Source organism: Electrona antarctica (genome assembly GCF_951216825.1).
Source record: "Electrona antarctica genome assembly, chromosome: 20".
Lineage (NCBI taxonomy): Eukaryota > Metazoa > Chordata > Actinopteri > Myctophiformes > Myctophidae > Electrona > Electrona antarctica.
The window spans coordinates 39,098,387-39,170,475 of NC_136801.1; the positions used below are offsets into that span (position 1 = coordinate 39,098,387).

General features: G+C 42.8%; 1 protein-coding gene and 1 long non-coding RNA gene across 2 annotated transcripts; both read left to right on the plus strand.

Annotated features, from left to right (window-relative positions):
• Window positions 1-25,370: 25,370 nt before the first annotated feature.
• Window positions 25,371-41,740, plus strand: LOC306913312 (uncharacterized protein; the record flags this gene model as incomplete). The annotated part of the gene is made up of 13 exons (XM_079489901.1): window positions 25,371-25,428; window positions 26,292-26,423; window positions 27,787-27,980; window positions 28,500-28,617; window positions 30,936-31,089; window positions 32,351-32,553; window positions 33,855-34,454; window positions 35,908-35,940; window positions 36,270-36,305; window positions 37,047-37,664; window positions 37,921-37,953; window positions 40,368-41,009; window positions 41,469-41,740. The coding sequence occupies 13 exons, from the start codon at window positions 25,371-25,373 to the stop codon at window positions 41,738-41,740; spliced, it is 3,093 nt and encodes a 1,030-aa protein (XP_079346027.1).
• A 1,823-nt stretch (window positions 41,741-43,563) lies between these two features.
• Window positions 43,564-52,715, plus strand: LOC306913367. Its single transcript, XR_013788518.1, has 3 exons — window positions 43,564-43,733; window positions 46,833-46,950; window positions 50,490-52,715. It is a non-coding gene; the product is annotated as an uncharacterized lncRNA (long non-coding RNA).
• Window positions 52,716-72,089: the final 19,374 nt, after the last annotated feature.

A 72,089-nucleotide genomic window follows, 5' to 3' on the forward strand; every position in this document is an offset into this window, starting at 1 on the left:
TCAACTCAACAGAGCAAGACCTAAAAGTGAGGAAGGCACTTGCATGGTGGGCCCTGAATTGCATGGCCAGTGTATGGAACTCCAACCTCCCTCGACAAATCAAACTCAGCTTCTTCTACGCGACGGTAGAATCTATTCTCCTCTATGGCAGTGAATGCTGTCTGCTGTTTACTTAATTCTCCATATTTTTGCCTGAGTATTTAAGTCAAGTCTTTACGTCTGTTTATGAGCTCTATGGAGGAGAGGAAAAGCAGTTCTCTCTGTTTAGTTCATTTACTTCACCTATATGGCAGTGAATGCTGGACCCTGAAGCCAACTCTGCAGAAGGCTCTGGGTGCTACACCAGAATGTTACATGTAGTGCTCAACATCAGCAAGAGATACACATGTTTCCAACGAGAATCTGTATGCTGGAATATTCAGGGTGAGCGACAAAATAGCAGCCAGGAGAATGAGACTTGCAGGACACTGCCAAAGACATCACGAGGACGTCCCATACCATATACTAACATACTGTATACGTACTCAAGAAAGATGCAGCAGCGCAAAGCACTAACGATCTGGCCGGATGTATGGAGAACCAGGATGACTGGAAGCGACGATGGAGGACGACCTAGAGAGAGAGAAGAATTATGTTTTTTTTCTTTTTAAATGTTTTTTTTGTGGCTTTCGCCTTTATTTTATATTTTTTATGGAGGAACAGACAGTAGGCTGACAGGAAATGGGGAGAGAGATGGGGGGATGACATGCAGTAAAGGCCGTCGGGATCGGGAGTCGAACCCGTGGCACACTGCCAGACTGGATTACCAGCCAAGGTGCCTGGACCGCTGATCCACGGCCCAGGCCGAGAGAGAAGAATTCTACTTCAAATACATTTACAAATTGTATGGAGATTATCTCCAGAGTTTTCTTTAGATGTCAGTCAGCGTAATATTCCTAATATGCCAGACCTATAGTCTATAGCAAAATCGTCCAATTATCTAATTTGCTATTACTCTTTACTACTGTACAGTAAGGATGTGCATAATATCTCTCTTGTTGGGCAGAAACCAGTCGAAAATATTATAGGAAATTAAAAAAACTGAAAACAAACCAACACTTCCTCATCAAAGTTGGTATGGTGACTTCTTATTGTCAGATACTTGAAAAAGTTGAACAATGGAGATAGCTGGTTTCTGCGTGACACATAGGCTACAAAACGGCATGTTCTGGCGGCAGCCTGCGTGCGTGCGTGTGTGGATAGTGTCACGGCATGCTGGTCTCAAGAACATTTGGTTAACATATGGCCCAAGGGTGTATGAAGACACGCGTGCGCGCGCGCGCACACACACACACACACACACACACACACACACACACACACACACACACACACACACACAACCAGACATCCGTACAAACACAAATAACTTTATCACACACGTGTATATACGGTTTCTGCGCCCGCCCACCCGCCCGCCGCAGAATCTCTGCAATCTCAGCTCCAGATCGGGGCCACAGGTGGCTCGTGTTATTGTCCTATAGTAGCATGTAGTCAATAAAGGGCGTCGGCGTGAGCCTATAGACCCTGCAGGCCCTCCTCGTCGTAGGCTATCTGTCTCCTGTCAGAGACTAATGCCTCCCAACTAAACAAACAGCCCCAATCATTCACAAAGGAGGAATGTACCGGTCGGGACAACAAAAGCAAGCCATATGCTCCCGACCCGACATCCATTAAGGATGACACCGCGCCACACATACACATGGTCACGCGCCTGCAACACACGCACGCACGCACGCACGCACGCACGCACGCACGCACGCACGCACGCACGCACGCACGCACGCACGCACGCACACACACACACACAGCATGGGTTTTCGAAAACCAATTAGTTCAATGCAAAATGCTGCGTTCAAGTTCCGGTATAGCATGGAAAGGAGAGGAGGGGCGTTGAGGTGCATGAGGTGGTCTGGAGAGGGAACTTGTTTAAAGGGCAGGGGCTGAAGCCCCCTTTGATGCACGCACGCACGCACGCACGCATGCACGCACGCACGCACGCACGCACGTCCTGAAAGTTCATAGACGGTGCACACACACACACACACGTCTCTCTCTTTTATGAACAGAGGAAGAAAAACCCATAGTTAAATATAGTTAAAGAAGATGCGTAATATGGTTTAATGTAAAGATTCAAATTAACAGCCTGGATGCTGTCTTGTATGCGAGGCCATATCTCCCACTCTCTCTACAACATGCCACAAACATATTTCAGTCAGACAACTGTGAATTCAGAATATATATTTATTGAGCATAATTGAGCATAGATATATGAAGCATGGATTGTCGTCAGGGCTCTGTTCCTATTCATTCCCTGTAACATTATAACATTCTAGTTCGTAGAATTACAGGGAATGAATAAGACCCCCATGCAGGGGGATCTAGAAACAGCCTGTATACAGGACAGGTGGATGCTGGGGAGGCGGTGGGATTTTCAAACACTCCATGAGCAGCAGGTTATAGCAGCAAGCAGCAGCAGCGGTGCACGACCACACAGCGGGAGAGAAGCCAGGAATGAGCAGGTAGGCAGATAGGTTTAAATAGCCGCTCTGATCAGGTAGTGCAGTGGTTCCCAAAGTGGGGTCCGGGGACCCCCAGGGGTACTTGAGGGAGTTCCAGGGGGGACCCAGCTAAATGATTATTTGTAACCAAATGGACCCTTATGGGTCTATAACTCAGAGAGTGTACAAATGAAACCAAATGGACCCTAGCGGGTCCATTTGATTCCATTAGTGCATGAGACTAGTCACATGATCAGGTATAGTGCATGAGACTAGTCACATGATCAGGTATAGTGCATGAGACTAGTCACATGATCAGGTATAGTGCATGAGACTAGTCACATGATCAGGTATAGTGCATGAGACTAGTCACATGATCAGGTATAGTGCATGAGACTAGTCACATGATCAGGTTTAGGCGCGCTCACAAGTTGCCTGCCTGAACTAGCTCTGCAGGCTTCGCATCATGTGTGCGTGTCAATGTGGGAGTGGATGCAGTACAGCATGTGAATCCAACCAGGGAGCCGGTATGGACACATGAGGCTAGTATGAACTTGACAAACAACGTATGTTTTGAGAAACGTAGATTTTCCATTCACACCTGTAACTACTGTAACACAGGTGTGTGTGTGTGTGTGTGTGTGTGTGTGTGTGTGTGTGTGTGTGTGTGTGTGTGTGTGCATGCGCGCATGCTTTCTTTTGACTCGCTGACAGGTAGTGAAAGGTCCTGCATAATGCAGCCTGAGGGCACGCACGCACGCACGCACGCACGCACGCACGCACGCACGCACGCACGTACGCACGCACGCACACATGTCTCTAAAGTCAGGGGCACAAAGTCAGGGTGGAATCTTTTTATGATTCCATCGGGGCCCTTAAAGAGAACAAAACAAACAGCTAATAAACTTTAAAGATTATATGAAAAGGCTATTTTTCGAGAGCATTTAATGTATGTATCGTGACATTCACGCTTGGCAGAGAATAGGAACCTTTGAGATTGCCACCTCGGGAAAGTATGCCCGAGTTCAAAGAAGTTAACAACTCACATTAAACTACAATGCCGCCGCCATTTGCTATCGTCAAACTTATCACAGTCATATGCACCAAGTCTCTGTGTGTATGTATGTCTGTATAATCCACGTAACTCGAGAACCGTTCGCCCCGCCAACTTCAAATTTGCTGCACGTGTTCCACACCCCCACAGGGAGTGCAGTGCCCGGTGTCGAGTCGGCCGGACCCACAGTTGTCCAGAACCACCACAAAAGGCCCGGGCTATGGACAAGGGGCCCTGCCCAGGGTCCATACAGTATGGAGCTGGCCTGTTCTGACATCACCACACTCCATATTTGGGCATGCCTGAGACAGAACTCCATAGATAGGAATAAAGGAACACAGAGAGACACATCCAGAAATCTCCATATATGGGCATAAAAGGGACACAGACAGATGGGTGGAACGGGTACTCTGACACGGGTACAACGGGTATTGCATAGCCGGGTGGAGCATGGATCTCCAACTTCCATCGTTACCGACTCAGTGCTCTACAGCCGGGCACCGCTCTAGTGTTTTAAATTTGTTTTGGTAAATTAGTCTGATAACAATAATTTGATTATTGTACATTAGCTCATGATGCGATTGGTTATTTGTTGCAAAGATGTTTGCCTTTAACCCATTCAGGGGGGGAACCCCTTTTGGTGTTTTAAGCATTATGTTATACTTTAGCTGTTGAAAAATAACAGATCTACAAGCTCGTAGTGCGGCACGCTTTTAAAAATTGTGAAATATGGTGCAAATCTTTGAATATATATTATTACCCTGAGGGAGTTCCATGGGGTCCCCAGCTAAATGATAGTTTGGAACCAAATGGACCCTTATGGGTCTGTAACTCTGAGAGTGTACAAATGGAACCAAATGGACCCGTTATTTGGGTAAATTTCTACACTCAGAGTTAAATTAACATTGATTTTACAATATAAATTGGGGTCCCAGAGATAGAAATGCCGTTAAATGGGGGTCAAACTAGGGGTTGGTCCTTGAAATTAAACGGGTTGCATATCTTGTCAAATGGGGGTCCGTGGGTTAATTAGTGTCATTTTGGGGGTCCTTGACATGAAAAAGTTTGGGAACCACTGCTTTAGAAGACATTTGTAGAATCGGTCTTAATTGATGGGTTAATGACTTGCTCCCCCCAGAGTTAGTGTCAAAGTGTACTTGAGCAAGACTCTGAACCCCTAATTGCTCCTGATGTGCTGGTTGGTGCCTTGCATGGTTTCCGCCGCCATCGGTGTATGAATGTGTGTGTGAATGGGTGAATTGATGCACAATCTATGTAAAGCGCCTTGGATAAAGGCGCTATATAAATGCACCATTTACCATTTACAGGTTATGACTCGGTGTGGTGTGACCCAAATGCACAACAAGGAGAGGCAAAGCAGAGTAAAGCCCACCCGGGCGGATCTTTATTCACAAATCTTTATTCACAGAGCTCGGGTCCTGGAAACACTGGAGAGGAGAAGAGAAGGTGAGTCAATGGCAGGTCCACAGAGGAAAGAACAAGGCACAGTAACGGCGTTTAATGACGTTTAATTTGACCTGAGATCAGATTCTAAAAATGTCTTCTACATCCTGACAGTTTTCTGAAAAAGCTATGTTTCTATGTCAGTCGTTCTTCGTTTTTTCAAAAATAGCAGATCTACAAGCTCATATCGCGCCACCGAGTGGCGCGCTATGAGCTTGTAGATCTGCTATTTTTCAATAGCTAAAGCATAACATAATGCTAACACCAAAAGGGGTTCCCACCCAAAATGGGTTAACTGTCTAACTCTAAACACTGAGGGCCTATAAGTCTGGCTGTCTAACTTTACCGACTGGAGAAGAGCTGGCGCCGAGCAGCAGGCATGCAGGCATGGCTCTTGTAGCCTCTGGAGCTGATTGCTGACGCCGAACAGGAGTGGAGATTGGAGCTTCATGGGAAACACCTGTGCTGTGGAGTGCTCTGCGTCCCTCAGGTGGCGCTGACGGGCACAGAACACTCACAGCACATAGATGTGGAGTCCATGGGGAGCGAGACGTAACAGCTGCACAGGGGGATGTGATCGGTGTGTCCCTCTCTCTCTCTCTCTCTCTCTCTCTCATGCCATCTGTTTCTTGGGATGTGTTCGGTGTGTCCCTCTCTCTCTCTCTCTCTCTCTCTCTCTCTCTCTCTCTCTCTCTCTCTCTCTCTCATGCCATCTGTTTCTTGGGATGTGTTCGGTGTCCCCCTCTCTCTCTCTCTCTCTCTCTCTCTCTCTCATGCCATCTGTTTCTTGGGATGTGTTCGGTGTCCCCCTCTCTCTCTCTCTCTCTCTCTCTCTCTCTCTCTCTCATGCCATCTGTTTCTTGGGATGTGATTGGTGTGTGTGTGTCTCTCTCTCTCTCTCTCTCTCTCTCTCTCTCTCTCTCTCTCTCTCATGCCATCTGTTTCTTGGGATGTGATCGGTGTCTCTCTCTCTCTCTCTCTCTCTCTCTCTCTCTCTCTCTCTCTCTCTCTCATGCCATCTGTTTCTTGGGATGAGATCAATGTGTGTCTGTCTCTCTCTCTCTCTCTCTCTCTCTCTCTCTCTCTCTCTGCCATCGGTTTATTGTCATTCCTCAACTGCATTATTCCGTGAAGCTGAAGCAGAAAATAATTAATCTTCAAAAAGGAAAACGACATAAACGACAACAGAGCTAAAGACATCTGCTTAGTAGAGATGGGATTTATGGCTCTTTGAAGGGAGCCGGATCTCTGGGATCCGTTCCTTTCAGAGAGTCGTTCAAAAGACTGGCTCTTTTGAATGATGTTCCCGATGGGTGCGGGGGGGGGGGGGGGGGGGGGAACTCTGTCTGCCCAGTGTCCCCCCAGTACCTCCCCAGGGCCTCCCTAGTGACTCCCCAGTGCCTGCCCAGTGTCCCCCCCAGTGTATCCTGCTTAGGGCGCCAGCTTGCTCATGAACGGCCCTGGTTGAAACCTCCCTGCCCCCCTCCTCCCCTCCTCCTCTAAAAAGGAACGGCTCCCTACTGTGAACCGGATCCCATCGTTCCTTTCAAAGAGCCGTTCAAATGATCCGACTCGTTCACGAACGTCACATCTCTACTGCTTAGTGCCGATACACTATGCATCATGTGCAACTGCATGTGGTTGTCGCAAAGTGGCGACGCCGGCGGGGCCCGTAGTAGTGGACAAGAATGTGTGCCCTGGTGGTCTCACACATCTCGTCCAGTCTGACAATGGGGCCAATGTTGAGATTGGCAAGTCCGTCGGTCAGCCATACAGACTTCTGGCCTGAGGGGACATGTTGTACCCAACGTCTGGTTGAAGGCATAGGTTAATCTCTTTATTTATTAGCCATTGCTTTAGCGTGTGGTTTTGTTCTATTGGAGTGCTGGTCAAGTAACACTCTGTGTGTGCGTTACATGCGTGCGTGCGTGCGTGCGCACACGTGCTGGCACGTGACGTATAGAGCCAACAAAGGACATTTCTAACCAAACGGTCTCACAGCTTGCATATCAACATGGTGTTTATAGATAGAGATATTAGGTCAGGGTTCAATTCAAATCCAAGATGAAAACTTATTTTGGCCGTGTGTATTTTGCCATTGGATTCCTGAATTATTTTTTGCTATTCTTCATTTCTTTATTTTGAAAAGTAACATTTATATATATATATATATTGTATCAACACATCAACATCAACATCAACACTCAAGCAATTAATTCAGTCACGGAAACCTAGGCATTAATGGACAGTTCATGTTTGGTTTTGGTGCACCTGCCGTTGTGATTTTGTGTTCCCTGTTCCTCATGAAAATGCTGCATCTATATTAATTTGCTCTGGCACACTGCAGGGCTGCATGCGGCCGGCCGGCCGTGTCACAGTGCATCACATCCACCCTGCATTATGAGCTTGAAGATTGGTTACTTCTGGCACATGAAGTGACACACGGGCGAGTATAGAGCTGTCTGCTTAACATCTCGGTGTATGGGCTGCACCCAATAAACTACACTGATTGATGTGTGTGGTGGACGGGCACACACACGCACTCACTCACGCACGTATACAGTACGTACGTGGTACATAACGTACACACTAAGTACACTCAAGGGTACTTAAGGCGAGACATGGTAGGTGAATAGGGAAACAAAATTAACTAATAGCTATCACAATGAAACTTCTCCAGTTGATTACTTATATTAAAACTAAGATTTTTTGTATTACAAGTTTTCTGAAATTATATGTTTAAATATGCAAATTAGGCATGATATAATTTGCATACATTTCGGGACGATAAATCTGAAGATCGGATAAAGCCAGGTTCAAAATGATTGTTTCATTTTGTTGACATATTAGAGACAAAGAAAATTACAGAAGGGATTTTAGATATCTCTAATTATCACTCCACAAATCAGAAAATAGTGTCAACAGGCATAAAAAACCCAATTTTCTGCACGTTTTTAGGTATAAAATGTGATGTAAATCAGGCTGTGAATGATATATCAACAAACCCATCTGTAAATATCTGCAGAATATAGTTATGAATAAGACTGGAAAGTTTGGTGTACGTGAGTGCAACTGAAGTGGAGATTCTTTGTCCCAGGTATGAGGAAAACTCATTTTGAGTAAACGGCCTTTAAAGAATTGTATTGTAAAATTCCAAAACGTTTTATTTGAAGCCACTATTTTGAGACAAAATATCTCATCCAAACCTTGGCAACAACATATAATGCCATATATCATTGGAAAGGTCTGGACCTCGAGCTGACTGTGGTTTGGTCCAAATATGGCCACTTCCTTTGTACCAACAACCAATCATGAAAATTGAGAGGGTGGATTTTCACCCAGCAAAACGAGTCATAGGCTAAAATAAACTACTAAAATAAACCTCTAAATCTGTGTTTTGAATGTTTATTTTGCTTTAGTTTGAAAGAAAACATGTTTAGGAAGCAAAATAGCAAAAACAAATCATGATTTCACCTACCATGTCTCGCCTTAAGTGCAAATTTGAGGTCCTTTTTTTTACCTTCCAATTTCCAAACCTACTTCTACTCTATGAGCTAAATGTTTAGCCCACAATTTTGTAACCTATTTCTTTCACCGCAGTGTCAAATATCTGATGTAATCCTGGGCTCTACACTCAGTCCGCCAACCTGGGGAAAGCAACGGACTGACCTCATGCTTCCTTCAATGCATGAGCGTCCGTTTCTTTTCATCTGACGGGGGGGGGGGGGGGGGGGGGGGAGTTTCCCCGGTTGGACGACGTAGCGCGTGGAAGGAACACGTTATTCCAACCAGTTCCTTTCCCCTCCATCAGGCTCCCCCGCTGGCCAGGGGGAGGCAGTATAGAGATCAGGATTACTGCATGTTTTTTGTGAGGGTATACCATTTCTATAGTCTTTGGTATGATCCGGTCAGGAGAATGGAACCCGACCTCCAAAATGGCAGACCGGACGCTCTAAGGCTTCTAGCCTGGCTAATAAGCCAGACTCAAATCACACTGTCGTGTGGTATTTGAGTCTGGAGATGCTGTGTGTATGGATCTTGTTTCCCGGGGGGCGGGTTCGAACATTTTCTCTTTGACGCAATTGGTCAGAGCTACTGTCAGTCAAAGGTCTCAAGCATTGAACGTCACTGTACCAAAGCCCGCCCATATTGCATACTGTGCCCCGATTGGCCACACCGGTTCTCTGGTGTAGGAAATGGGCGTACAATTGAGCCTCTCCAGACTGTAATCCGCCGGCAGGCAATTTTTGTTTGCCAACGGCTGATTCGGTCTGGTTTATTAGCCAGGCTATAAGGCTTCTCTCACACGGTCACAACAGAATGTTGTATAGCTGATGCATGAGACTTGTTTACTGATGCAAGCTCGCAATGCATTTCCAATAGAAGTCACATGGTTTGACACAACATTGTTGTTGTATGAGGGGGAGGGGGCAGTCGAAACACAGCCGAAAGCCGTACAACAAAAATGTTGTGTCAAACCATGTGACTTCCATTGGAAATGCATTGGGGCGGCCATGACACTTACCCTTTGTTTACATCTAGCATCCAACAATGTTGTATGCTAGATGCGAAGGTGTGAGTGAGGCCTATCTGAGCTGCTACCATGAAATGTGCTGCTCGGTTTGTTTTTTGTTTTTTTGGTCTGTGAAGGTTGGCCAATGGCTCAGGCTCCAAAAAGATAAACACAGTCCAAGAATGCCCTTTTCAGACTGTTATTCACCTCCCCCGTGCAGCATGTGTACAGTGCACACTGTACAACAATAACGTATCAAAACAAAAACAATATAATGACTGTCTGAAAAGAATATTCCAAAGGCAGGAAAGATAAACACTTGACAACTAAACCACGACAAAGAACAAACCAAGAGCTCAAGAAACTGTAACAGGCAATATAACCTTCCATAGAAGAAGAGACAAACGAGCACTCACAGTCTAAATAATGCAGTTCAAGGTTCAAGGGTCAAGGTTCTTTATTATTTGTCTCCCGAGGAAGAAATTTGTCTTAGACAAAGGGACCACATGCAAGCGTAGCCCTTATGTCCATGTCGCCGCGGAGCAGCGCCAATACATCTTTCTTGCAACGACCGCCTCCGGTGACAGCAAGAGAAGAGGAGGTTCCGGGTGCACGGCTCACAGCAATTGGCTCCTATAATAGAGGGTATGCGCGTGACATCATCATCAAACCAGGAAGTTATGCAGGAACGCCTACTGAGTGGCAAAAAACTACTTTCTGGCCTTGACAACCCATACATCCACACAGAAAAGTCATATCTGATTGCATTAAACAACATTAAACGATGTTAAACTCACTTTGCCTGTTGCTTTGCCACTCGATTTACCACTCGATGTGCCATTCACTTTAAGCATGCGCATACTCTCTATAACATGGGGTTGTGGGCTTATATGATATTGTGAAGTGATTTGTAAAGATGCCTAGCAAAGCCCCTTTTCCAGACGGCCCGTTTTTAGTGTCGCACCCACCAGGTCCCCTCTATGAAACTGTTACAAGGAAGACTCGACTGCCGAAACGCGCCCGTGTTTTGTCTGTTTGTCCGTGCTGCACAATGAAATAAATGTACACCAGAAGGACTTAGGAGTGCTGGCCATTTCTCTATTACAATATAACCTTCCACTAAGGCAGTGGTTTTCAACACTTTTCAGATCAAAGCCCATTATTTATTCAGCATTTGAGCCACGGAACAGTGATGACATTTAGCCTCTCAGACCCCAAAACGTTGTTATCGTCGGATAAGATTTGGTCAACAATTCCATGCTGTATTGAAGTGGTACCATAGGAGTCTTTAACCTGACTCCGCCAGATGGGGCAGCAGAGAGTACACTGGGTTCCCCCCTCCTGCTCCCATCTGGGAACTCTCAAAACGACCTGGCCAACTCTCAAAACGGCCTGGCCAATCAGCAGCAGCTATCCCGCCTCTAGCTGCTGCTGATTGGCCAGGCCGTTTTGTGGCCGGGCATCAAGTCTGCCTGAGAGTTCCCAGATGGGAGCAGGAGGGGGGAACCCAGTGTACTCTCTGCTGCCCCATCTGGCGGAGTCAGGTTAAGGAGTCTTAGGAGACAGGCAAACATTGCTCAAAATAACTTCTACATTCTCTAATTGTGCAGACAATAAGGGTCCATTTGGTTTAATTTTACACTCTCAAGTCGAGTTAAAGATCTATACAGATCCCGTCCATTTGGTTACCAACTCTCCATCATTTAGCTGGGGACCACCTGGAACCCCCCCAAGGACCACTGGTGGTCCCCGGACCACTGGTTGAGAACCACTGTATTATAAGGCCTATGTCCATTCAGGCCTGACGTCGAAATTAAAAAAAATGTTTTCTAAATCATGACAATTTTCGGAAAGATTTGAGGCACATTTTAACGATTTTTCAAAAATAGCAGACCTCATAGCGCGCCACTCGGTGGCACGCTATGAGCTTGTAGATCTGCTATTTTTCAATAGCTAAAGTTTAACGTAACGCTTAAAACACCAAAAGGGGTTCCCGCCCAGAATTGTCCCAAGCCAAACGTTGTTTTATTGTGCCTGCAGCCTAGGGAAGACAAACCAAGCCCACAATGATTAGTACATTTGTCTCAATTAACTCAAATGAAGGTAAACGACTTGATCCACAAACAATTTTCAGTCCATATTCCAGGCGCCAAATCGCTCACAAGATTAAAAATTTGAAAAAATGCAAGATAAACAGGAACAAACACACCTCCTCATCCGAGTCTACAGCACTTGGCACCTTCCCAAATCAACATGATGATTGCCAAGCCGTGCAGACTGCACAGGAGACAGGTCGCATTTCTGAGCCGATAATCCAATATTTGACCAAATTAAGTTAATAGGAGAGGAGACCAATGTTACCAACTGCAAAAGCAAATACACAAAATAAAATAAAAGCATTCAACATTATGCTGGAACATGGCACACACACGCAAGCACGCACGCACGCACGCACGCATGCACGCACGCACACACACAAAGACACACACTTTCACAGTTATTTCTAGTTTGTTTTTACTTTAATATAATTTGATTTGAATTGATTTGATTTGATTTTGTTAATTGTTAATTATCTTCCGACAATGACCACCTATAGGCAGATAGTATCCCTTACATGTTTTGCATTGGTCTAGGGCGGGGTAGGTTGTGCCTATAGGGTTGTCTCAATGCGATCATGTGATCAGAAATTGGGGCTGATCATGTCATACAAAATTGATCGGAATCGGATCGGGAGCAAAAAAGCGTGATCGGGACATCCCTAGTAGGCCTACCAATAATATATCCATATCATGATATTTTTACTGGATATTGTCTGTGATTTTGGATATTGTACTATTGTAATATGGCATAAGACTATCCCTAGGTTGTACCCATTCTTACATTTGACTCGATTACTTTCTTTAATTGAGACAAAAATGCAAAGTTAATAACTCGGATCTGTCTGTCAACTATGGGTGGTGTTTGTTTGATCCGCTGTAAGGATCAATACGGTTTCTATAGGGAGCGCAAAGAGTGACTTTTAGACTCTTATAGCTTTACAGTCTCTAACAGCGCTATGTTACCCATTATGTATTCATGTTTGTTGTTTGTTTTTCATTGACAACATTAAAGAGAGCCTACGTACGGTACCGCTCACCACCAGGCAGAGAGCATTAAACCATTTAGGCCTGACGTCGAAATAAATAAATAAAAGTCTTCTGAAAGAATATATATTCAAAGATTTGTGCCGCATTTTCACGATTTTTCAAAAATAGCAGACCTACATGTACAAGCTCGTAAGCTTGTAGATCTGCTATTTTTCAATAGTTAAAACACCAAAAGGGGTTCCCGTACAGAATGGCTTAAGCTGCTGCGGAATAGAACAGATCACACACCAAACGTTATAAGATCTTTTGCATACTTGGTTTTATTGGTGGTCTAGCTTGTTGAGTCTTTGGTCTGACTGAGTCAGAGCTTCATCCAGTCCATGCAGCTCTGATAGAAGTCTGCATGCGCAGATCTAATTGTGCAGAAATATTTTCATCTATTTTAACCAGATTTTCTCCCCGGCTCCTCGCAATTGGGGTAAACAATTGACAAAGAAAGCTAGGACGAAGGCGAGGATTCCAGGCGGTAGCAGTCATAAGAGCATGATTTGAGCTAAATTCCCCCTAAACCCATAAGAAATTTGACAAAGGTGACTCTCCCATGACATTAATTAAAACACACGCACGCACGCACACACACACGCACGCACACGCACATAATACAACTTGTTACAATGTCTGGGCTTGTAGCCTGATGTGAGTGTTTGTCTGTTCCCTCTGACAAAGTGTTGGCAGCTAGGCACACACACGCACACACACACACGTGCACACGCACACGCAGGCACGTGCACACACACACACACACACACACACACGCACACGCACACGCACACACACGCACACGCACAGACACACAGCTGTTGCATGTCACCCACATTCTGTGGCCGGCGTGGTTCGGGACCAATCAGTGTCACACTATTCTTAAACTAAATGTCATGTTCTGTTATGAAGCAGAAAAGGTTCCATGTCTGTCCACATCTCAATATAGCACAGAGCACATTTGTTTTGGGGACTTTTGGCCTGGGTTGGAACTCTTCCATAACAGGGGCATTGTTCCTATTATAGCACTCTCTTCATTCCTCCCAAATTATTATCATTATTATTATTAGTAGTAGTAGTAGTATTATTAGAATTATTAGTAGTATTAGTATTATTATTATTATTAGTATTATTATTATTTGGGGGAGACAACACACTTTAGAAAGACATCATGATACCTGACTTTTTTTATTGTGTTTTTTTCCCATTAAAATACAAGACATACAAAGACACAAAAGGAACAGTACAAAACATAAAATAAGGACAACATCATTTTTATTCAGTTTTCGCCAGGTTTTCTTCGCTGGCCAACTGAAATTGGAATGCGACGGACAGCCTTTCTCTTTAGCGGTAATACATTTCTCCTGTGGCAGGTGTCTTAATTATGGTTCGCAGGAGGTATGTGATTTTATAGGAAATGTGGATGCTTGCAAGAGAGAGAGAGCGAGAGAGAGAGAGGGAGAGAGAGAGCATGAACATCATAGAGAATATTCCAAAACAATTTGAATGAAAGCATCTGCAGTAACAAGAGATAATTGGGTATATGTGCATGTTCATGTGCATGGTCATGTGCGTGTGTACGCGTGTGTTTGTGTGTGTTTGTGTGTGTGTGTGTGTGTTTGCGCGCGTGTGTGTGTGTGTGTGTGTGTGCGTGTGAGTTGTGTGTTGGAGAAGATTATAACCAATGAATTATTACGACAGGATTCGTCAGCAACTCCACACATGTAGCAAAACCACAGCCGTGCATAGAAACACTGTGATACACATTCTTCAGTGCACGTTATGGCTCAAGCGCAAGCACACACACACACACACACACACACACACACACACACACACACACACACACACACACACACACACACACACACACACACACACACACACACACACACACGTTTTTAACTCAAATCTTTGCTTCTGGAGGGTCCCTGGAACAACATATCTTCAGATGGGGGGTCTCGGAGGCCAATTACACACACACACACACACACACACACACACACACACACACACACACACACACACACACACACACACACACACACACACACACACACACACACACACACACACGTTTGAGAATCACTGCCAACTCGAGCCTTAACCCCGAACCACTGACCTAATCATATTCCTTTCAGTATAAAAATTCCAATCGGGGACAGCAATTTTTGTGATATATAGGCCACATGTAATGACAGTTTTGTCCCCAAATATGGCTATAGAGGTCAGGAACACACACACATGCACTCAGGCAGCATTAGATCATAATTTTCTTGGTGTGTGTGTGTGTGCGTGCGTGCACGTGTTGGATATATAGGCCAGTGGTTCCCAAACGTTTTGGTGTCAAAGACCCCCAAATCGACATTTATTAGGCCACGGACCCCCCATTTGAAAACACATGCCATGTGACCCCGATAAGGGAGGGTTTTTACGGCTCTAGCAGTGATTCCGAAACATGTTAATTTCATGGACCCCCAGTTTCACACGCATTATGCTACAGACCCCTGATTTAATGGCATTTATATCTCTGGGACCCCCAATTTATATTGTAAAACCACTGTTAATTTAACTCTGAGAGTGTACAAATGGAACCAAATGGACCCGTCAGGGTCCATTTGGTTCCATTTGTACACTCTCAGAGTTACAGACCCATAAGGGTCCATTTGGTTTGCAAATTATCATTTAGCTGGGGACCCCCTGGAACTCCCTCAAGTACCCCTGGGGGTCCCCGGACCCCACTTTTGGAACCACTGATATAGGCTACCATCTCTGACGGAAAATGCATAATTCTTATGTTCTTGCCAGTTAGATTTCCCTCAGTTCTGTGTACCCTACACAACATTTCTATTCCCTTTTGTACATACATTATCTTGTTTTGATTGCATCGTTATCCACTTTTGCTTTGGCAACGTAACAAACGCATATGTTCCCCCCATACCAATAAAGCACTTTGAATTGGATGTAATTGAATAGTGGGTGTGTGTGTGTGTGGCGCTCGCACGTGTGCATGCATGTGTGTTACATATGGTAGGCAGGGTCGGATTAACCCCCACAAGGGCCCCTGGGCCGGTACGTTTCTGGGGGCCCCTTATAGCGCGCGTGCGTGCAAACTTTTAGTTTTTTTTGTGTTTTTATCATCTTTTTGAACTAAATTTAACAAAATCAACAGCCAATGAAGGGCCTCAAACCTAGTAACGTGCGGTCCAATTTCCCCGAAGGGCCCCTGAGAGCCAAGGGCCACGGCCCAGGGGCTAATTTGTATGGTATGGTAGGGCATGATGCATCTGGAAGACATCACGGGGGGAGATCTTCGACATGAACACGGTCGACTGCGTCAGCTTGGCGGTTATACAGCCTTGCTTTAATCAGCGGGCACATCGGTGTTGCGTTTCTCCGTTTTAATTGATTGGAATCTAGAGGAGCTTTGGAGTCGGTATTATTAGCTCACTTCAATCCTCCGGGAGGAAGTGACCCCTGTAGGAGTTTAGGTAACGCTATACACCCCCTGACGTCCAAACTCTCTCTGTGCGTGTGCGCGTGCGTGCGTGCGTGGGTGCGTGCGTGCGCAGTGCTGAATCAACCCCTGCAAGGGCCCTGGAGCTACACCAAATCAAAAGGCCACATGCACGCGCAATTCACGCACATGCACAGCACATGCATGTGATTCGTGTGCACGTAACACAATCAAGAACGACACTTTTTTGCGTCCAGTGAATGAACGAGTGTGTGTTCAGTGCGCCGCCAGCACTTTCAGCGCTGCTCCCATAGAGTTATAAGGCTGCTCCCCGACACTGGATCTGAATTTGAGTCTCCTCCCACCGAGTGGTTAAACTGTTGGACGACCAAAAACACTAGATGGGGTACCTGTGTTGCATTACATTTTTTGAGTAAGCAACAGCTGCACCTATTTGAAATAATAGTCTCGCACATGGCCCTGCAAGCTGGGGGCCCTGGAGCTTAAGCTCCACTAAGGCCTGCTTTACACTGGCAGCTACATCTAGCCTGAATCAGATCTGTGTCACTTCAAGATATAAATCCGATTTGCTTAAATAAGTCTAAATGCAGACAGGTCACATGGAATCCGATTTTTTCAAATGTGACTTGAGTCACATCCAGAGGTGGTTTCAAATCCGATTTATATCCGATCTGAGTTGATCTGGCTCAGTCTGAATGCAACGACCACATGAAGTGACCTGAGCTGAGTCACATATCAAACTGTCCGACCCGAGCGCTACTGACGTGACTTCATTACAGAGCGCGAGTAGTATTTTAATTTAAGTATTAAACAAGAGACAGAGAAAAACAACCAAACGAGAGCAAAAGAAAACAAGTGACAGGACAGAAAAGAGAGGAAAACAATAGTGCAACACACGTTTGTTTTATAGGAATAATGTCTCTTCATTATGTCAGCACTAGGCTACTGCGGAGCCGTAGTGTACCAAAGTCCTGACGTCGCTTGCTCATCCCCTAGTCCAGGGTCACAGAAGTTTCATTTTTAATAGTCTCATATAAGCATTGTGGTTCAAAAATAAATAAACTGTCAAAGAATATTGTCGGGGAGGTGTCTCTGTATCGTTACAACAGTCATCTCATATTTGAAGTCTATTTCTAGCGAAAATGTTAATAATTCGGCGGCAGTAACATTTGCGTTTTCTCTCAGTCAGTTGATTCTTTATATCCATGTGAGTCAAACCGCTGTGATCATTTGTTTATTTTTGGAACACAGTTCTTATTTGAAGCGATATGAAGAAGTTATTGGAATTCCGAAGGGGGGAGGCAGTTAAATGCAAACCGGGTAGGATGTGAAATGACGCTCCTCCTGTCGTATCACTGGAGAAAAGGCGCACTGGAGGATGCCTCCGTACAATATTCTAAACTTCTCAAAATGTAGGCTACAGAAACAAGGCCGTTTATTAGGATATTTCTCGCGGAATGGTAGAGAAGTAGAGAACAGCTACACGCGGTCCTATCTGCAATGTGAGATTGTTGTTGGTTAAAATAGAAAGGAGAGCTCGTAGTCCTGATGCCAAAAAGACAAGTGACAACTTTAAATATGCTATTAAATATCTAATACTGTAAGTTTACGGTTTACATCAATCAGCCTCCAAACCCATGGCTTCTTCCAATGCGTAACGTGCGTCGGGTCGGCTACCCCGCCCGTACCCCCCAAAAAACAGACATACAAGCTGTCGACACGCCGTTTCATGGCGTGTTGATAGCTTGCAGATCTGTTCTTTTGGACAACATAATCAATGATGCACGGCGCGATGGAATATAGGCTACAAGCCTACAACTAAACATGTTTGTGACCAAATAAGCCTGTAGCCAGGTAGCCTACTGTAACATTACGTGGACATGGTGGACAACATATGGAACTTGATGTTAATGCAGTGAACATTAATTACGTAGGCCTAGTGTTTAATAACGAGGCCGCAGCAGCCGCAGCGCACATGATCCATGAAACCCGATGTTTCAAAAACCTTCCCTCTTCCCTTCCCGCTAATGTACAGCTAAACATATGTGTTTACTTCCGCCGTTTTAATATTTAAATGTTATGATGAAAGGCATCACTTTGTGTGCCTCGCCACTGTGGAATGAAATCAGCTGAGATCCACGCAGCTGAGGTTCATTTGTGCAATTGTAGGCCTACTGCGGGGGGGGGGGTGTTCTTTTTTTTATTTCATTCATTAATGTCGGTCCAAAAAAAATACAGTAGGCATAATGACTCGTGTGTGTGTGTGTGTGTGTGTGAGAGTGATATTGATCAACGGGCTGACGGCATTGCAAACCGGAAAAAAACTACTCGGTTACCACGGTAACCAAAGCAGATATGTCGATACAGGGCGGCTTTGCGTTGAGTTGTTAAAATCAGTCTGAATGCACAGATCGGATCTGGTCACTTGCAAACGGTAGTGTGAATGAAAAAATCGGATTTGAATCGGATCTGACTTTATGTGACTGCAGTCTAAAACCGGCCTAAATTCCATTGTTAATCCTGGCCTGCCCCTAAACCCAACTCTCTTCAGGCTATACATTGATCACACAAGGGCCAGGCCCTGTAGCTCTCCCTCAGGGAAGTTACAATTATGCGCTAGCCTGGCCTGCATGCCAGCATGCTTTCTGGTGGGGCGGCGCGCACGGAGCAAGCACTGGATAAATATTGGTTCACCGACATCGATTGTATACAAGTAAACAGTAAACATTGCTAAAGATGCGTTACAATTAAACAAGTATAAATAATTAGCATGAAACCTCAATGATAAATAATATCCATTACTCACAGCATATAGGAAACACAAACACCCCTCTCCTGCACAGCACTTAATTGGCCTCCTCCTAATCAAGGGAATTGCCACCAGCAGGAGAGACACTTAGCAAACAATCAGTGAACACTGAACATGTTGTATGGGTTATATGTAGGGTTGCCCCGTGACATTAATTACAATTTACAATTTACAATTTAGGCATTTAGCAGACGCTCTTAATCCAGAGCGATTTACATTAGGCAAGAACAAAAGTATGGGAATACATCACATATATAAAAGCATTTATCAAGAAACATGCGTAAGCTAAGAACGTAACTAGAACATATCTATATAATGACACTATACATATTAACTATACTATACATATATACTATACTATGCTATACATATGTACTATGATGTGCTATGACTACATACAATGCAATTATTGTGCTGTCTACATGACATGCTATAAGTCTGTTTCAAATGCTATCTAAGTCTAAAAAGTGCTATCTAAGGGGGTAGGATAAGTGCTATGGGCCATGATGGAGTCTGAAAAGGTGGGCTGAAGTGGTGAATGTAGGTTTTGGGTCCGAGATGTAGTGGAGTAGAAGTAAACTATTGGAAATACTCATGTAAAGTACACATACCTCAATATTGTACAGTACAGTAGTTATGTAATGCCTTACTTTTCAGGCCCGTTGAGAACTCTATACGAAAGACGCTTACAGGTGTGTAACACCTCATTCTACACTGCCAGCGATGCGAGCGAGCGAACGATGAAATCTCATTAGAATGCTGTATGTTTTTCAACGAGACCGTCCTGACGCACCGCGAGCGACAGCGCGCCGTGCAGCGATGTTGTCCAGGGGCGTGCGGAGAGTGTTACAGAGGCATGGGTGTTGAAATTCCGTAAAACGGCACTTTTGGACTAAAATATCGGATCTACTTGCTCTCAACGCCGGGTCGCAGCGCGACGCGTTGTGAGCTTCGCTACTTTTGCAGTCAGGGGCTGAAATTACGTAAGAGGGCACTTTTGGAAGAAAATAGCGGATCTACAAGCTCTCAACGTGACGCGTTGAGAGCTTGTAGATCTGCTATTTTCCAGGCGCGACCCCGCACTCGTTGGCTACTGGAGATGCGGCGATGACATGGATTTCTAAACAAATTCTTTCAACACAAAATGCTGCGATCAAGATCAGGAGAGTTCTGGGGAAAAAAAGCAATTCTCGCGTATGGGGCATGGGGCTGAGCCGCTGAAGCCCCCTTTGATGTCTATGTGTGCACGTGCCTGACGTCGTCCACCTCTCCTATATTGGCTCCCAGGGTCTCTATTTGAGCGAGGTTTTAGCAGCGGCCCCAAACACTGTTATCGGTCGAGATTTACACGCTACCATAACTAGCGATGAAGCTCGTTATAATGTTTTATTGATAACGATCACCTTATCGATCAGGCTTATCGAGCCGTGTTCATATCGAGCCCACTATCGAGCATTTTCTATTATTTTGTGGAAAGACGGGAGACAAAAATTCTGAACAGAACCAGTATTTGACGGAATTAAGGCAATTGACCTTTTTACCAATACAAAAATATTAACCCATTTAGGCCTGATGTCGAAATTAATAAAAAGTATCTGAAAGAATATATGTTCAATTTTCAAAGATTTGTGCATTTTCACTATTTTTCAAAAATAGCAGACCTACAAGCTCGTAGCGCGCCACTCGGTGGCGCGCTACGAGCTTGTAGATCTGCTATTTTTCAATAGCCAAAGTACAACGTAATGCGTAAAACACCAAAAGGGGTTCCCGCCCTTAAATAAACTGTTAACTGGTTAATATGTGTACAGTGACTGTAAAAGCGTCATTTTGTTTGCCCAGACAGTGCTGGTTGGCACTGGTATCAATACACTTTTTGGCCGACATCTTTGTGCCAGCATGGATGATTACATTTATTTCCTGATCGCCTCTTGTCTTGATTGTTTAAACATGACGTCATGGGCCGCTATGCTCGATAACAGGCTTGATAAGCCCAAAGCTTATTGATACTGGGTACTCAATAAGCTTGTATAAGGGCCTTTCTGTGTGGAGTTTGCATGTTCTTCCAGTGTCCCCTAGGGTAGATACCCTCACAAAAACATGCAGTAATCCTGGTCTCTAAACTACCTCCCCCTGGCCAGCCGGGGCACCTGATGGAGGGGAAAGGAACTGGTCGGAATAACGTGTTCCTTCCACGCGCTACGTCCGGCCGGGGAAATTCCCCCCTGTCAGGTGAAAAGTAGCAGCTTGGAAGGAGGCATGAGGTCAGTCCGCTGCCCCCCCAGGTTGGCAGAGGAAGTGTAGCGCCCAGGATTACATTAGATAATTGGCACTGGGTGATAAAACTGGGTTGCAAAATCGTGGGATAAAAATTATTAAAAAAAATAAAATAAAAAAAATAAGCTTGTTATCGGATTTTTTCGGGGTATTTGTTATCGAGCTCCATCCCTAACCATAACGCAATGACCGACACGCCATATCAGGACAGTTTTCCGCACGCCGTAGGAGCACTGGCTCCTTGCCTTATCCCATTTTGGGCGGGAACCCCTTTTGGTGTTAGCATTATGTTATGCTTTAGCTATTGAAAAATAGCAGATCTACAAGCTCATAGCGCGCCACCGAGTGGCGCGCTACGAGCTTGTAGGTCTGCTATTTTTGAAAAATCGAAGAACGACTGACATAGAAACATAGCTTTTTCAGAAAACTGTCAGGATGTAGAAGACATTTTTAGAATCTGATCTCAGGTCAGAATGGATTATTTGTAGATGAGGTGTATGCAACTGCAGTGAGTTATGGGAGTCCAGGAAAATTCTAAAGTTTGCGAATCTCTGATCTTCTACCACAATATAGTGGAAAAAACCTTTCCAAAACAACTCAGATGATTGTTTAACTTTATTTGGAGGCTTACTGTAACTGTTTGGCCTTATTGCCGTCTCTGTACTGTCATGAGACTGCTGTTGGCTTTCAATCACCACGGTCAATTAATGTCAGCTGTGCTGCAAACTGCAGAATAGGCTACCTTGTATGTGTCCAGGGCTCGTGACACACTGCTGCAATATTAATTTGTATAAATATGACACCGTTTAACCAATCCAATCCAACTTTATTTATGAAGCACATTTAAAAACTACAGAGTTGACCAAAGTGCTACAAGTATAATTGTTGGTATATAGGCATTAACAACAAAATAAAAACATACAAATAAAACAAGAGTACAAAAATCTCATAGCATGGCACCGAGTGCCGCGCCACAAGCTTGTAGATCTGCTATTTTTGAAAAATCGTGAAAATGTGGCACAAATCTTTGAATATTCTTTCAGAGCGAAGGTTTTTAACTCAAATACTTGCTTCTGGGGGGGTTCCCTAGCTGGAACAACATATTTTCAGATGGGGGTCGGCGGCCAATTCATATACTTTTTCGGGGGTCCTTGACATGAAATACTTTGAAAACCACTATGATATAGAAACATAGGTTTTTCAGAAAACTGCCATGATTTCATTCAGAAGACGTTTTGTAGAATCTGGTCTCAGTCCTAAATGGGTTAAAAAACGCGGAAGAGACGCCTGGGCTAGGCGTTTTCTGGATGCGACTGTCTGGTTATACCCTTTTGGGAGCAATACCTGAGAAGGCGGCCAACCACTTCACCCCTTTTTCTTGCTTATTTTAATGATGTTTAGGACAGGGGTTCTCAACCCGTGGGTCGCGACCCCTCGGGGGGTCGCCAAATAATTTTAGGGGGTCCCCAAATTATTTAAAAAAAAAAAAAAAAAAAGAAAAGATTTTTTTTAAATTTTATTTTCACGATTTTTCAAAAATAGCAGACCTACAAGCTCCAAAAGGGGTTCCCGCCCAAAATGGTTTAAGGTTATTGTAGCAGTCAATTTATATTGGGGGTCGGGAGGGGGCGGGGCGGGGGTCCCGAGACATTGCCAAAGCATTTCCGGGGGTCCCCGGCCAAAAACGTTGAGAACCCCTGGTTTAGGACACAAGAAACACTTTCCTGGGGGTTTTTTTGTGTGTGTAATATGTTTTTTTTAATATAACCTGTCATGAAAATGTGGTCTCACTTCCTTCCTGGACTACAAAGTCACATCTACATGCAGCCTCGCCCTCGGATTGCCAGAAGACAACCTTTCTGGTCTATGTCACTTCTTACTTCTGCTCTGTGGTTATTACCGCCTCCCCCACTCTCTCTCTCTCTCTCTCTCTCTCTCTCTCTCTCTCTCTCTCTCTCTCTCTATTTTGAAACACCACACATGCCTGTAAGAGACACACACGCATGCAGGCGCGCGCACACACACACACACACACACACACACACACACACACACACACACACACACACACGCACGCAGGCACGCACGCACGCACGCACGCACACACACACACACACACACACACACACACACACTCGCAGGCACGCACGCACGCACGCACACACACACACACACAGGCACACACGCAGGCACGCACACACACACACACGCAGGCACGCACGCACACACGCGCGTGCACGCAGGCACACACACACACACACACACACACACACACACACACACACACACACACACACACACACACACACACACACACACACACACACTGCAGGCAAATACTTAGTAGACTTTTAAACTCCTGATCATTTGTACAGTTATTCAGTTGAATTGTGATTTTAATGTTTTGAATGTGAAATCATTACAAAGGTCCCAGTAAAGTAAAGTAAGGTAAGGAAACTATAGGACAATGAACCTATCATGTGTTTAGTTTAAATGACATCTTAATCTATACATTACATTATATTCTTACCATTGTGGTCAACACAATGAGCCCAAGTAACATGAGAACTAACCAACATACTGTTAACTGTATGTGTACATGGAAACGTAAAGTTGAGCAATCGGACCTGCGCATCCTCAAACGAGAAAGTGTTTCCTTTTTTTTCTTTTTTTTGTAACGCATTTTCACCCCTGTGTAAATATCTAATGTGATCCTGGGCTCTACACACCCTCCTCCAACCTAGTCCCCATATATGGGGGACATGGGGAGAGCAACGGACTTGAACTCATGCTTCCTTCATGCCTGTGGAGTGTCCAAGTTGCTCCTTTACACCTGACAGGGGGGAGTTTCCCTGGTTGGACGTAGCGCGTGGAAGGAACACGTTATTCCAACCAGTTCCTTTCCCCTCCATCAGGCGCCCCAGCTGGCCAGGGGGAGGCAGTTTAGAGATCAGGATTACTGCATGTTTTTTGTGAGGGTACCTACCCTATAGGGGACACGGGGAGAACATGCAAACTCCACACAGAAAGTGTTTCCTGTTCCTGTTCAAGTCTAGTGGTGTGTCACGTCCTGTCAGAGCTGGTTAGACCACACCACAGCTCACTCTGTTCTGTCACATCACTGAGGAGGACGTATATGTCTTCTTAGACTATTCAGCACAACAAGGCCAGGTAAGAACTTCATACATGTCCTTGAAATTAAGATATGGAATCAATCCAGAACTGGAGTCATTTAGGGACCCGTCCACCCTTATTGTAGATGGCTATTATTATTATTATTATTATTTATTATTATTTACAGTGTTGATCTTTTTTCTGCTACACATTCTTTTTGGGTATTGACAATTTTAGTCTTTAATATATATAATAATATATAATATAAAAAATAATCACACCCGTGTGAACTGAGTGGTGCATGGTCTTATATAGCCTGATCAGCTGTGGTCTGACGTAATGTCAGTGACCATGGTAACCATGCTCACCTGTGCACGGACACGTACACAGGTACACAGGTACACAAACATAGATACAGACAAAGCTGGTTGTTGGAGTGGTTTGCACCACTCAAAAATGAGAGAAAGTAAGACCAGTATGCACAAACTATAGAAACTGTGTGTGTGTGTGTGTGTGTGTGTGACACTGTGTGTGTGTGTGTGTGTGTGTGTGTGTGTGTGTGTGTGTGTGTGTGTGTGTGTGTGTGTGTGTGTGTGTGTGTGTGTGTGTGTGTGTGTCTGTGTGTGTGTGTGTGTGTGTGTGTGTGTGTGTGTCTGTGTGTGTGTGTGTGTGTGTGTGTGTGTGTGTGTGTGTGTGTGTGTGTGTGTGTGTGTGTGTGTGTGTCTGTGTGTGTGTGTGTGTGTGTGTGTGTGTGTGTGTGTGTGTGTGTGTGTGTGTCTGTGTGTGTGTGTGTGTGTGTGTGTGTGTGTGTGTGTGTGTGTGTGTGTGTGTGTGTGTGTGTGTGTGTGTGTGTGTGTGTGTGTCTGTCTGTGTGTGTGTGTGTGTGTGTGTGTGTGTGTGTGTGTGTGTGTGTGTGTGTGTGTGTGTGTGTGTGTGTGTGTGTGTGTGTGTGTGTGTGTGTGTGTGTGTTTCCTATAGACTTCTGTTCACGTGACAGAGATGAAGAAGATATGGAAGAAGATGAAAAGTAAACGAGCAGAGAAGACCTCATCTGCAGGTTAACCAATCAATGATTAATATGATAATATTGTCCCGAGGATAATAATTCTAAAGTAATATGAGATCATTCTTGACTATCTCTCTTGTATTTCCAGGCTCCAGTAAAAAACCCTCAGATATGAGAATTATACTTATACTGGGATATAAAACATCAGGTTCAGAGCAGTTTAATTTAGAGACAACAGGTCAGTGTGAGAAGAGATAATAGTGCAAAATAGTTTTGATGTCACATATAGAAGGGTGGAAATGGAATTGGTTGTTTTTTTACTAGGCCTATATAACTTTGTAATGCTACTGAGGTTTGTGCGCAACACTTTTGAAAACATAGATCTTGCATTGTAGGTCTGAGCTGAGAGGCCCTTTTTGATGTCAAAAGTCAAGTCGCCTTATTTCAAGTGGCAGATTCCCATTTAAAATTTAAATTATATATTTTTAGGGGCATCATGTGATCTACCTGCACAGCCTTTGTGATCTACTGGTAGATCACGATCTACCTTTTGGGCACCCCTGGTCTAGGAGGTATCCATTGGGCAGTTCATTGAGAGTGAAGGGGGGGGTGCGTGACATGAAAAGGCTAATGGTGGTGCTATGGTTTTATTTTTTAAATATATTAACATATTATCATGCCAATAAATGGAAAGTATATGCAGAATATGGCCTATGCTGCATATATATGCCATAATCAGGGTCATATATGTGTATATATAGGAAAGATATGTCTCTATATAGCTTATGCAATTGTTATTTCCTAGCGTCAGTCGTGAGGTAACAGGGGGTGCATGGCCAAAACGGTTTGGGAACCGCTGATTCGTCATTGAGACCCTTAATATTTAACAAAATTTGCTATATTGTAACCGGCAGATTACCTACATGTACCCGATGAAGGGCCTCATCAACCCCAGTACCGCAGTTTGCCCCTGCTGGGCACCAGCTCCACCGCTGGTGTACAGAGGAAGGTGAAGAAAGAACGAGGGAGCATCAGGTCAAAGATGGGTATGTAATTATTGTCATCGAATAGGTATATATAGGTATAGGTGGCTGCCATAAAACAAATCAGCAAATCCTTCGTTGTTAACGGCATTTTATCAATGTGGCCAAAATGTAAGAAATATTGTAAAATTCCAAAGAGTACATCTGTCCTTTCACCTGTTTCTCATAACCCGGACTTACCGGCAAGTCTAAGTGAGATTGGTCTGCAAAGGTGGACTAACAAAGGTTTTAACAATTTGGGCTGTCTACTCAGTAGTAGGCTACAAACATTAAGTCCTTTTCAGAGGTGAAGGAGGAATTTGGTCTGTCTTCCACAAACTCATTTCAGTACTTACAATAAGACACTTTTTACAATCTTTGATTAGGAAAAACATGTTTAGGTCTCACATAGATGAGATAGAACAATGCATCATCAACACCCAATCTATGTCAAAATGTACTTCTAATATTTATAAAACTCTTAATGGTAGAGTGACATCATCCTTCCAGCCTCTGAAAAGGATATGGGAAAAAGATTTAAATGTTGTTATTGGTCAGGAAACATGGACAACAATATGCGCAAAAGTAAATCTATCTTCACTTACTCCTAGAATCCTGGAACATAATTACAAGTTCATTTTCAAAACATATTTAACCCCTGTTTGTCTAAACAAAATGTCCAGGGAGAACTCTCCCCTATGTAACAGATGTAAACTACATTTGGGTACCTACCCGCATATGTTCTGGTTTTGTCCAAAAATAAAACCTTTTTGGCAAATAATTCACGATCAAATGGAAAAAAATCTAATCTGAAGAAATCTCCTCTGTTATATCTCTTGGGGGCTGACCCAAATGTAAATATGAACTCTGCCCATAGGAAACTATTTGATCTATTTAGATTCTTAGCAAAGAAATGTATCTTAATTTTATGGAAGACAGATGAGCTACCTTCAGAACATATGTCGACGGCCCAAATAATGTCACTACTACCACTTGAGAGACTTAAATATGAAACACAAAATAAGCCAGATGTATTCGTAGAGGTATGGACCCCCTTTTTGGACTATATTGAAGAGCGCAGTTGATTCTATGTAGGACGAAACCCACCATCACTTTGCACACATGCATTCCACTTCCACAACCCTGTACCACTTGGGAATTATTATTATATTTTCTTTTCCTTTTTCTTTCATTTTCTTTGTTTTTAATTGTTGTTCTTATATATATTATTGTATATTACTTTTGTTTAAGTAACTGTCTTGTATTGTCTTGTACTGTAAGTCTGTGTTGTCTTTGTGTCTATGTAAAAAAGAAGAAAATCCTCAAAATAAATGATGATAAAAAATAAAATAAAAATCAGCAAAGCGTTTCATCTCTCCTCCTCCAGCTAAAGAGAAAACGGCGCCTGCCGATTTGTCTTCCCCCTCTTCACCGGCTCTGGAGCCTCATGAGGAAGATCGGAGGAGGAAGATGAGCCGCAGGTCAGAGGTGATCCAGGAGCTGCTGCAGTCGGAGAGGGATTTCCTCGCAGACATGGAGCTGTGCATCAGAGAGGTGGTCAGACCCCTCAGAGAAAAACAGGTACAATTGGTCTTGCGTCATGAAACTCAGAGCACAACAGTGAGTCTGAAAAATGATCTATCATCTTCTTCTAATCGACCTTCTGCTATCTCTCCAAAGTGTTATTCAAAGTTGCATATACTTTTCAGTGTTTAATTTAATAGCGTCTGCATTGGTGGTTTAGTATTAGTCATGATTTAAAAAATCCTAGTCACATCCGTTGACCATAAAACATGGGAAAACAGTACACAAGAAAACCAGTAAGCGCTGTTTGCCTTTGTTAAAGGGGCATTCCACTCATTTTCAACATTTTACTATGTCATTAATATACCTTAGAGCTGTTGTGTGGAAATAGTGAAAAAGTCCCCCCATTCCTAGAACTGTAATTATGAAAAAAATCATTAACAGGGTGAAACACATCTTGATGACTGAATGGGGGGACTTTTTTACTATTTCCACACAACAGCTCTAAGGTATATTAATGACTGAGCGTTTACTGTTAAGTTGCATGTATTTCACAATGGCATTTCCTCCTGTAAGGTGGTGGACGTCGACCGTCTCTTCACCAACATGGAGACAGTGTGTGAGGTCTCTGCAGCTCTGCTCAACAGACTAGAGCAGGCCACTGCAAAAACGGACCCAGAAGCAGTACTCATAGGTAAATCCCATGAATTCAGAAACTATGATAGATAGATAGATTCTTTATTTATGTGTCATGCAAACCAAGGTGCCCAGCCCACATGGACTTATAGGACACACCATACAAATCATTGCTTCAATATTGCACAAGTGTACAAAAAACACTTTTTTTCCCACACAAACGAAACATTCTGCCTTTTTTCCCACGCTTTGCATAAAAAAATCTGCTAAAGCAAAAATACCTTTCCTAAAGCAAAATTCGAGTCCTCTAACCAGAAAAAGTTAACACAGATGGTTGTCATTTTACAAAATAATACAAAATTCTTAATTCTTCATATAATGGGCAGTAAAACAAAAATGAATTGCATTTTCAATTTCTTTGACAAAAATGTAAAAAGAACCACCGCTCATCCGCTGAAAAAACTTAAGTAAGGTGCTGGAGCCACAAAGGGAACATGAGAAAAATAAAGGGAAGCTCCGCACACTCAGATCTGCGCACAATCAATGTATTTATTTAGCAAGCTTTCGGTCTACTGACCTTCTTCAGGCATCAATTTTTCAATTTTCAATTTCTTTCAAATCACACACTAAACGCATTCAGAACACATTCATTCAGAACCGGACGCAGAAGCAGTACTCATAGGTAACTCCCATTCATTCAGAAACTATGCATTCAGAACACATTCATTCAGAACCGGACGCAGAAGCAGTACTCATAGGTAACTCCCATTCATTCAGAAACTATGCTTTCAGAACACATTCATTCAGAAGCGGACCCAGAAGCAGTACTCATAGTTACTGAAACAAATCCGATAACAAGCTTATTGAGTATACCAGGGCTGGACTGGGACAAAAATTCGGCCCGGTCATTTTCGCGTGAATTTGGCCCAGACCCGCCTACCACAACCAGCGCGCAGATAGCAGAAACTCTACCGCACGCTCCGTCGAGGCACACACAAACAAACAAGCCCTAATACCACCTCTTTTACAGAACAACATAAATGATACAAACCAACAGACAACTACACAACCCTTTGTAGAGGGTTTATTTGTCACTCACTGATACAGGTACAGTGAAATTATCATGATGGCACTGGCAGAATGGCAGCACGCCCGGACCTTTCCTGGTGGCCTGCCGCCTATTGGCCTGTTTTTTTTTTTTAAAGTCATGGCGGCCCACTACGGTCGCGGCCCACCGGGAATATGCCCGGTACGACCTGTGGCCAGTCCAGCCCTGGAGTATACCCGTTATCAAGCCTGTTATCGAGCATAGCGGCCCATGAAGCAATCATGTTTGAACAATCAAGACTTAAGAGTCGATCAATAAATAAATGTAATCATCCATGCTGGCACAAACATGTCGGTCTAAAGCCCTAACCACACCAGAGGGTCACCTTGCAACTTACTTGCAACCATTATTCCCAATGGCATGTTGCAAGGAGTTGCATTGGTGTTTGTTTGTTGCAAGGCAGGGACGTGCAGAGAGTGTCAGAGAGGCAGGGGCTGAAATCCCGTAAGAGGGCACTTTTGGACAAAAATAGCAGATCTACAAGCTCACAGCGCGCCGCGCTGCGACCCGTTGAGAGCTTGTAGATCAGCTATTTTCGGGGTGCAAACCAGCACTCTTTAGCTAGTGGAGATGCGGTGCAACGACATGGATTTCTAAACAAATTTGTTCAATGCAAAATGCTGTGTTCAAGTTCAGGAGAAAAGCAATTCTCCAGAATTCTGCCTTTCCGCATGGCATGGAAAGGAGTGTCATTTGCATGTCTTTCACCGTAGTAAATGCTGCAATCGATATCTGCTAACCATGCAGCGCTGCATATACCAGTTATCAGTTTCTATAATATTATTTTATTGGTAAAAAGGTCAATTGCCTTTGGTCTGTTAGAAAAGTGCTGTATTTGAAGGCCCCTAGTAAGAGATACTGGTTCTGTCTGGAATGTATTGTCTCCCCGTCTTTCCACAAAATAATAGAAAATGCTCGATAGTGGGCTCGATAAGAACCCGGCTCCATCCCTACCCCTTTTGGTGTTTTAACTAACCATTATATGTTATACTTTGGCTATTGAAAAATAGCAGATCTACAAGCTCATAGCGCACCACCGAGTGGCGCGCTATGAGCTTGTAGGTCTGCTATTTTTGAAAAATCGTAAAAATGCGGAACAAATCTTTGAATATATATTCTTTCAGAGTTTTTTCAGAGTTTTTTTTATTTTGACGCCAGGCCTAAATGGGTTAACTGCATTCATTCACTATATCAAGTGGCGGAACACTAGTTGTATCACCGTGCAAGTAAAGTAACATGAAGTTTACTTTTTCTTTTTATTGTTTAAGGAGACATTTTTGTTCACGCTAAGGCTGCTCTGGAGGATGTGTATAAGATATATTGCTACCGTCACGATGACGCCAACCAGTCACTGAAATCCTATGAGAAAGAGGAAGAGATACGAGAGCATTTCATCACGTGTGTTTTAGCACTAAACCTAAAGTAAGTGCTGTTATCTCTCTCTTTTTTTTAAAATGTTTGTTTGTGGCTTTCGCCTTTATTTTATATTTTTTATAGAGGGATAGACAGTAGGCTGACGGGAAATGGGGATGGAACTGGGGGGGGGGGTGACATGCAGTAAAGCATCGGGAGTCGAACCCGCGGCACACTGCCAGACTGGGCTACCAGTCAGGGTGCCTGGACCGCTGAGCCACGGCCCAGGCCTAAATGAAGTTACTTCTTTCTTTTGTAGTATACTGAACTTGTCATTTATCACCTGCTTAAAGATCCCAGTGTAGCCTACTATATCTAGTGTCCCTTTAACCCTTTCATTTATGCCTTTTTCTTCTTCTTTTTGTTTTCCTTTTGTCTACTTGTCTACTATTATGATGTCTTTTTTCTTCTTTTTTGTATTCCATTTTGTTATGTCGATGCTTCTGCTTTATGTCTTGATTTTGTATTATGTGTTGTGTTTTTGAGTGGTGCAACCTAACCTATGTCCCGATGTTTAGAGTACCAATAGGGGGTGCTGTTGCACCACTTGGTTCAGACTGGTCTGATTTTTCTGTTTCTGTATGACTACACTGTGGTGCTCACATAAAATAAAAAACAAAGTATGAAAAAATAATTCATGTCATTCATTTATGTTGTCTTACAGGAAAGTATATGGCCATGAGTAAGTATATATCATGTCACATACCTTTCACAAAACCTTTGAGTTTTGTCCTTTTGATTTTAAGATCACAAGCATAGCTCTTTTATTGTTTTGTTCTACTTTATTTTTGCTTATCGTGTGTTTGTATAATTTATGTTCCATAACATATAGCAAGTCTATTTTTATTACAATTCACGTTTCCTGTGGTGGACATTTTTGTCAATATTAAATTTTTGCCACAGACATACAACATGAGCCCTGCATGACCATAACAGGTCTGTAACTCTGAGAGTGTATACAAATGGAACCAAATGGACCCTTTCCGGGTCCATTTGGTTCCTGTTGTACACTCTCACAGATAAGGGGGTCCTTGAAAATTAAACATTTGAGAACCACTAGTTGTGGACTGTGAATAAAACCTGACTTGACATTCAGTAACTGGGTCTTATGATCAAAATAAGAACATTATAATGGTGTGTAAAAAACTATAGAATTTATAGGACCACTTCTTCACTGTGTATGTACCTTTGTCCAGCACCAGCCAAGAACTGGATGTGCGCACGCCACCTGCTTTTTAAATTTGTAACCGTGTGCTCACTGTCCGACAAGCCTGTGTGCTCACAAGCCCGACCTGCTGGACATGGGGTCTCTTCTCGTCAAGCCAGTCCAGAGGGTCTCGAAGTACCCACTGCTGCTGGGTGAACTGTGGCAGGCCACACCTGATGACCACCCCGACAAGCGGCCTCTACAGGAGGCCTTCAGCGCCGTCACCATCATCAATGTCAACATTGGCCCAACAAAATGGCCCCAGGGTTAGTGTCGAAGTGTCCTTGAGCAAGACACTGAACCCCTTGCTCCTGATGTGCTGGTTGGTGCCTTGCATGGTTTCTGCTGCCATCAGTGTATGAGTGTGTGTGAATGGGTGAATTGATGCGCAATCTATATGTAAAGCGCCTTGGATAAAGGCGCTATATAAATGCACCATTTACCATTTACTGTACGTGTATAGCCTGGGTTACTTATTCCAAAGGAACATATAGGCTTACCCATGTGCAAAAAAACCCTCTCCCGTCACCCACTACAGCTGCTTCATTCATAATGTAATGACACAAACAAATACAAACTAGCAGATCGCTCTAAAAACTAAATAACAAAATAGGTGAATTGGAGAAAAAATATTCTAAGTGAAATAAAACTAAATAAAAATGAAAATCACAAAACATTGTTGCATCGCAATGCATTGTGAGCTTGTAGATCTGCTATTTTCACAACTTTTTTGACACTCTTGTATGATGAAGTGTAGGGCGTTAATTCATGAAAATACAATGTGTTTTATTTGCTAAATATATAAAATTCACAAGATTTGGTAACCCTTCCTTTTACAGTACAGTAATTATCCTGTGAATACTTTCTTTACGTGGTACCTGATAGTTCGAAAAATAGACAATTACTGGATGAATTATCAGGTAGTTACCATTTCATCACCTGATAATTGTACAAGGAAGGGTTACGGGAGATTTTACAGGTCCAAAATCTAATATGTAGCCCATTTACATGAAGCCCATAAGCTCTTGAAAATGTTTTCATGAATTTGTGGATCTGAACTATGAGTGAGAGACAACTCTTTATGACTGTAGTTCACTGCTTCTCAAACATGTTCATGTCAAGGACCTACATATTGATATGGATTTGACCACAGACCCCCAACTGAAATCATGTTGTGCCAGGGACCCCCCTAAGAGAAGATTTGGCACGATGTTTCAACAAAATAGCGGATCTGCAAGCTCCACAACATGCCGCATATATCTGTTATTTTGAAAGTGCTGTTCCTCATTTTAATGGGGACGTCTTGAAACCTGCAATATTTGTTTTTAAATGTATTGTAGTGAAATTCACAAGTATCCCCAACAAAAAACAAAGACAAAATAGTAGGTAAAATAGCCTACATATACTAAAAACAATATTGAGTTCTCGAGTAAATGTACTTTGTTACTGTCCACGCACGCACGCACACGCGCGCGTGCGCACACGCACACGCACACGCACACGCACACACACACACACGTTTCATTTATTCTTTCTTATATTTCAGGTGATGACCTCCATCTGCCAGACATGAAGATGATACTTCTGGGATATAAAGGTTCAGGGAAGAGTACATCAGGAAACACCATCCTGGGTTCAGAGCAGTTCAGTTTAGAGACGACAGCTCAGTGTGAGAAGAGACAGGGAGACGTAGCAGGGAGACGTCACGTCACCGTGGTCGACACTCCGGGATGGTGGAGCGAGGACCCCCTAAACGAAACACCCGAGCAGATCAAACAGGAGATAGTTCATAGTGCATCTCTGTGTCCTCCAGGTCCACATGCTCTCCTCCTGATTATAGCAGCAGGATTCTCACATACCGCTGATGTCTATAAGCACATAGAGGAGCACGTGCAGCTTCTAGGTCAGACAGCGTGGAGTCACACTGTGATACTGTTCTCCGGTGGAGACCTTCTAGAGGGTAAATCCATTGAGCAGTTCATTGAGAGTGAAGGAGAGGCCCTGCAGAGGCTTGTAGAGAAATGTGGGAACAGGTACCATGTCTTCTACAATAAGAACAGAGGTGATGACGCTCAGGTCACAGAGCTGTTAGACAAGATAGAGGAGATGGTGGCAGGAAATGAAGGTCGTTGTGGAACAGGAAGTCTGGCAACACCGACACCTGACAGTGAGTATAATTTAACGCGTATATCTATTCTACGTCCGAGCATAGACATGGCAACGCACCGCCTGCTTCTGATTGGCCTACCGACACTGCCGGCCTTAGCAGAGTTTCCTCCGAGGTGGAAGATACATGCTGGATAGTCTGCCGCGAGGTTACTCCGTGGTGGGAAATAAATAAATATAATGCAATATAATACAAGAGAATGACTAATATTGTTTATGCCGTTGGCCTGTTTATAACATTATTGTAGTGTAAAATCACACCTGTGTGAACTGAGTGGTGCAAATCCCCCCCCCCCCCCCCCCCCTCTCTCTCTCATTAGCAGGCAACAGTGCAGCACTATCTCTCTCTCTCTGTTTCTGGCACAACAGCGCCACTTTTGGTACTCATTGGTACTGGTGCTCATAGTCACACACAAACATGAACACACGGTTGAACACACGGTTGACACGGACATTGCTGTTCCTTGGAGTGGTTATACACCACTCAAAAAGTTCTTGTATGTGACTCCCTTTTCCCCTGATCTTTATCTTTTTTAGCATAATAGTATTTAGTTCAACACTAACACTTTAATTTAGAACACAGCCAAATCCAAGTACATTCAATCAAAGCAAACGACACAAAAGTTTAGTTTAGTTATTAGTTTGCCTCTTCTACAAAAATTAAGTTACAAGTCACTGCCGCGCGTGCCAATAAAGCTGCCATTCTCTTGTACTTTATTATTTCCCACCACGGAGTAACCTCGCGCATCGGAGGACAGTCAGTTGTGACCATGGGGGCTAGACCTTAGAGTATATATGAATAGAGACGGCATCCGAGTTCTCCTCCCATCCACTTGCATTAAGTTGCTCAAAAGCGCATGAGGCGATTTCACTGTGCATTCTGGGTAGGAACAGAGTGCATTCTGGGATGGATTGGGCCCAAACACATGAACGCGCTGCCACTGACTATCATTGCAGGCATTCAGCGTTCACGTGTCATCGTGAACGTGCACAATGATAGTCAACGGACCAGCGCGTTCATGTGTTTGGGCCCATGCTGCAATATCAAATTCGGCCACTATGTCCATTTCGCCTCAGGGTTTCATCCGGGTGCCGTCTATCAGTGTCGGTAGGGTCGGTATAGGCCAATCAGAGGCAGGTGGGGCGTTACCATGTCTATGCTCGGACGTAGAATAGATATAAGCTAATTTAACTGTCGGTCTTCTATTGAACATAATGCTAACATGCTAACAATTGTATTCAGGCTACCCCCCCCCCCCCCCCCCCCATATAAATGTATAAATTAACAAACAAATAAATCTTAAGAAAATATAAAGACAGTGAAAATAGCAGATCTGCTTGTGAAGCTTGTAGATCTGCTATTTTATTTTCACATTATTTGACATTAGGCTGGTAATTCATGGTCCACTTCTGTATTTTATTTTAATATGTGAATTATGTCTTATTTCTTACAGCACAGTCCAAAGGAACGGCCTCAAGTGTCCCAGGTGAGTGCAATTTAAAGGAGTGCATTTAAGGCGTAATCTGATTTTATTATATCCAACAACCAGTGGTAGAGGCAAAAGATAAAGCCTAAGACCCAGGGCGTTTTTTCTTTCTTTTTCTTTTTTTTACCTGCTACCTGTATCACTCGTTATTGAATCACCTGTTTCTGTTTGATATACAGTAGGTGAAAACTGTGAAACAAGCTGCCAACATTGTTCATTTAGCTCTTCTGATCCCATAGCCTGGCAGGATGATCGCTCTGTGAATCAAACTTCATTAGCATACATTAGCTTTTGTGTTCATTTCATTTAATCACTTTTATTTCTTCCAGCGCAATCCGACGGAGCAGCCTCCTCTGTTCCTGCAGGTGAGAGCTGTTCAAACTGGCTGATGTTTCATTTAGGGATTTAAAGGCATCTTCAGTGATTTCACTTAATTCAAATATCACTTTTTTGTGAGAATCCTCCCTACTATAGAGTGTGCTGACCATATAAGGAGTTCCTCCCTGTCCTCAGTTCACCCCTGGGGTCAAAAAAGCTTAGGTTAATTTATTATTATTTTTTTTGTGGCTTTCCCCTTTATTTTATATATTTTATGGAGGAACAGACAGTAGGCTGACAGGAAATGGGGAGAGAGATGGGGGGAAGACATGCAGTAAAGGCCGTAGGGATCGGGAGTCGAACCCGCGGCACACTGCCAGACTGAATTGCCAGCCAAGGTGCCTGGACCACTGAGCCATGGCCCAGGCCAGGTTTAGTTTTGACTAGAGGGCCCATCCAATCAGGATAGAGAGGGGCCTTCCTCCAATCATGACCGAGCAGAGGCGGGCCTTGGTGTGCGTGCAGTTGGCCTGTGGCGCGTCCCCCGACTGTAGAGCATGCATGTGCACATTTTGTTACCGGGCGGACCAGGGTTTTTTCCAAATCACCCGAATCACTGAATACTCCTTTAACTTCTAATCGTATAGCTTGTTCTTTCAGGTCAGGACAACATCTCATATGTTCCATGTTAGTCCAGACTAACATGGAACATGTTTTTCCTCATCTCTGAGAAGATAAGTGTGTATAGGGCAGGACTTCCGTTGTACTTATTCTTTCTTATATTTCAGGTGATGACCTCCATCTGTCAGAGATGAGAATGATACTTCTGGGACCTAAAGGTTCAGGGAAGAGTTCATTAGGAAACACCATCCTGGGTCCAGAGCAGTTTAGTTTAGAGACAACAGCTCAGTGTGAGAAGAGACAGGGAGACGTAGCAGGGAGACATGTCACATTGGTCGATACTCCAGGATGGTTTATTAATGTCCCTCTAAACACAACATCTGAGCTGACCAAAGAGGAGATAGTTCATAGTCCATCTCTGTGTCATCCAGGACCACATGCTCTCCTCCTGGCTATAAGAGCAGGAACCTCATATCCAGCTGATTGGTGTAAAAACATAGAGGATCACATGCAGCTTCTCAGTGAGAGTGTGTGGAGTCACGCTATGATACTGTTCTCCTGTGGAGACTATCTAGGAGGTCTATCCATTGAGCAGTTTATTGAGATTGAAGGAGAGGCCCTGCAGAGGCTTGTGGAGAAATGTGGGAATAGGTATCATGTCTTCAACAATGTGAAAGGTGGTGATGACACTCAGGTCACAGAGCTGTTAGACAAGATAGAGGAAATGGTTGCAGGAAATGATGGTCATTGTGGAACAGGAAGTCCAGCAACACCAACACTTGACAGTGAGTATTTTTGTCTTCTATTGAACATAATGCTAACATGCTAACGATTGTATAGGTCAAAGTTCAGGCTAAATGACGTAGCAACCAGTAGTGCTCAACTCCAGTAGGCTACTTGAGTCATCGATCCTGGTCAAATATTACTCCAGCTTTCTGATCCCATAGCCTGGCAGGATGATCGCTCTGAATCACAACACGTCATTCTCTCTCTCTCTACTTTTGTGTTTTAATTTAATTTCAACACTTTTATGTCTTCCAGCACAATCCGATGGAGCGGCCTCGTCTGTTCCAGGTGAGAGCTGTTCAAACTGGCTAGACTAAACGGAGATGTTTCATTTAGGGATTTAACTTCTAATTGCATAGCTTGTTCTTTTAGGACAGATGTTCTTTGTTAGTCCAGACGGAAGCTTGTTCCCAGGCTTTTCTCGTCGGTGGTGGGATCGAGGGAACCTGTCAAGGACACGACTCTCTGGTGTGTGGGTGGAATTGGTTGGTGTGGGTGTTCCATCGCTTGGGTTCCCTTGTTTGGGTTGTTAAGGAGAAGAGCATCTGTGTCTGGAGGCCCTTTCTCTCAGCTCCTCTCCATCTGCATCTGTGTTGGAGGCCCATTCACTCAGAGCCTCTCCATCAGTACAATGAGTCTCCTGAAGAAGGACAGCAGCTACTGTATTGGACTTGGTCAGATATTGTTTTGGAGCACTGACAGACCACGATGCTCGATGGTCGGGATGTGTCCCGGAACCGGTTCTTGGAGTCTTAAGGCTCATATAGTCTGGATTTTCGGTGGTTAGGTGACCACCGAACTACAACATGACGTCACGAGCCGCGGTGAAGAGCAAACCACCTCCACCGCTCCAGCCCTTCTCTCTGTTTTTACTCACCACCGCTCAACGTTATTTCAGCTCCGGTGGTGACCACCGGAGCGGTGGTCACCTCACCACCGAAAATCCAGACTATGAATAGGCCTTAAGTCCATGAGCCAGAGTTCCAAAATTGGAACGTTAATTATGAATTGAGTGGGCAAAACTACACCTATATTAAATTTGTTTATAGGATCAATATAAGTACATTTATTTATATAACCCTTCCACAATAGTAGCTTTTTCATATTTTAAATTTTTTGAATATTTGTCTCCACCAGGCCGAAGGCATGGGGAGAGAGTATGTTTTGCACTCCGTCCGTGTGTGTGTGTGTGTCCGTCCGTGTGTGTGTCCGTCCGTCCGTCCGTCCGTCCGTCCTTCCGTCCGTCTGTTACCAGCTAATCTCCGGCACCGTTAACCTGGTCAATGCCAAACTTTGCACACACACTCCCTGGATGCCAACGATGAACCTCTGCCCCGCATTTTCCAGAACGGCCTGTTATAGCGCCACCATGAGGCAGCTTTTCACATTTTTTACCTAAAACTGCACCGATCTGCGTGAAACGTTGCATGCACACTCCCTAGAGGCCAAGGACAAACCTTTGACCTGCATTTTCCGCATCTGCCTTTTATAGCGCCACCAGGAGGCCGACTTTTGTAAAACACATTTTTTGATATTACTCCTCCAGATTCTGTCCAAAAATCTCACAAATCGTTACACAGTATCTCTATGGTCATGTGCTCAAGTCGGATCTGTCCGATATTTCATATTCCATCCTAATTGGCTATAATTGGCTTTCACAGTTTTCAAGATTGCCCCGTTTTGAACAAAAGCCTCAAATCATGAACGCAGCATGCAATTTACGTGAAATCTTTCACACATTTTCTTACTAGGCTGAGGAATATATCCCACCCTTTTCACATTGGCCTGTTATAGCGCCACCAACAGGTTGATTTTCGCAAAACACATTTTTGGAACAAAATGCCTCAAGTCATCCAATTGCCATCAAAGGCAAACATGTTTATATTACTCCTAAACATTTTGCCAAACATCTCACACAGTCCTATCCTCCTGGTGGAGACCTGTGCCCAGAAGGGCACTTTTTCTAGTTTCCTATATAATGCCAAATTTGCATATTTAAAATAAAAAAATTGGAATACAATAAATCATTGTCTTCGTGTAAGTAATCAACTGGGGAAGGTTCATGGTGATAACAATTTAATATACGTATAGTTTTGCCCACTCAATTCATAATTAACGTTCCAATTTTGGACTAAGAACCAAAAGTAACTGAACCGGTTCCCATTGGGAACCAACCGGTGGAAAAGGGGTCTGTGTCGGAAAAGTGTTGGTTTAAAACCCAATTCCCGCCAGCATTAATGAATCCCTCGATAGCGTATTGCCAAGGTTTTATCGTGCGTAACACTTACTTTGAAGAGTCAAATGACCAAATGCTGTGTGTGGTGTCTTCACCAGTTGTTCTCTCAGTCGGTGGTGGAAAAACCTGACCGCGAGTATCACAGCGCCTGCTACAGGCCATTGAAAAACCTTGTCTTCCCCAGAAACGGCCCCTCAATGTCGTTTCTGAGATAGAGGGCTTTGAATGCAGCCTATACAATGCAAGTGGATGCACGCGCATCTTCAAAATGGCTGCGGCCACTGTCCCACTTTGAGTGTTATGCTAACGAACGGTAGCTAATGATTCGATCAGATAAAAACATGGATTAAAGAATATAAACCCTGGAAAACGGGGGTTCCGGGTTTGGCAGGCTAAGGTACTAATTTAACACTACGGTTTCGCTGGGTTTGGCATACTTGACTTAGCGTTTTTCTTCCAACTTTAGAGAGCGACCAAGTCGAGACGCTCATGGCTCTACTGGAGGAGAGTGAGAGAGAACTGCAGAACACCATCACATCGATTGTGGTCCTGGAGGAGGAGTGCAAGAGAGAGCAGCAGAAAGTGACCCAGCTCCAGAGGGAGAAAGTAGAGAAGGTCGCAGCTCAAATGAAAGAAAGAGAAGACACCATCAAAGAGATGGAGGACAGTATAAAGACAGATCTACAAAAACTGACTCAGGAACAAAGGGACCATGTAGAGGTACTTGCAGCTCAAATGAAAGAAGAATACACCATCAAAGAGATGGAGGACAGAACGAGAGATCTACAAAAACGGACTCAGGAACAGAAGGACCACGTAGAGATGCTTGCAGCTCAAATGAAAGAAGAAGACACCATTAAAGAGATGGGGGACAGTGCGAGAGAGCAGCAGAAACTGACCCAGGACCAGAAGGACCACGCAGAGAAGCTCGCAGCTCAAATGAAAGAAGAAGAAGACGCCATCACAGTGATGGGGGAGAGCAAGCGACAGCAGCAGAAACTGACACAGGACCAGAGAGTCCACACAGAGAAGCTTGCAGCTCAAATGACGGAAATGAAGCGTGAACTGGAGAAGATCCACCAGAGACAGATGGAGGCAGACGAGAAACGTGAGTGAAGAATTGCTCTATAGACAGCCTAAGACTGTTGAGTTTATATTAACTTATTGAGATTACTGTACAATGTGTTAGTCTTTTGGGTGGTAGTATGCTGTAGTTAAATAATTTATTTGAAAGGACGTGTCACCACAGTATTTAGTTTGTGGAACTAAACCAAAATCCTATAGTTCCAATGTTGAACACACAAATCAGCTTTTTTATGCACTAAAACAGTGACTTTGAGAGCTTTGCCGGGTTTTAGTCGTATGTAAGTCAATTACTGTAGGAGACAATTAATCGATTAGCCAGATATTTGGCTCAGTTACAGAGTAACAGAGCCACATATCTCACTATTATAACATCATGACATGGTAACCATACAACCCAAACTTCTACCAAAGTATAAGTGAGCTTTGGTCATTTTATAATTACACCACTAATGACTAATGATGAAACAAATTCCCCTTCAAGGTGCTTATGCAACTCAGCAACATCCGACCCAGATCGTCACAGCAGGAGCAGAGAACAAGCCGAAGTCTGTGAGGAAGGTGTTCGTTCAAAGAATCTCAGATCTCATCCTGCACGAACTCCTGGACGAATTTCTGCAGAATGACATCGTCACTGATAAAGAAATGGACACTGCCATGGCGGAAAAGCTCAGTTCATTTATGATTGACATCATCAATCAGCTGGATCGTAACCTTAGTGAGGCACGGCAGCTGAAGCTGGTGCCTACCGATTAGCCTGACATGCTAACCCTACGGTTCCGGGTTTAGCCTGACATGCTAACCCTACGGTTTAGCCTGACATGCTAACCGTGTGTAAATGAGGTTTCCAGAACACCAGTTTCAGGGAAATGAGGGGAGATAAGAGCAGAGAAGTGTCAACAGATCATGGAAGATAGATAGACAACATTGTTATAAGCCTAATCAGGAACACAGATGGAGTCATTCTGTTTGACACTGTGAAACTCAAGGTGCTGGCCAGTATGCCAAATTAACTATTTCAATATTTTTGTTTATTTATTCTTATTCTTTATTTTTACTTTAATATTAATGTATACTAATGTCCTTTTATAATGTGCTAGCTCGGAGATGTGACACTGAATGACACATGTATTCATTGTAACCAGGAAGTAACATACAATGAATCATGGGTAGTGCTACATTAGCTTTGTTGTTTAGTGTAAAACACACTGAATGGCCATGTTGTTGAAATGTGTGTTACAAATAAAAAGGCCTTTCCATGATATTGTGAGTGTATGTGAAGAGAGTTTATATAATATCAAGTAACAGTAACATGATTGATTGATTGATTGATTGATTGATTGATTGAAAATTGTATTAACAGTTTGCAGAATGGGTACAGTTCAAGGATAGTACTGCTACTAGGATGAAACCAGAAAATAGCACTACAACTTCTAAGGGTACTCCATTTTCAATTCATCAAGACATACAAATATACACTTATATGCAGAAATTATATTCACGGTTAGGAAATAACGGAACACGTGTACAGTATCTTATTGATGAAATATGTGTGTGATGAGTGTGTAGTTGTGTACACCTCCCGAACCATCTTTGATTGATTGATTGAAGTAATTATTAACAGTATGCAGAATAGGTACATTTCAAGCACAACTCGATACAAGAACTATGTTAATTGTGGACACCATAAAGCATTACACTTGTTTAAAATAGGGTCCACCCTTTTCAATTCATCAGAGGCTTGATAACAATGAAAGTAGGAAACCAGTAGGCTACTACTACTTATAAATATATTAGGTCTACTATGGTTTCTGTTTTTCAAATTCATCAGAGGCTTGTTAACAATGAAAGTAGGAAACCAGTAGGCTACTACTACTTATAAACATATTAGGCCTACTATGGTTTCTGTTTACTACTTACACAAATCTATCACTATGGATAACAATGACACCTAATTGTCTCTGTTACTACTGAATATAAATCTATCACTACACCGGGTAACAATGGAACCTTGTGTTACTACTTGTTATCATGGTGCCTTGAACTGTTTCAAATGTCAGATTTGGCAGTAGCATCTGCATGAAGCATCAAAATTGATTTATTTTATTCATAAAGGTACAAGGAGTGAAATGTTGCATGGTGGAACATCAATATAGCCTAAAGATAATTATGAAATATATTGGATATAATGAAATGGGAAAAAATATTTTAATATAGAAATAAAGTTAAATTACTAAGGTATGATAAACATCTTAAGAGAATTAGATGCCAAATGACTGTCAGTCAGTCACCCAATTGTTTATAAACGATTATAGACAACATAATTATGTTAGTACTACTTGTACTAATTATGTTAGTAATCGTTAATTACGAATAGAGACAACACATTCTAATTCAGTTCAGATCAAACACAACTCGCACTCGCAGTGAGGGAGAACAGACTGTCTTTCCACAGCTACAGGAGGCTCCATCTTCACTTACACACCTCTTCCACCAGGGGGCGAAAGCCACTAAGAAGGCAACGGTTTAACCTGGATCGTGTAATGCCCCGGAAGTACTAACTGCCTGGCAACCTTGTTTATAACCATTGTCATAACACACCGCAGAATTGGTCAGCGTGGTAATCGCCGTATAACCGATATAACTCTATAATTATAATGAAGTCATAACTCTAGTATCTCGGTGAAAAACGTCTCACAAACTGATGGACATTGATTTTGATATGGACATCGATCTACACTGACTGCAGGTATGTGTTACAATTTCGCACAACATGTGTTCACATGAAGTCTCTAGCCCATTATTGCCATAATGGTCTGACTCTGTTTGGAACCTCACCCTCCGCTATTAACTCCGAAAAGAGGTTCCGTGTCAGGATATATCCCTTAGCTCCGTTTGGAACCTCAATATCTACGCGGCTACGCTTTAGCTCCGAGATGAGGTTCCGTCCCGTGATATCCCTGCACAGGTCGAAATGGGGTCGAGCCGTCCACAAACAAGTGGATTAAAACCCCTTTCGCACGTATCGTTTCCAAAAACTAAAAGTATCAGAACCAAGATACAGTTAATAAACTATAAACGCAGGCACGTAACATTTTAAGTCTGGGGTTAAACTTACAAAGCGGTTGTTTGTCAGCCAGAACCATATATTTTCCCTGTTTTTTCCCAATGCAATCTTACGGAAGCAGTAGCCTACTGCGCATGCGAACGGGGGTTGACTGAACCCATTTTTTTTAATTTTAGACTGATTTAAGCAGTTGTTTCAGCCCTGACGTGCCGGCGTTAAGTTTATCATCTGTGCCTCGGTTCTGTTTACTTTTTGGGAACAATACTGCGAAAAGGGTTTAATCCACTGTTTATGGACAGGCTCGACACAGTTACACTCCATCATTTCGACATGTGCAGGGATATCACGGGACGTAGCGGCCGGGCTCCACCGGGCGCGTCAGCGTCGCGTCTCCGTCACCGTCAGGGAATGTTCCCTTTTTAATCAATGAAGGGTGGCTCCACTGCCCGCGTTGAACCGGTGCGTTTTTTGACGCGACGCAGACGCAACGCAACGCGTCCGGTGGAGCCCTGGCGTAACATCATCACTGAGCTAAAGAGTTGAAGCTTAGATATTGAGGTTCCAAACGGAGCTATCCCTGCATAGGTCGAAATGGGTTCTCCCCTCCAGGTAGGATTGCATCCAGCTCACTGATGTGCTATCAAAGCCAATTGCTTTTAGCTTATTAGCACAATCTATGCCAAACCCGGGATCTCTCGGGTTTATTGCTTAAACCCTCCTTTGCCAACCCGATAAATCTCAGGTTTCTTTAATGACTATTAATCCAGAATTAATAGTATTTTATTTACCGTCCATTAGCTGTTTTAGCAACCATCGCTAGCCAACGAAGGGTCCCGTGTTTTGATGTCATCGAATATCTCTCGAAATCTCGGTGCACACACGCAATCTTTAGGGCTCAGATTGAGATAAAGGACGATGTTTAGAGCTTAATAAAACATTAATCCAACCTCGCAAGTAGAAAACTAATGTTTACATTGGCAAATGACGGCCCGGAGTGAAGCTATGGAATGGAAGGTTATCACGTCCGGTTCAACGAGCGAGTTCAAGGCTCTCTAAAGAGTCATTTTCGTGACTTTAAGACTTTAAGAAGTCAGAGTTTGAAACCTCCTTATGCTAGCGTGTAATGGCTAACGATAACGCCGGTCGTGGTCAGGCATGCAGCCTACACCACAACAACAGCCCACCTCCCTCAACATTTAAGGTATGTGACTTGAAGTTAGGGTTATCAGAATCAATGCTAATATTTGTCGAGGTCGGGCATAAGAACCTCTTTGGGTGACCAACACACCCTAGCAGTTAGCATTTTATAATAGGCTGTTTTCAAAGCCCATGATATAGCCCCAGCACGGCTGTGGTTTCATGCCGCTTGTCTCATACGGTCGTTGTATGCCTCGTGCAGCTGTCAACCAGCTAACACGTTGGCCCCATGTTACGACTAGTACGACTCCCCGAGGGCACCAGGCGAGGCCCTTGAGCCTGCTTCAACCTGGGAGTGGCAGCGGCACATCAGGGCATGGGTTCAAATCTAGGCAGCACCAATTCGGTGCGTGAACGTTAGAACCCCTACATTTATGGTCGACCCTGCCACAACTGCAGGGTCTTCGTCATCCTACCCGTACTGCCTCAGTATAGCAGCCTAATAATACAGTTGTGGCCAAGGCCCCGACCATGGCAACTAGAAGCTCCACTCGGGCCGCGAACGCGGTCGGGTGCAGAGCAAGACTACACCAGAGCAGGCCTGGGCCCTGCCTCGGTGAGACTCTCGTAATGGCCACCTCACTGCCCTCAGGCTTGGGCGTGGTATCTACGACAGAGACCACGGGTCCAGCTCTCAAACCGCCAGTGAAAAGGAGGAAGAGGTCCTCGCCACCCGCAGAGAGCGTGTGCAGCAAAACGAACATTCCCTCCAGTGTTGTTGTTATGTGTGTAAACGAAATGCAAAATGTGTCCAATTCTGTGTGTGCTGCAATAAATGTGAATGTTCCTTTTCATTGTGCAAGCCAAATAAAATAAAAAACACAAAACAACAATCCCGAACCCATATGAGCCCATCACCGGGAGGGCCACCATAGCCCTTCCGGGGCGATGGGACAACAAGTTGGCAACGTGGCGGGGGTTCCCCTCACCACAGGCTGGCAACGTCACAGGGGGCTGCGTCCTATCCTGGGGAAGCAGGGAAAGAGCAACGAGGTCTTTATCAATTAGGTCGGGAAAGTCAGGTTCCGCAGGGAAAGTGTTAAAGGAGCATTCAGTGATTTGGGTGATTTGGAAAACCCCCCGGTCTGCCCCAGTAACAAGATGTGCACATGCACGCACTACAGTGGGAGGACACGCAACAGGCCAACATCACGCACACTAAGGCCTGCCCTCGCTCGATCATGATTGGCGGAAGGCCCCTCTCTATCATGATTGGATGAAGGCTGGGCCACCTAGCCAAAAACGAAACCTACGTTTTTTTGACCCCCAGGGGTTAACTGGGGACAGGTAGGAACTCCTTATATGGTCAGCACACTCTATAGTAGGGAGGATTATCACAACAAAACAAAAAAAGTGATATTTGAATTAGGTGAAATCACTGAATATACCTTCAAAGGCCTTATTCCTATCACACAAGTTATTATTATAGAAGTCCTTTTTCATGTCACATCAAAGTCCTTATTATTAAATTGCTTAATTGTATTCCAGACCACATGTAGCCTATTGGCTTGGGATTGGGGTCCTTTATACTCAATTCATCAAAGTCCTTAGTATTAAAGTATTCATTGTATTCCTTCATTTCAGACCAGTGTGTGGAGTCCAGTCTGCAGGTGAAGATCAGTTCTCCAGCCAGGAGAACATCCCATTAAACAGGAACCTGAAGACCACCTTAAGCAGGAACCTGAAGACCACCTGGATCCCAGTAAGTTTCAAGCACTCTCTTTATTTCTTGTAAAAGTGGGCCGGTACAGAGAGTGTAAAGTAGGGCCTTAAACAAACGAGTTGAGATTTTTCCCAGTAGACTTGTCAGACAGTAAAGTCGAAGTTGAGTTGATGCGTCGTTTTATGACGGGGGAGGGGGGATCCCCGATCCCCGAGAAAACTTTAACAGGGGGCAGGTGGGGGTGTGCGCCGACTGCGCGCGCGCTCAAATACGGAGCTTGTCAAACGGAGCCACTTAACTCATTCCAGGCTAACGACTTCTTTAATGCCTTTTTAATGAAATCCTGCACCGCCAATGACGTCTTTAACGTGCTATTTAGCTCTTTATTTAATGATAAACCTATAAAGTTGGCTTACCGCTAATCAAAGCTGTCGTCGATCGGCAGCTCCATGTTCGATTGCTTCCCCTTCAGCCTCAATGCATTAAAAAAAGAGCAAGGCGGTGGATGAGGCCTTTCTAGGCCTTTTTATGAGTATTCCATTTCAATTCGCGCTGGATAAATAAAGCGACTGTGTTTAGTGGCTCAATAGCAACTCCCCGTGACCGCGCATCTAAAATATGAATGCTTCTAAAGACTCTTAGCCAGTGATTAATCCGATCAGTGCGACCACCTTCGCCATTGCTGTTTTGAGGAGACGAGGAGGCTCTCTTCTGCTACAGCCAAATAGAATGGTGGTGAACGGTGGCGGTCGCTGAACTATCGCCCCCCTGGCACTGGCCAGGTTAACATGGTGCGCACACAGTGGCCTCTCCAATATGGCACAGAAACCCTTTTCCTTTTCCTTTTCATTGTGCAAGCCAAAAAAACCCAACAACAATCCCGAACCCATATGAGCCCATCACCGGGAGGGCCACCATAGCCCTCCTGGGCGATGGGACAACAAGTTGGCAACGTGGTGGTGGTTCCCCTCGCCACAGGCTGGTAACACGGCCAAACTTTCTCCCCACCACCAGGGCGCGCCATTGCACCATGCATGGCACCGAATTGTGGGGAAGGCTGCCTCGCACAGAGGCAGCAAGACCGTTTAGTTGCCAGCCCACTTGTGGGCATCGCCACCCCACAGCCAACAAGCTTGTCACAAGTAATCGGCCCGCTGGCTCGATGTTTTCGGCAGTGGAAGCAGTGTGGAGCTTCAGCATGGGTACTGAGCACCACGACCGCCAATGTCACAACAAGTAATTTGAAAAGACATAGCTAGGCAACACACAGCGTATGTATCTATGGCCAGGCGCTGATTATCAAAACATCAAAATGTAATAGTAAACACTAAACAGATATGGGGCATAATTGGCACACAGCGCAGCAGCGGCCATCTATTATACATTTGAAAAGGTGTACCCAACCCAGGAAAAGGGACCCAAAGTCACCAGCTACTACGTCACTGACACACTGCAACAACACACTAAGACGTCACAGACTTACCCTCCGCGTCGATCCATGTCTATCTCCTCATGTCGCGCGGCACGCCCACTCTCAACACCACCCGCGTAAAAATTGTCATTGCACTGCCACTAAAGCCGGCTCCCGTCCAGACTCAAACAATATCAATATCAATAATAAACACAAACACGCCACATGCACCGACACCCCCGCCTAATTTGTTGCCACGTCTATGAAAACAAGCACAGAAAAAATGCCATTCAACACGCTACTTACACACACTACCACTCGCTTACAATACGCGGACCTGGCAACACTACATTCCCGCTCCCATTTGCTAAAAGCCCACCACGTGACCCACGACAGTTTTTCTGATACCTTTCTCACTTCCGATTGCACCACCGGACGTTACACACTACACACACACATTAGAATAACAACAAGACGAACGCTTGCCAGCCACACACACACAGCCACACACACACACACACACACACACACACACACACACACACACACACACACACCAAAAGTAGAAGAAGAAGAACAACAACACACCGCACACACTGATTCTAACTTGGATGGAGAGCGCCGCGATTACATACACAGTTAAAATAATGCAAACACGACCGCATTGACACCTGGCGTGGTACAAGGCGCATATATGGATAAGAACAACAACACCAACACTACACGCACACGCGCGCGCTGCAACAACGTGCTGCAACACAAAACAGCTACGTACAACGCAGTGACAGTGTCACTGCAGACACGTGTGTGTGTGTGTGTGCGTGCGTGCGTGCGCGGGGGGGATTTTGGATCGCCTCGCGATGCAGCGCTAATGGCACGCGCACACACACACACACCACAAAACGCTAATAATAATACAAAATAAGAACACTACACTAATAACAACAATAATATCAACAGTACAGAGAACAGTACAGTACACATGAGTACAGTACAGAAAGAAAGCTCACATCAGAATATTAATCCATGTAATAATAATAATTAAAAAAAAAAAAAAGAACACAACACTAATAACAACTATAATATCAACAGTACAGAGTGCCGAAGGCCCGCACAATTCTAGTAATAACACAATACAAAATAAATATAACACTACAGTACAGCAGCCCGACGTTCAGAACACAATAGAAGACATAGGTCATAGGTATAATTAACATTATAGCAGCCAGCAGGAGTTGGCACATCATCAGAATACAATCTGCTAATAACTTCCACATTCACGACATGAACAACATGTCTTCCTTCTCCTTCTCCGACAACAACTCGATAACGTCCTTCTTTTCTTTTCTGAGCCATGCAGTAAATAAACAACAACAACAACCCACACTGACCGGAGACTGAGAGATTAATGCGTCCCGCGCGTAAAGCTAAACCAGAAACGGGACAGTCACTGTCAGCACGGGGGGTGGGGGGATAAAGTTTGGGGATACAGTTTGCACGCTTCTGTCTTCTTCTCTGACACAGCGCAGTTCAACTTCAACCAGTGAATTAGTGGGACACCGCTGAGAGCGCAGAGAACGTACATCAAAGGAACACACAGCTGCAGCTGGGTTGTTAATTAAGGATGAACTCCGATGCAGTTTCAAAGGGAAATAAAGAAGAATAAATAATGACTTCTGTCCGTGACAATAACCAATCCTACAGTTGGAATTCTGTATACATGCACACAGAGCAAAAAATATGATATGGGGAAAACAAATAAATGTTTTCTTTTTCTTTCTTTCAACTTCTCCAAATTTGAGTCGACTTGTGTCGATGCATCGACTTTTTAATGAATCCCCTAGTGTAAAGATGAATTGATTATCAATTTAAGCATCAACAATGCGATGACTGCATCGATGCATTGACCTAAATGTACCATGAAATAAAATGTATTAGTGAAATGATTAATGGGTTCACTGAAGCTGTTCAGTTAATTTTACTTCAGTATGAACTAACCTGCTGCAGAAGACGCACTGACATTTACAACTCATTACATATTTAGGGACTGTCCCTCATTCAGCTCGTCTCGCAAAGAGTAATCTGTTGATAACCTTTTCCAGGCATTACTCTGCACTGAGGTACAAGATTCAAACCTTTTATAGAGTCTCTGTGTATTTATTCCCAGATTTTCTGCACATCCATGTGTGTAAAGAGGAGGTTACACCTGACGAGGAGATGAGCTCCATTCTGGTCCAGGAGGAGCCACAACCTCCACAGATTAAAGAAGAACAAGAGGAGCTAGAGCTTCAAAGACCAGAAGAGGCTGGTGGGTCAACGTTGACATTACTAGCAGTGAAAAGTGAAGATGATGATGATGAAGAAAACAGAGAGACAGAACCTGTATCCAGCACTTCAACTCAAAGAATGAAAACCCAAGCTTATATAGTGAAAAGTGAAGATGATGATGATAATGATGATGAAAACAGAGAGACAGAGCCTGTAGCCGGCACCTCAACTGAACACATGAAAACACAAGCTTATATAGACTACTGGGTACGATCACAACCAACTAGTGATGACCAGCCCCTCTCTTCACACTGTTCTGAATCTGACACTGAAGACAGTGATGAGTGGGAGTCCACTCAGACCAGTGAAGGTCAGTCAGCTTTAAAGACACTGAAATTACAAAACACACAAAATGTGGGAGGACAGCGCAAACTGTCCCAGGACCTGAAATCATCAAAACAAACTGATTCCATGAGGAGTCACACAGGGAAGACAAGCTTTAGCTGCACAGAGTGTGACAAAATGTTTACTCGAAAGGGAACTCTAAAAACACACATGATGACTCATACTGGCGAAACGCCCTTTTCTTGTACAGTTTGTGGTAAAGGCTGTGCTACCGCAAGTCGCCTAAAAACACACATGGTGACTCATACAGACGAAAAGCCCTTTTCCTGTACTGTTTGTGGTAAAGGTTTTGCACGGATGGATTGTCTAAAATCACATATGAGCACTCATAGGCCTACAGGTGAAATGCCCTTTTCGTGTACAGTATGTGATAAAGGCTGTGCTAGCGCAAGTCAACTAAAAATACACATGATGACTCATACAGGTGAAAAGCCCTGTTTGTGTACAGTATGTGGTAAAGGCTGTGTTTCCACAGGTGAACTAAAAAGACACATGAGGACTCATACTGGCGAAAAGCCATTTTCTTGTACAGTTTGTGGTAAAGGCTTTGCTCAGACGGGTGGTCTAAAAACACACATGAGGAATCATACAGGCGAAAGGCCTTTTTCTTGTACAGTATGTGGTAAAGGCTGTGTTAGCTCAAGTGACCTAAAAATACACATGAGGAATCATACAGGTGAAAAACCCTTTATGTGTACAGTATGTGGTAAAGGCTCTGTTAGCTCAAGTCATCTAAAAGCACACATGAGGACTCATACAGCCGAAAAGCCCTTTTCTTGTACAGTATGTGGTAAAGGCTGTGTTAGCTCAAGTTATCTAAAAAGACACATGATGACTCATACAGGTGTAAAGCCCTTTATGTGTACAGTTTGTGGTAGAGGCTGTGCTAGCACAAGTGATCTAAAAATACACATGAGGACTCATACAGGTGAAAAGCCATTTTCTTGTACAGTATGTGGTAAAGGCTGTGTTAGCTCAAGTCATCTAAAAACACACATGAAGTCTCATACAGGCGAAAAGCCCCTTTCTTGTACAGTATGTGGTAAAGGCTGTGTTAACTCAAGTCATCTAAAAACACACATGGTGACTCATACAGGCAAAATGCCCTTTTCTTGTACAGTTTGTGGTAAAGGCTGTGCTACCGCAAGTCGCCTAAAAACACACATGGTGACTCATACAGACAAAAAGCCCTTCTCTTGTACTGTTTGTGGTAAAGGCTTTGCTCGGATAGATTCTCTAAAATCACACATGAGCACTCATAGTTTGTAGTAAACGATTTGCTAGAACATATCTAAAAAGACACATGAGGACTCATACAGAGGGAAAGCCTTTAGTTTAAGTCACACACATACATTCAGTCTAATCAAATGACACTGATACTAAAGTATAATCTGACAATATCAACACAACTGAAATGTTGCTCTGAAAAGGCTTGACTAAAACACACGTATAATTCGCCGTAGTAGAGCAATATGAGCATCAGTGCTGTACGTAAAAAAGCTGATGGGTTTGTGTAGCTGTTCATGTGTGTTTGGATTGTTAAATCGTAAATATTTGGTAGATGCCATCGTCAGAAGACGGTTGAGTTTTTTATTTTTTATTATCTATGCATATTCTACAGACGTTTGTGTCTTTTATTGAGGTGTAAAAAAAAACTTTTATACCTGGGTTAGGGAAATATTGATAATGTTGCTTGCTTAGTTTAATAAAGGTTTCAACACTACAGGTCCTATGTGTGCTTTATCATTACAGAAATGTTATCAAATATGTGATATATTTCATCTCTATTATTTGAAGCACTGAGAAAACTGTTGCGCCTTTCTTTGTCCTTTTTTTTTCTTCTTTCCAAACTTGACTACGGTAGCGGTCGTCTCAAAAACATAAAGGAAAAAGCAAACGTTTCGGTCCTAGGACCTTCGTCAGTGCTATATGATTTTCACAGACAATTTTGTCTCTGAAAATCATATAGCACTGACTGTTTGCTTTTTAATTGCACTGAGCACAGAGCACTTATGAGCATGATAAAATAAAGGACAAATATTTTCCTAAGTCTCAGTTTAAGGAGTTTTACTTCTATTTTCTATACGGTGAGCGAGTCTTTTCCTGTCAAAGTATCTCTATTATTTGTACTGTTGTGGTTATTGAAAATGCCATTAAAGATGGGGTACCATGCCATTGACCATATGCAGACCGCATCCATCTTGCCAGCAAGCTGGTAACTAGGTGCAATATCCCAATGACAGCCCATTCATCCAAACATTAAAGATTGATTGTATTAAACGACGTCAAACTCAACATTGCAGCTGTATGAAAACCTTGAATTATAAGAGCTTGAAAAATAAGTGTGTAAAAATCCACCCTAAATGTGTTACGAGCTACTTCCTGTCAAGGACAACTCTAAAGCAGTGGTTCTCAAACATTCTTGCACAGACCCCCATCTGAAAATACTTTCAGCTAGGGAAATGTTTTGAAGATTTATGAAAATATTTCGAAAACAGCCGATCGAAAAGCTCAAAATGGGCAGTAATGGGACGCGTTGTGAGCTTGTAGATCGGCTATTTTCAAAGTATAAAATGGGTTATAGTCATAAAACTTGCTGTGTGCCGCCTGGAACTTCCTCAAGGACTCCTTGAGGTCCCCAGACCACACTTTGTGCATCTTGCAGCAGCAACAAAAGAGTGCAGAAAGAGTCCTCTAGGTCCTATAAGTACTGGTAGAATGATCAATCACTAATTCTCTAATTACACAAACATGTCACACTTAAGATAGCTAGTCTCTCGCTGCACATGTCACACTTAAGATAGCTAGTCTCTCGCTGCTTTACATAGATTCATTACATTCACACACATCCATACACTGATGGCAGATGATGGCATGTACACGCATGTGCGCGCAGCGTGCCTGGGAAAAAAATGAATGCGAGGCAATCCATTATTTTTCTTCCGGTCCACGGCTGTTGCTGACCGTTTCCTACCTAGGCAATGTGGGATAGTATCACTCAGACGGTGGCGACTAGCGCCCCCTAGCGTCTAACATTTGGCACCAAAAGTGTAGGATAACATAAAACTTAAAATTGAGAAAGCAGATTAAACGGCAAAAACATTTGCTTCAACAACATTGAAAAGGTGCCATGTTTTTTTCACTCTTAAACAAGTAGAATACAATAAAAACGAAATGAGAAGAAAAAAAACATTGAAAAGAATAAAAAAACGTGCATTTCTTTAAAAAGGTGCCATTTAGTACCGGTATAGTTTAACAAAAGAACAGTGGTGGAAAGATACTAAGCACATTTACTTAACTGTGTTTGGATTGTTAAATGGTAAATATTTGGTAGATGCCATCGTCAGAAGACGGTTGAGGTTTTTTTGTCGTTGATTATTTATGCATATTCTACAGACTTTTGTTGAGGTGTAAAACAAAAACATTTATACCTGGGTTAGGGAAATATTGATAATGTTTTTGTTTGCTTGGTTTAATAAAGGTTTCAACACTACAGGTCCTATGTGTGCTTTATCATTACAGAAATGTTATCAAATATGTGATATATTTCATCTCTATTATTTGTACTGTTGTGGTTATTGAAAATTACATTAAAGATGGGGTACCATGCCATTGACCATATGTTATAAGACTGTGACTGGAGGTGGAGAACAACGTCTAGAGCAGGTAGCCAAAGTAGGAAGTGGCTTCTGCAGAGCTTTTGCTGCATCAGCTACAACCAGACATGATTTCTCCAGTGGACTGTTCCACCTCAAGGAACCCTATAAATTGCTCTTATGTGGGGTTCTTCATCCCTAAATTCAATCCAATTATCATTTACCTCTCATTCAGCTTGTCTCGCAAAGAGTCATCTGTTGATATTTGTCACACACCAGACAGTACTCTGCACTGAGGTACAAGTTTCAAACATTTTATGGAGTCTCTTTGTATTTTTTCCCCCAGATGTTCTGCACATCCCTGTGTGTAAAGAGGAGGTTACACCTGATGAGGAGATGAGCTCCAGTCTGGTCCAGGAGGAACCACAACCTCCACAGATTAAATATGAACAAGAGGAGCTACTTCAAAGACCAGAAAAGGCTGGTGGGTCAACGTTGACATTACTAGCAGTGAAAAGTGAAGATGATGAGGGTGAAAACAGAGAGACAGAGCCTGTAGCCGGAACCTCAACTGAACACACAAAAACACAAGCTTATATAGAGTACTGGGTACAACCAACTAGTGATGACCAGCCCCTCTCTTCACACTGTTCTGAATCTGACACTGAAGACAGTGATGAGTGGGAGAAGACCAGTGAAGGTCAGTCAGCTTTAAACACGCAAGGACAGTGCAAAATGTCCCAGGACCTGAAATCATCGAAACAAACTGACTCCACGAGGAGTCACACAGGGAAGAAAAGCTTTAGCTGTACAGAGTGTGACAAAATGTTTAATCGAAAGGGAAATCTAAAAACACACATGATGACTCATACAGGCGAAACACCCTTTTCTTGTACAGTTTGTGGTAAAGGCTGTGCTACCGCAAGTCGCCTAAAAACACACATGATGTCTCATACAGGTGAAAAGCCTTTTACTTGTACAGTATGTGGTAAAGGCTGTGTTCAAAGGGGTGATCTAAAAAAACACATGATGACTCATACAGGCGAAAAGCCCTTTTCTTGTACAGTATGTGGTAAAGGCTGTGTTAACACAAGTAATCTAAAAACACACATGATGACTCACACAGGCGAAAAGCCTTTTTCTTGTACGGTTTGTGGTACAGGTTTTGCTCGGATGGAAGGTCTAAAAACACACATGATCATGACTCATACAGGCGAAAAGCCGAGTTACACAAGAAAAAGTTATAGCTGTACAGAGTGTGGCAAAAGGTTTAACCAGACGGGAAATCTAAAAACACACATGATGACTCATACAGGCGAAATGCCCTTCTCTTGTACAATTTGTGGTAAAGGCTGTGCTAACGCAAGTCGTCTAAAAACACACATGATGACTCACACAGGCGAAAAGCCTTTTTCTTGTATGGTTTGTGGTACAGGTTTTGCTCGGATGGAAGGTCTAAAAACACACATGATCAATCATACAGGTGAAATACCCTTTTCGTGTACAGTATGTGGTAAAGGCTGTGTCACCACAGGTGCTCTAAAAAGACACATGAGGACTCATACTGGCGAAAAGCCTTTTTCTTGTACATTTTGTGGTAAAAGCTTTGCTCAGACGGGTTGTCTAAAAACACACATGAGGATTCATACAGGTGAAAGACCCTTTAGTTGTACAGTATGTGGTAAAGGCTTTGCTAACACGTCTAATCTAAAATATCACATGACTCATACAGGCGAAAAGCCATTTTCTTGTACAGTTTGTGGTAAACGCTGTGCTCACAAGGGTGATCTAAAAACCCACGTGAGGACTCATACAGGCGAAAAGCCATTTTCTTGTACAGTATGTGGTAAAGGCTGTGTTAGCTCAAGTAATCTAAAAACACACATGAGGACTCATACAGGTGAAAAGCCCTATGTGTGTACAGTTTGTGGTAGAGGCTGTGTTAGCACAAGTTATCTAAAAATACACATGAGGACTCATACAGGTGAAAAGCCCTTTTCTTGTACAGTATGTGGTAAAGGCTGTGTTAGCTCAAGTCATCTAAAAACACACATGAGGACTCATACAGCCGAAAAGCCCCTTTCTTGTACAGTATGTGGTAAAGGCTGTGTTAGCTCAAGTTATCTAAAAACACACATGATGACTCACACAGGGGAAAAGCCCTTGTCTTGCACAGTTTGTAGTACAGGATTTGCTAGAATGTATCATCTAAAAAGACACATGAGGACTCATACAGAGGGAAAGCCTTTAGTTTAAGTTAGTCACACACATACATGATCATTCAGTCTGATACAATGACACGGATACTAAAGTATCATCATCATCATCATCATCATCATCATCATCATACTATAATTCAGTCAATGTCTGTCTGTCTGTCTGTCTGTCTGAATGTGTGTCTGTCTGTCAGAAACACTGCCATATCTCCTCACCACCTGCACCAATCGCTCCCACTTTTCACACAGGCATTGACCATAATAATATGGAGGTCTTAACGAAGCCTTTTTTCCAATTTAATTCCAATTATAAATGAATAATGAATTTATTAGTGAATTCAAAATGTGAAAACGCACCCATGGCGCAGTACCCCCTGCGGGGGGGGGGGGCAATATATCACAACGGGTAAGGGCTAGTAGTCTTAAGTCTGACAATATCAACACGACTTAAATGTTGCTCTGAAAAGACTTGACTAAAACACACTCCTATAGGCAAAAAGCCCTTTTCTTGTGCAGTTTGAGGCTTTGCTGTAATGGATCAACAACAAATGGGATGGAATGCCTTTTGTTGAAGATGTCACACACAGACACATATGATCATCCAGTCTAATCCAGGAAGACAATGACGAGAATAGTAATATCAACAGGACTGAATAAAATAAACTTAGATTCTTGTGTATACGATTTGTTTGATCTTGTGTATGGCTCTTATTTCCGATTCCACATTTTTTTGCACTTCCTTTTTTTAATATCTTGTATATTTCTCTCCATAAATGGTTTATTATTAGTAGGGCAAGTGTGCTTACACATTTGTCAGGATTTAACACATGCATGCAATAATTATGTTCATTGATATGCACGCGATATTGGTGCAGTAAAGTGCTGACAAGCTGCTGCCGGGTTTGTACTGTAGCTGCTCATTAAATTGTGTGTTGACATATATTCTACAGACTTGTGTCTTTATTGAGGTGTAAAGGAAACCCTTTTATACCTGGGTTAGTGAAATATTCATAATGTTTTTGTTTGCTTGGTTTAATAAAGGTTTCAAGTAACACTACAGGTCCTCTGTCAGTGGTTCTCAAAGTGGGGTCCGGGGACCCCCAGGGGTACTTGAGGGAGTTCCAGGGGGGACCCAGTTAAATGATAATTTGGAATCAAATGGACCCTTATGGGTCTGTAACTCAGAGAGCGTACAAATGGAACCAAATGGACCCTTTCCATTTGGTTCCATTTGTACACTCTGAGTTAAATTAGCATTGATTTTACAATATACATTGAAATTAAACGGGTTGAAAATCACTGCTAGAGCCGTAAAAATCTTCTCTTATGGGGGTCCCTGGCATGTCTTTTCAAATGGGGGTCCGTAGGTTATTTAGTGTCAATTTGGGGGTCCTTGACATTAAAACGTTTGAGAACCACTGCTCTATGTGTGCTTTATTACAGAAACGTTATCAAATAAGTGTTGTAAGTTATCTCTATTATTTGTACTGTTATGGTTATTGAAAATAATAATAATAATCGCCTATGCCTGTTGCCTGCTGCCACCTATCCTGAAAAAAGTATGTCACTCAATGTGTTATGGGGCATACTGTACATTCACACACACACACACACACACACACACACACACACACACACACACACACACACACACAGTACAGGTATGTTTGCTGTATCTCTACAATATCTCTGCTGTTGGGCAGAAACCAGTCCAAAACATTAAAGATGGGGTGTCAGTTTTGTACCTTTTCTGTTTTGTGTGCATCTGTGGAGTTAACATTACTCTAATAGACCCCCAGTCGTGGTTATACAATTATGCAAATTAAAATATGTCTTCCCTGTGTATTTTTGGTTTCTTCCTGAAAGTTGAAAGCCTTTGAGTCATAGGGCAGTATTATGCGTGTCTTAAGTAACAGGTCTTATTACTTAACTTAAAGGACAACTTTAGTTTTTTTCAACCATGGTTCATATTCTAGGTTGTCATTGGATAAAGTAAAAGTTGGGTGTTGTTTTTTCTTCATGTACTGCTTTCTTTAGTTTTAGCGATTTCCGCGTTTTTTGGACAGGGGGGCGGGGGCATTCGAACAGGGGGCTAAATATGTATTTGTTGACACAATTTTACGGCGATTTCTTTATTATTATTTACTATAACCCTCCTACACCCTATGGAATTATATCTGACCAATATCACGGAGTCTTTTCTTGTGAAAGGGGAGGTGACAAACTGACGCGTTGAGCTGCGACAACACAACATGGCAGCCTCCAGCAGCATTCAACAACAACAACACCAACACGTTCATTCAGACCAGACAGTATATGCTACAGCTACACAGAGTACACAGACACGGAAAACAATTGGTAGTTTACTATTTTGAAGTTTAGTAATACTGCGTTCATTTGTTTTTTGTCGTTTATGGTTTTTCACCAGATAAAGTCATGGTTCGTCGTTGCGCTTATCCAAATTGTGGTAATATAATGAGCCCGTTTGACACGTTCAGCTTCCATAGACTTCCATTGAAATCTCCGCCAATTCTCAAACTATGGCTCGTAAATCTACAAATGGACGCAGCATGTTCAGAAGTGCAGCTGCGCGCTAAAGATTTGAGGGTTTGTGGTGCTCACTTCGATAAAGAAGACTACATTCAAAATCCCAGAAAGATGAACAAGGGAGTACCACCTGTGAAGCTTCATCTGAAGGCAGAAGCTGTTCCAAGAGCGTTGTCTGTCAGGCACAAGGTAAATAATATTGTCTTGGTATTTAGTTGTTTCTTTTGTTACAGACAAACTGTATTGAATGTACTTTATTGGCTATTATGTTTAAATCACGTTGCTTTGAGACACACAATAACTGATGCATCTGTCTGTCAAGGACCTAATGGATAAAATAAATGTCCAAGAAACCCAGGAATACATATGTAGCGTTTGACCAGGCCACAGACCTGTGATATGTTTATTTGATATGTACACTAATAGAATCACAGACACATAAGTCAGTTTTATTACTATTTTACTTGGGTTACATTACATTACATCACTGTAATGTGAAATACTCATCTGATCACCCTCTACCTGACTGTCTTTTTTTGGCACTGCAACTTACTTGACTTGTGACTGTATACATGCAATCGATATTCAAATAGGCTGATTGGAATGTGTGAAACAGTGATAGGATTGATGGGTGTCTATTTGCATTTTTATAGAGTGCTTCATTTCTTTTGCCAAGATACATTTGTAGCAGAAGAAATATTTGTTAGTAAGGGTGGTTTGATGTTGTTGTCACCTTGACAGTGGTGACTACATCAAACCACCCTTCTGATATATATTTATAAACAAACACTACTTTAGTAATGAAACGATTTTACTTTGACAGTATAATATCAATAACACTTCTGTCTTGTTATTTCTTTTCGTCCTTAGACATGTGTAGGAGGTGCTGGGAACAATGAACCCATTATAGATGATGACGAGGGGCCTGTTTCTATTGGACCTTCTGGCCTGCAACTGATTGTCTATAGCCCACAGCAGCAGCTTTCCAGTAGTGGTGTGTTTCAAGTGTCACACACAAAGCCTGCCAGACATGCAGTCGGGCATTCCCAGTTATAAGAGAAAGATTTGTGGTGAGTTGTTGTCACTACATAGTACATATTATAGCTATGAATGTAAATGTGACCCCGCTAATAAATATTTGAGACAGGACCCAAGATTAAATGGTACAAAATTACAATTATTTTATTTATAAAAACAAGTTACAAAATGACTTTATTTGCATAGCAAAATTGTTAAGTGTTTGAGATGACACTGGGAATGGGCAGAATGGTTATTAAAACAAAACAAACTAACAAATCAAAAGAGAAAGGAACAGCGGTCCTTTATAGGGGCCGCTTGTTCAACATGGACCTATAAGCAATGACAACCAAAGTTCAGTATGCACAGATGTTATCAGAACAGCATGGACCTATATGCCAACCCTGTCTAACACATTTCAACACTACACAGTTCACAACATAATGTAAGCACAATATACACACACAATGTAATGTCTATAAACCCAATAATCTACAAACTGTCAATAATATGCAAATCAATAAAAGGATCCCCTTACCCAATATAGCTCTCAAGATAAACACATGAACACTCTCTCTCAATGGTGTCACACAGGAAAACAACCAGGCCACTGTCTCCACCTGTAGCTGTTATGCAAACACATAATCCATGCAAGTTAGACCCAAAAGTTACAGAATCACATACAATACCAGAAATATATTATTAACCCATCTTTGTTCAGCTGTGCAGAAACGATAATATAGTACTCACACTTCTCCAGTTTCAATGCCTACACGTTTGGGGAGGCCACACCCCAAACAATTGACAGGAAACCATCCACCATTACAGCAATAGTACAGACCCCTTGACAGATGGGCTCACACATCCCCAGAGTGTTGTTGAGGCCCCATGGATTTCAGACCTGCTACCTGCCTGTTCAGAAAGGCTTTAAATACCCCTGTCACTTATGACGTCACTCATTTCCCTCTGCCTCCCTCTAGGGGCTACATAAACATATCAAACATTTTTGAGCGGTGCAGCCGATACTATGCACAGCTTTGTGTGTCTGTCAGTTTGAGCAAGGAATGTGCTCATATGATTGGACATCATGTTGACATCATCAGATGTCGTCACTGTGATGAAAGGCACCGATCACTTCACACAAGTGTGATTTTCTTTATTATTCTAATAAAACCATTGTTTTGGACTGTGCTTAGGAAAAGGAAGATGTCTTGGGTGCCATAGGAGAAGTTGGTCTGTCCACACCGAAGTTTGTTGGTCTTCTAATTCAGTTCTGTGCTCCAGTGTCGTGTTTGATATTAGTTTAATGGATTCTACTTTAGCATTATTATTATTTTGTTTTACTTTGGAAACTATGCCTAGCAAAGCCCAAGAGCCACGTGTAGTCCAAGAGACCCGCCCCCCATGCGGTCTCGGGGACGGTTGGGAGATCCGCTCCCGGGAACAGTACGCATCATTCACATTATCACAACATCTGACAAGTGGTCCCGAGTCCGAACCCGGGACCATAGTGTGAATTGCCCCTAAGCCCACTACAAACCGTCAACCGGCCCTCCACTTCTGGTCTGCATACAGCAGTGCAGGTGAGTTGTTGTTATTCACATTACATATATGATAGCTATGGCATATCAAACCTTTTTTTATAATAAAACCATTTTGTAATAAAACTATTGTTTTTGGACTGTGCTAAGAACTTTTTATTTTCTATTTTAGGAAAACGAAGATGTTTTGGGTGCCATAGTATCTCTATTGGTACGAGGAACTGAAGTTGGTAGTTCCACACCGAAGTCTGTTGGTCTAAGCCTACTACAAATGTCAAAGGTCAACCGGCCCTCCACTTCTGGTCTACATACAGCAGTGGTGAGTTGTTGTTTATTGGCACTACATATGATAGCTATGAATGTAACCATGTCAAACCTTTTCATATACATCTTTTTTTGGACTTTTTTTTTTCTCTCTTTTTTTTAGGAAAACGAAGACGTTTTGGGTGCTATAGTATCTCCATTTTCCACACCAAGATCTGTTGGTCTAAAAATGGTCCTTTCAAGCCCACTACAAACTTCAAAGGTCAACCGACCCTCCACTTCTGGTCTAGCATTGCTGGTAATTGATTATCAAAAAAAAAAAAAAAGTCTAATAAAAAAAATTATCAATACTTTGTGAAATAAACATTTTACCCAAGTATTTCAGACATACTTTGTCCTCATATTCTGATTTCATATAGCCAAATTCAGCAGTCATTTCATGTTTTGCCGGTGAGTGGGGACCCCCTGGAATACTGTCAAGGACCCCTGGACGTCCATGACACTTGAGAACCACTGAGGTGGATTGAGTTTTACAATGTGATAAAGGCTGAGATTGAGGCCATACATACATTACATTAGGCCAGGGACCCCTATAACTCTTGAGTGTATACATGAAACTAAGATACCATTAGGTTCCTAACTATCAATCATTTTGCTGGGAATTTTAATTGTTTATTATTTATATATTTTCAGAGTGGGCCTGCAGAATTGGAACCCATTTTGAGCGAGATGGAATCTTCCTTTGGCGAGATGTCCATTGATTCCAGAGATGTCAGCTTTGTACCAAGCACCATAACATCTACATCTAGCTCCAGAAGATCATCTGTTAGTTCAAATGGACATTCACCAGTAGGTTTGAAAGAAAAAAAATGGATGGTGACCGAATCCAAAATACTGGAAATGTTCCGTAAATGCAGTGAATGTGGTGCAGTTATTGATCCAGCTGATCTAAAGATAGAAAGAAAAGCCACCCAAATGTCTGTACAATGGACTTGCCTAAAGGACTCTAATCACACAGGCCAATGGTCCTCCTGTAGTAATAGGAGGCCTTCCTGAAAGCAATTTGTTGATTTACTGGTGCAACGTATACAGACATTGCCGAATGGGCAGAAATGCTCGGTCTCCAGTTTCCCCAAAGACAACATGTTCTACTCAGTGCAGTCGACCTACCTGATACCTGTCATTCATAATGCTTACAAGAACCACCATGAGAAGCTAATGCAACGCCTCAGAGAGGTGAAAGCAAGCGGAAAGGCCATAGAACTCTGCGGAGATGGGCGAAGTGACAGTCCAGGTAAGGACTGTACTTGTTGTGGACATGACACACACACACACACACACACACACACACACACACACACACACACACACACACACACACACACACACACACACACACACACACACACACACACACACTAGATTTTTTGTAATTATTATTATTATTTCGTCAACAGGTCACTGCGCCAAATATACAACCTATTCTTTCCAAGACTGTGAAACACAGGAAATTGTTCACTTTTAATTGGTCCAGGTATAGTACCATCCTTTTCTATTCCAAACAAAACACAAACTAGTGATCTACTTTTGAGAATCCCTGCTAACAGTTACAATTTATAATTATTACTGTAGGTGTCTGAAGCAAAAAGCTCTGTTGAGATGGAGGTCATCGGATTACAGAGAGGCTTGGATTATATGATACACAAAGCTGGATTGGAGATTGATGTGTTCACAACAGACAGATCGACTTCTGTCCGCAAAATCATGAGAGAGAAATACAACAACATTCATCATGAATTTGACCACGTCATCAAGAGTAAGTATCATACAAATACGGACATGTAGTTGAGAGACACACAGACAGGCATACAGAAATACTTAGTGCGTGTTATGTGATTATTATCACTTTTAGTTTTGAGTATCAATGTTTGTTTGCTGTGGGAATCCAGGTTTGAAGAAAAAGCTTTGAGCTGTATCTCAAAGAAAATCCACAGAATGTCTGAGACCATGGGTGAAGTCCATCTGCAACCACCTCTATTGGGCTTGTCAAACGTGCAACAGAAACTATGAGGTTTGATTATGTTCTTATCATCTGCATCCCATTGACACAGATGGATCAAATGCACCCACATTTTCTACTAAGGAATATTCAGTTGAATTTGCCTTTCAATTGGAATGAAATCCACACATGGCAACAAACCGCTCCATTCCCATTGAAATGCATTGTCAGAATCCCCCCTCATAGGTAGAATAAAAGTGCCCTCAACTAAGGAATAAATTATATAACTTGACATTGGTTATTGGACTTTGATGTGTGAAAACCTGAAATAGGATTGATCTATCAGACATAGCAAAATATCTTATGCTAATTGACTTCACCATTTGAAAGACTGTATATAATAATAATAATAATAATAAAACTTTATTTGTATAGCACCTTTCATGACATGAAATGCAGCTCAAAGTGCTTTACACAAAAAAGAAAAGAAAAGCAGGGCATAAACAATACAGTGAGGACATGAATAACATTTTTTTTAAAAGACAGATAAATCAATTAAAAGCAAGGGTGTAAAAGTGGGTCTTGAGCTGAGCTTTAAAAATGTCTACAGAGGCTGCCTGTCGAAGGTACAGTGGGAGTTTGTTCCACGCCGTCGGCCCGTAGAAGCAAAAAGCTGCTTCCCCGTATTTTTTAGTTGTTTTTTAGGCAAAGCGAGCAGGCCAGCAGTGGAAGACCTTAGGGGGCGGTTTGGGACATATTTCGGCAGGCAGTCATGTAGGTAGGAAGGTGCGAGACCATTGAGAGCTTTATAAACAAGTAAAAGAATTTTAAAATCAATCCTAAAAACAACCGGAAGCCAGTGCAATGAGGCCAAGACTGGAGTAATATGTTCTCTCATCTTAGTTCTAGTTAAGACTCTGGCTGCTGCATTTTGGACAAGTTGTAATCTGTCAGTTGATTTCTTAGGCAATCCAGAAAAAAGTGCATTGCAGTAATCAAGCCGAGAAAAAACAAAGGCGTGGATTAGCGTTTTTGCATCGTCCAGTGACAAATAGGCTCTGATTCGTGCAATATTTCTAAGATGAAAAAAGGCAATCTTGGTAACATGATTAATGTGTGATTTAAAATTCAGTTCAGAATCAATAGTGATCCCCAAGTTCTTTACTGTACTGTTACTTTCTACAGTCAGGTTGCCAAGTCTGCTTTTTATCGATTCTTTCTGCTCACTAGAACCGATTATGAGAACTTCTGTCTTATCCTCATTTAGCTTGAGAAAGTTCTCACTCATCCAGCATTTAATGCTAGACAGACAGGTCAACAGCGGGTCTAAGGCACAGAGATCATCTGGATCTACAGAAAGATATAGTTGGGTATCATCAGCATATAAATGAAAATTGACTCCGTGATTGGTAATGAGTTCTCCCAATGGCAGTATGTACAGGGAGAATAACAGAGGACCAAGAATTGAGCCCTGTGGAATACCAGAACTGATGTTGTGTTTGTCTGAGTCAAACTCAGCTAGATTGACAAAATAGCTTCTGTTTGTTAGGTAGGAGGAAAACCAGGACAGGGCCGTGCCAGACAGGCCTACCCAGTGCTCCAGACGCTGTATTAAAATTGAATGGTCAATCGTGTCAAATGCAGCCGTTAGATCTAGAAGTAAAAGAACGGAAACATGTTTCTTGTCAGCAGACACCCTAAGATCATTCATTACTTTTACAAGTGCTGTTTCTGTGCTGTGGCCTTTCCTAAAGCCAGATTGGAATTTGTTATGCACATTGTTGTTCTGTAGAAACACATCCAATTGATGAAAGATGCATTTTTCTAAAACCTTGCCCAGAAAGGGCAGATTAGAAATGGGTCGGTAGTTACCCATCACAGAGGGATCAAGATTGTGTTTCTTGAGTAAGGGCCTAACTACAGCCGTCTTCAGTGAGTCTGGAAAGACGCCTGATTGTAGAGAGCTGTTTACAATTTTTAGGATATCTCCAATCACACTGTCTAAAACCTCTTTGAGAAAGGTGGTGGGAATTGTGTCCAATGAACAGGAGGATGATGTCATCTGAGATATGGTTTTTCGGAGTTCGTCTTCATCAATTGTACAGAAAGACAATAGGCTCCCCCTGGAGAGATCAACCCTGGCACCATTAGCTGCTGTTAGAGGGCTTGAGCTAGCAGCAGCACCATTCATAATATCAGCTCTAATGTTACAAATTTTGTTATCAAAAAAGCATGCAAACTCATTACACTTAGCTTTAGAGGCCGGGAACGACTGCTTGTAGGACTGGGGGGGGTTTAAAAGTCGTTCAATGGTAGAGAATAAGACTCTGGCATTTTTCTTGTTCTCATTAATAATGCCAGAGAAATAAGCCTGCCTTGCCAGACGCAGGGCTTTGTTATAGGTGACTGTTGACTTTTTAAGAATCTCTAGGTGGATGGTGAGTTTGTTTTTTCTCCAAGCTCGCTCAGCTCTACGACAATCTTGCTTCAGTGAACGTGTATGCTCATTTATCCAGGGTGTTACTCTGGTGTTCTGTTTCTTTTTAGTTTTCATAGGAGCCACTATGTCAAGAGCTGACTCTAGTTTAAGATTAAACATTTGGACCATATCATTCACTGGGGGAGTATCGGATAGGGGGGGGCCCAGATGACGAGAGAACTCGTTGGCTGCAGATGAGCTAAAAAAACGCTTTTTTATAGTATATTCAGTGATGTTTTTCTCTAGATCAGAGACAGTCATATTAAAACACAGCAAATAGTGGTCTGATAGCTCAGGCATTTCAATAGTCCTTTCAACAGTGATGTTCAGACCTCTAGAAATCACCAGGTCCAGAGTGTGCCCCTGTTTATGTGTAGGCCCAACAATATGAGTAAATTATGTTACTATTAGCAGTACAAGGAAAATAATGATTTTACGTAATATTTATAGGAATGTGTGCTTCACCACATTCGTGGTGTCCACAGGTGGGAAGAAGATGACATTGAGTACACTTGTTACCACCGACCCATGACAGAAGATGAACAAGGACGAAAGAAGTGGCTTGAGATTCAGATGCATTCCACAATCTCAAAACAATTGTCTTGGACAAAAACATGCTCAAAGACATGACACAACTGACATTGGCCGGGTTTCTCAAAGAAGACCGTGCGTAAGAGTTGTAGTGTACGCACGTGCATAGGGCTCTAGGCTTCTGTTTGCAGAAGCCTTTCTGCTGTCTAATTGGCTGCATGGGCAGCGAATCAGACACCATGTCCTTTTTTGGGAAACGCCATCAAACACGACAAGATAGACATAGAATACCTAGATAGAGCACAGCCTTACGTGTCATAAGGCCTCCTGCATGAAGGAATTTAGAAGCAACCCCGTTTTTCCTAAAGCCTTTTTAAATATAAAAATGTCGTAATTAAATTAATATTTTTAGCATCATCTAGAGAATTTCAGCCATCTTGCCATATGTTTTATATTTCTTTTAGAATTATTGGATTACCCGTGACAGCACATTTAGGAAAATGCAGCTATTATAACTCCATGCGTCGTCTTCATTTTGCAGCGCCTTGGCGCAGTATATGAATGGAGTAGGCTAATTATTTTTTTGGAAAGGCTCGCCACCAAACATGCAGTCATCTTTTTTTAGTATGGTAAACAATAAACATTGCAGGCAATGCATTTTGATTTAATATGTAAGAGGGAGCGTATCAACACACATGTGTAACCACTACATGTTCTGATTGAGCAAGGGGAAGCAGCGGACAGATCAATGATTTCATTATAAACTGTAGGCCTACGTACCGGTAGATTGCAATTGAATAAAAACATAATTTATAGGCCTACACTACACATAGCCTACTGTAGTACTGTGTGTAGTCAAGTGGCTAAACCCCACGTTACAGGCGATAGAAAATGTAATGTCAAGCAGAGCATTATATGCCGATGTTAGCATCTCACTCCATATAATGTAATAAAAGCATATAAAAAACATGAATTATACACCCAATGAAAATTTACACTTCACGGATTATGGGCCATTTGGAATTAGAACAATCGGTTGAAAATTGTCCGAGTATAGTACGATTTAAATATCAACTTTGTGGTTGCGCTGAGGCAGTGCGCACCGAAAATAGATGATCTGCAATTAAGCTCACAAAGCGCTGTCATGCAACACTTGGAGCTTAGATACACGGATGACAATAAACATTTCACAGAATACCGTATAGGCCTATACCACTTTGAATTAAAACAATTGGATAGGCTGCATAGGCACTTAGCCTATATTTCTTTTATGGATGTGGAGCCAGGACTGGTGTTGCGCTGTTGTTAGGTGAGTGGCGTGCGGAGATCTGCAAACTCAACACGGTGAACACGCGCGCAGTCTCTCTCTGTCTGTCTGTGTCTCTCTCTCTGTCTCTCTCTCGCGCTTTAATCATAAAATGGTATAGTTATATTATTTCTATATAGTCCACATTTATGTCTGCCTGGCTCAGCTGGTTCGGGTCTCTCGGAATGTCGGAAATAATCGAATTTCGGTCGGACTCGGCGCAGGAAATCTCGGAACGGGTCGGAATCAGACGAAATTGTCACGGATCCATTCGGGTTCGGTTTAACTATTTGAAAATATTTTCGGAACGGGTCGGAATCGGTAACATGTCACAGATTAATTTAAAGAGTAAAGAGAGCCTACTGTCAGCTGTCCAGCAGTCCAAATATTATTAAATTAAATTTCAGAATGGTAGACCTGAGGCCTACCATATACCAGGCCTCAAGCCTGAGGCCTATACCAGGCCCGAGGCATACCATTGCGTGGCACATCTATGCACGGAACGTCTATGTTCACAGGCGTCATGCTTCACTGCGCATGCCTATAACTTTGCTCTTAAGAAGATAAGAAAAAATATTTGAGAAACCCGGCCATTGTTTCGACATGGTAGTCTTTGTAGACACAAATGTCATTATTTTTATACTCTCATTACAAGAGTAGCCTAATAACTCATGTTTGTTTACAATACAATGTTTTTCTTCCCTATGTATTCAAATAAATAATGTGCACAAACCAAGACTCATTTTGAACAGAAACAAACGTTTCAGCTATCCAGCCTTCATCATTGTGGAGATGAGATCAGTTCAGTCACTCTCCACACTGATGAAGGCTGGATAGCCGAAACGTTTGTCTCCTGTTCAAAATGAAATACATTTTTTGAACTGCAGTCTTGGTGTGTGCGACCCACTACCATTATTTATTGTCTCCACCAGGCCGAAGGCATGGGGAGAGTATGTTTTGCACTCCGTCCGTCCGTCCGTCCGTGTGTCCGTGTGTGTGTGTGTGTCCTTCCGTCCGTCCTTCCGTCTGTGAACAGCTAATCTCCGGCACCGTTAACCCGGTCGATGTCAAATTTTGCACACACACTCCCTGGATGCCAACGATGAACCTCTGCCCCAAAAATTCAAAAACGGCCTGTTATAGCGCCACCAGGAGGCCGCTTTGTGCAAAACAAATGTTTTGACAGTACACCTACAGATTTTGTCCAAACATTAAAAAAAGTGTTTTTACCTCTAACTGCATGGATCTCCCTAGAGGCCAAGGAAAAACCTTTGCCTGGAATTTTTCACATCTGCTCTTTATAGCGCCACCAGGAGGCCGACACATTTTCTAATATTACTCCTTCAGATTGTATCTAAATTTCACGCAAATCGGTACACATGCTCTCCATAGTCATGTGATCAAGACGGGTTTGTTTGATTTCTCATAATACACCCTCATTGGCTACAATTGGCTTCTAAACTTTTCAGGAGTAGCCCGCTTTGTACCTGTTTTGTACAAATCGCCACAACTACTCAACGCAGCGTCCGATTGTGGTGAAATTGTGCATGCATATTCCCACTAGGCTTTGGAAGAAATGCCACTTGACAGTTTTCAAATCAGCCTCATGGTGGCGCTACAACAGGCCAAGCCGCGTCACGCGCGCGCGCGCACACACACACACACACACACACACACACACACACACACACACACACACACACACACACACACACACACACACACACACACACACACACACACACACACACACACACACACACACAGCTCCTAAACAGCTTGCCAAACATCACACACACTCCTATCCTCCTGGTGGAGACCTGTGCCCAGAAGGGCACTTTTTCTAGTTTGATATGTTTTGAACGGGTAAGGGGTAACGCATCTAAAGTCAGAGCGCGGTGCTCACATGAAGAGTAATTCCCTATGTTTTCTACACAGGCTCACTGGAGAACTTCCATTCGTCAATGCTGAAATACAACCCCAAAATAATACATTTCCGATACAGTTCCATGTTGGCACGTACAGAGTTAGCTGTCATGGACCACAATGAGAATGTAGGAAGAGAGCAGGCCAAATCAGCTTCAGGTACAAATTAGAACTAATTGTATTTGATGTAGGTTCAGGTTGTCAATACAATCACATACAAATAATAATAGTAATCTAGTATATTTTATGGAGGCAAGCAGGCAGTGGAGGTACAGACAGCAGGTCTGCCTCTTCTGGATCTCTCTGTGGGAATGGCAGGGGGATTGCTTTTATAGAGGCACCGGGCCCAGGTGCTCTCCAATGAGCAATCCAGATGGAATGGAATGCCCCACCCAGGCTCACCTATAGGGAGACAATAAGCCTATCTCACAGAATTTCCCCGCCACCCTTAATACGCCCCCTTTCGGGGTTAGTGGTGATAGCGTGACGTCACTCCATAGACGCTACATGTTAACAGAGGTAATTTAAGAAGTCTACAACTTTTGTTTTCTCAAGGTAAGGTTTGTTCTATCTGTTCGAGCATCTTGTTTGCTTCATAATAATATTGGTCTGTCACATTTTTACATTAGAAAATGTACTTAGATTATCCAGAGAAAAAAACGTGTAAATGCTAATGTTAAATGCACCACTATTTACCGGAAGTGGGCGTGGAAAGCGGGCTGTGAGATAGGCCTATTAGGCAGGTACTCCCTAACCACTTCACAGTCTGTGTATCTATATGTGTGGGGCATCTCACTAGACATACGTCTGTCTAGGGGCAAAGCATTCCATAATAACATCAAAATAAACTACACGTGACATTGGAGGATTTCTTTTAGATAGTTTTGACATATTTTGTAAACATTTCAAGCATTACAGATGTGTTAGTCACTATATTGTATTCCTACCAGAAATCCCTTGCTGGTACTGGACTAAAGGTAGTAGAGTAAAAAGATTAGAAGTCTGCACACAGCTGTGCTCCAGTGTTTAGTTTTATTATAATTAATTTTCATTCATTTTACCGGTTCACCTGTAAAACGTTTTTATAATACAAATAAACTACTGGAGTAGAGATGTATGTGGACTTATGATCATCTATACACTAGTTGTTATTCTACAGTACATTCTACAATACATGATTGGTGTTTAGGTACCCCAAGAGGTCCTTGAGATGATACCAGGGGTATCCAGCTAAATTACTGATAGTTAGGAAAAGTGTATATATTGCATGTTTATCTGGTGCCATGTACACTCAAGAGTTACAGAACAAACAGGGTCTCAGAAAATCTGCCTATCACTTATCGCATACAATCTGCTCTTCCTCCACTGCAGTTATTCTCAAAGTGGGGTTCAAGGACCCCTGGCAGTATTCCAGGGGGTCCCCAGCAAAACCTTTGATAGTTAGGAACCAAATTGTCTCTCTTACAGGTGTGTCATGTCTACTATGAGTGTAGACATGTCTACATACATAGGGGTCTATCATTGTAGAGATGTCTGTGGCCTAATATGCATAATAAACTGGGGTTCTTTGAAATTAAAAGCTTGAAATACTCTGCAATTCCTAGTGAATATCTGCAATTGATCTTCAATGGGGAAATATAGCAGTCTATACACAGGGATTTATTTCTAGTAA